This window comes from Aythya fuligula, chromosome 1, assembly GCF_009819795.1.
Source record: "Aythya fuligula isolate bAytFul2 chromosome 1, bAytFul2.pri, whole genome shotgun sequence".
In the NCBI taxonomy this organism is placed as follows: Eukaryota; Metazoa; Chordata; class Aves; order Anseriformes; family Anatidae; genus Aythya; species Aythya fuligula.
In genome coordinates this window covers 163,832,602-163,904,690 of record NC_045559.1, presented here as the reverse complement: position 1 = coordinate 163,904,690, position 72,089 = coordinate 163,832,602, and positions in this window count along the sequence as shown.

Genomic DNA, 72,089 nt, shown 5'->3' with positions numbered 1-72,089 from the left:
TTTAAGTACATCATCTTGGAATCAAATACCTTCCTCGCTGCTATTTACCCTTATCATTCTTTACTCCTTTCCAAATTCAGACTGTGAGAATCACCTTACCTGACTTTGGAGGTCTGCAACCTAGGAGCCCATCTCTGAGATGGTTCTCCTGGATTTCTTTATAGTCTGTGATGACTCAGCACATCTCACAGTCCATCTCGCTCTAATGTGGACCTCTGTCACAGACCAGAAAGACTGTGTCCTAGAAGTTCTTGCTTCTCTCTACTATGAAAGGAGTTTACATAAATTGTTCTGGTGACGGTTTTTACACCATAGACGCCTAAAATGACCTATTGTGGAAGCAATGTGTTGATGTTACAGTACCTAATGTTTCCACACAAAATTATCACTGAAAATATTACCCCTTTCTGCTCATGATGATGTAGGTTTCTGGAGAGAGCTATACAATCAAATAATGTTTAAAATTTTACAGCTTCCATACTGGACTCTCCTGGTTTCTTTGTTAACTATTCTCACAGCAATCCTCTTCTTGTTCTGGTACCTTCAAGACCTCTCTTGTTTCACTGGAGTTCCTAAATGACAGATAATTTCCTGAGTTCTATTCTGTAATTTGCAAGCATTTAGCAATCTAAGAAGGATTTCTCAGCTTTTCTATCTTAGGAAAAATGTCTGATTTATTAAGTGATTCTCTGCTTATTTCTGACTTTTAAAAATGAGTATCTTCAGTACAATGCCACGTGAACAGCTGCAATATTGATCCCTGCAATTATCTGTTTACAAGAAGATAGTTATTCTGAATGTAATTGAGAAAGTCAAGAGAAGAATAGGCTGTCTTGGGAAGTGTTCGCATTAAAAAGACAGTTCATGTATTATCCCATTATACTCTTACCTGTCATTCCCACTCATTCTATGTATTCTATGAATACATCTATTCATATCAGATTCCCTTTGTATTTTATTTTGGTTTCCCCTCACCATATTTGGAGTGGAATCACCCTATTTTCTTTGCAAGTGTCAGTTTGATTTGAGTCCCATTATATAGCTGCATTGCAAGGCCTATTAGCAGCTAAATTTAAAGTTGATTGCACTTCAAATCAACAGCCTCAACATACAATCTCAGTTCATTTTCCTAGTTTCAGCCTAGTTTTCAGCATGGTAGCGCTGAAAAGATATGGGTAAATGCCCTAATGGAATGATCTGGGGTTTTCTGTAACAAAGTGTTCCTCTTCTGGCATTCACAAGTAGGTGCAGTAGGGAAAAAGGACATACTCAATCCTGTGTGCAGTGCTTTAATCATCTGTAATGAGAGCAACTCTTGGAATGCTTCAAGAGAATTCTGAGACCATCTCACAACTTCTCACAGAGATGCTGAAAAGTGACAGAGCATCTCCATTTTCAGCACAGTCCACTCTAATGTTGGTTTTGAAGTGGTATGGCTCAACAACACATAAACATGTAGCAGAGAGGTAAGTATTCTCCAGTGATCTTCATGATATTATAAAGATCCTGATAGCTGATGCTAATCTGTTGGTGTCAGCACTGCAAAGTTGATTACATTTACAGATATCTCAGGAAAATAAATATTCATTTATTTAACAAGACAATACAAAAATGCCTTTTGTAGCTACACATACCATTAAAAACAGATTTCTTAAAGCATTTTAAGATGGAGTGCTCTTCTTAGCATAAATGTTCACAAAGTAAATTTGAAAGCTGACATAATAGTTTAGAACATTAGTGAGTCAGCAGAGACATGCTGTACACCCACTAACATCGAGTTTCCATCTCACTGACACCAGCTAATAAAAATCTAATATCTTGTACTTCTGAATCTTATTAGCCCCCAGCCGTTGGGAGAATGCGTGTAGGAGGGAGAAAAATGCTGTCCCTTCCACTGTCCCTGAGTTAATTCTTCATAGATCTTAACAAGATTTTAGGGCAGTCAATTTGAATAGACATTTGGTATAATTCAGTGTAAGAAAATGAAGACATTGGGAAATAAAAGAACCAAACAGGCTTCAAGGTAAGGACAGACAAGTGACATCCTGACAAATGCTCTACCAGGTAGATGAGCCAAAATGCCTCTATTAGCCCTGATAGCAGCCAGCTGGAGTCTTTGTTATGCTCACATATCATACAATGACAGGCACTAGCTTTGGGCTATATAGTCTCAGACTGTCACAGCTGGAATTTTTTGTAAATCCAGCATAAGATTTCAAGATTTTGGAAAGGATTACTTTCCCTTCCTCCCTCTACAATAAAATATACATTCTTTACATTAGTAATTAAATTAATGAATTGACTCTTGTCCTGGTTTCAATTCATTAATTATATTCAAGTAGCAAATAGCTATAAAACCAAAGGAAGATACTACATACATTTCTAAATATAATATTATTGAGAGAGTTAGCTGAACACCAGGACTTTGGTTTGCTTTTATTTTTATTCAGCCACCTTTTTAAACACTACAGCACATTTAAAACAAAACAACAACCAAAACAAAATGAAATAAAATGAAACCAAACCAAACCAAACCAAAACCAACCAAACCAAAAAAAAAAACAAACAAGAAAAACAATCAAAAACAAACAACCAAACAAAACAAAACAACAACAACAAAAACCTTTGGTTGGAATACCAGCATGTAAGTAGAATTTCAGGAGGTTGCTTAATAGTCATTTAGATCTTGGGACTTTGAAAACGTTATTTAAAATAAATAAATAAATAAATAAATAAAAATAGAGAGAGAGAATCACAGAGCATTCCTGTTGCCTGAGGCCATCACTCTCTACCTCTGTGCCCCATTCAGGAGGAGAGATGCTGACACCAACATGTCAGGTCTTCCTGTCCTTCAGCTGTGGAACAACCAAAGCAGAAGGCTAAAGCAAAAGGCTAACTTTGACATGTCCTGCTGGAAATAAACCCAGGAACTAGGCCGTCTTTTTCCAACCCAAACCATTCTATGGTTCTGTGAAGCTGACCAAATCTTACTGTTCTAGATGCATACTCTGCATTAAAAATAAATAAATAAATAAAATATATCATGTTGCTGCTGTTGGGTAGTGAATAGACTGTAGAGTATGTTTCTACTGCTCCTCTCAATACAAAAGTTCTGGGAAGAGATGTAAGAAATTAAATTATTGCAATTTTGTCCTGATCTCTGGGGTTGCATGTTGAAATTACTAACTCCTGAATACTTGCCTCATTGTAGTTTGCAGGGAGAGAGTTTAAGGTTCACTACGTCTTCCCAGCACTAGGACATGCTTTTGCAAGTAGAATCATAGAATCATAGAATCATAGAATATCCTGAGTTGGAAGGGACCCTTAAGGATCATCAAGTCCAACTCTTGACACCGCACAGGTCTACCCAAAAGTTCAGACCATGTGACTAAGTGCACAGTCCAATCTCTTCTTAAATTCAGACAGGCTCGGTGCAGTGACCACTTCCCTGGGGAGCCTGTTCCAGTGTGCAACCACCCTCTCTGTGAAGAACCCCCTCCTGATGTCAAGCCTAAATTTCCCCTGCCTCAGCTTAACCCCATTCCCGCGGGTTCTGTCACTAGTGTTAATGGAGAAAAGGTCTCCTGCCTCTCGATACCCCCTTACAAGGAAGTTGTAGACTGTGATGAGGTCTCCCCTCAGCCTCCTCTTCTCCAGGCTGAACAGGCCCAGTGACCTCAGCCGTTCTTCGTACGTCTTCCCCTCAAGGCCTTTCACCATCTTCGTAGCCCTCCTCTGGACACTCTCCAACAGTTTCATGTCCTTTTTATACTGTGGTGCCCAGAACTGCACACAGTACTCGAGGTGAGGCCGCACCAGCGCAGAGTAGAGCGGGACAATCACCTCCCTTGACCTACTAGCGATGCCGTGCTTGATGCACCCCAGGACACGATTGGCCCTCCTGGCTGCCAGGGCACACTGCTGGCTCATATTCAACTTGCTGTCTACCACGACCCCCAGATCCCTCTCTTCTAGGCTGCTCTCCAGCGTCTCATCACCCAGTCTGTACATGCAGCCAGGGTTTCCCCGTCCCAGGTGCAGGACCCGGCACTTGCTCTTATTGAACTTCATGCGGTTGGTGATCGCCCAGCTCTCCAACCTGTCCAGATCCCTCTGCAAGGCCTTTACGCCCTCATTTGAGTCCACAACTCCTCCAAGTTTGGTGTCATCAGCAAACTTGCTCAAAATACCTTCTATTCCTACATCCAGATCGTTTATAAAAATATTGAAAAGTACCGGCCCTAAAATGGAGCCTTGAGGGACCCCACTGGTGACCGCCCGCCAGCCTGACGCAGCCCCATTTACCATAACCCTTTGGGCCCTGCCCGTTAGCCAATTGCTCACCCATCGTATGATGTTTTTATTTAGCTGTATGGTGGACATTTTGTCCAGTAGGATCCTATGGGAAACCGTGTCAAAAGCCTTGCTGAAGTCCAAAAAAATCACATCAGCTGGTTTCCCTTGGTCCACCATATGGGTGATCTTATCATAAAAGGAAATCAGGTTAGTTAGGCAGGACCTACCCTTCACAAACCCATGCTGGCTGGGACCAATGACTGTTTTGTCCCCCAGGTGCACCTCAATAAGTTCGAGAACCATCTTCTCCATGATTTTACCAGGCACTGACGTGAGACTGACAGGCCTGTAATTGCTAGGGTCTTCTTTCTGACCCTTCTTGAAAATCAGCACAACATTTGCCAGCTTCCAGTCTACCGGGACCTCTCCAAATTCCGAGGATCGTTGAAAAATAATTGAAAGAGGTTCCGCAATGACGTCCGCCAGCTCTTTCAGCACCCGGGGATGAATCCCATCCGGACCCATGGACTTGTAGGGATCCAGGTGGAGTAGCAAATCCCGCACACGTTCAGGGTCAGTTGGGAGTTTGTCATCCCCACCGTCCCGGTCCTCCAGCTCAGGGCACCCTGGGTCCCGAAGCCCATCATCGGCATTGAAGACAGAGGCAAAGAAGGCGTTAAGCGTCTCTGCTTTGCCTATGTCATTGTCTGTGAGGAGACCTTCCATATCAAGGAGCGGCCCTATGTATTCTTTAGTTCTCCTTTTTCCATTCACATATCTAAAAAAACCCTTTTTATTTTCTCTCACAGACACAGCCAGCTTCAACTCTAGCTGTGCTTTGGCCACACGAACTTTCTCCCTACAAACACGAACAGCATCCCTGTATTCTTTCCATGACACCTGGCCCTCCTTCCAGTAGCGAAACACTCTCTGTTTCCGCCTAATCTCCATTAGAACGTTCCTGGTCATCCACGCCGGCCTCCTGCCCCGGCTGCCTGACTTGCGATATTTAGGAATTGCCTGATCTTGTGCTTCTAGGAGGCATCGCTTAAAGAGTGACCAGCGCTGGTGGACATCGAGGCCTTCAAGAGCAGTTTCCCAGGGGACCTTGCTGACTAGTTCCTTGAGCAGCCTGAAGTCCGCTTTCCCCATATCTAGGGATGAGGTTTTGGTGGCACTTTTCCTTCTGTCACCATAAATTTTGAACTCAACCACTTCATGGTCACTATGACCGAGGCGGCCACCAATCACCACATCTCCCACCAGACCCTCTCTGTTTTCTAGCAACAGGTCTAGGAGGGCTCCTTTCCTAGTTGGCTCCGTTAGCACCTGCACCAAGAAGTTATCATCTAGGTGCTTCATGAACCTCCTGGACTTGCTCGTGTCAGCCATGTGGTACTCCCAGTTAAAGTCCGGCAAGTTGAAGTCCCCCATAAGGACAAGGGGAGTTAATCTTGAGGCCTCTCTTAGTTCTGTAAAGAATAATTTATCGGCGCTATCGTCCTGGCCAGGCGGTCTGTAATAGACTCCCACAACGACATCCCCTTTAGTGTTAGTAAAGTTTCTTGTTTCCTCTGTACCACAGATACCACAAACACCACAGCCCAGACTTTACATTCAACATGGTGTCAGAAAAGAGTTACCTGGAGTAAAACAGCTCCACTTTATATATATATATAAATATATATATATATTTATATATATATTTGTAGCTAGAGATTGAAGGAATGTCAACATGGGCTCTGTGAGCAGTGGTAAGACCATGCCAGGCTTACATCAATCATAAGCTAGTTGTACCCATTCAGTTAGTAGACGGAATGCAGAGGTAGCCAGAAAATTTGTTTCAGAGCTGAGACAGAATGTGCCTGGAAAAGGAAGTATGGATTGCTGGGAGTGGGACACAGGGCTCAGGTGGACAGATAGTGTACCAGCAGCCTAATTTTCCTTAGAAAAGAAATTGTACCCAACCTTGTGCTCCAAAAAGAAAAATCTGAAAGCCAGAACCATGCATAGCTGTCATGAGAACCCAAGTTTGTACCTCTCTGTCAACAAGAGGCAAAAGAACAGCAGGCATAAGTCAAGAAGGATGTTGCCTGGTGCCACCAAAGCAGAATAATGTGGTTGCTATTCACTGTGGGCTATCTTTGCCTGAGAGACTACTTTTCCACCACTTGGGAGGGCAGGCTGAGCCTCTTCTACTGCACCAAGGGAAGAAGAGAGAATGTTTCCTACTGTTTCATAGAGAAGCTGCAGCCTCTGCTAAGCAAATGATGAAAAAAAAAAAAAAAAAAAAAAAAAAAAGGAGAAAGAAGGAGCTGTGACAAGCTTTCTAGTATAGATGGGCATGGATATTGCTCTTATCTCCCCTTCCCTTCAGAAAATATGGGGATGAGAAGCACATCTACTGTCACATTAATCAGGAGCAGAGGTCATGGCAATGTGGAATTGACATAATAGGCATGTATAAGTGTCTTGATTTGTCTTTGTGCAGCCTTGAGATCATTAAATAAAGTGAAAAATGGGTGCACTGAACAAACCTGAGGCTGTTAGTAGAAATGCATGAGCCCTGTGGCACAGTACCACACTCATCACAAAATGATTTAATATTTCTCCACAGAATTCTGTCTCTGTTTACCTTGCAGCAAATGCTGGAGCAAGGGAAAAAGAATTTTAATGAAAATGATTCACAGAGAAGCACTAGCCTAAGATTCCCAATCCCTTTCCCAGTGCTAGTGTGCTAGCCACCCTCAGAAATTCCAGCATCCCTTTCTAGTTGCTTGTTATCATTTCTTTTAAATTTTTATGAGGGAATTACTGCTTGTGAAAAGAGAGGAAATGATAACATTTCAGATTAAAGCTTTTCATTTTGAACCAAGATAAGATAACACTGAACCTACTTATTTTACTCTGCCAATTGCATGTATCTGGACTCCAAAATAACTGCTGCAGTGTTATACAATTTCCTTCACTTTTCCTTTTCTTTACAGCACTTGTAGCTGTTCTAGCATAACTAATAATTAAGCTATATTGCTTACATTATTGTGGAGAACTTTATGCCTTCGCCCCATTATGGTAAAGTAATGCAAAGTTAAAAAAAATGCTTTCAATCAAATATTTTAAATGCTGTTAATGAAGACATAAAAAGAACCACAGTCTTTTACTGGACTGGACAGACTTCCAGATATAACAGTATATTATGTACCATTCAACCAAAGAAAAAATCTCCTACTGTTAAAATATTGACATATGGTACACAAATATTTTCCTTTACATTTGTAAACTGTTTGCTCACCAGGAACATTCAGCTACGCATCTATGAATAAGGAACTTACTCAAGAGCTGTCTTATTCAGTACTGATTTCAAAAAGAAAACAACCATAAAAATAAATTAAATATAACTTGTTTGATTAATTTGTCATTACATGGAAAATGTTAGAATAAATTCAATGAGAGTAATTTTATCAATATTATTTCCTTCTATTGCAATGCATGGGTTTACATTTTAGTTGTTTGGGACTTGTTTATAATTTGCACTGTAAGCATCACATCCTCATCAAGAATAATTGTGACAGTTCATTTCAAAGATGCACTACAGTAGTGTGAATAAAAATAACGAGTTTATTTGCTGCAGTTTTGTGTACCAGCACACTCCCTCATCTATGCATGCTATGTTCGTTTTTTCTTTTATACTACACTTCTCATGCTACTACACATTTATACTATATTGCCTGCACTGCAATTGGGTTGACTGAATAATGGACAAAAAGTTCAGGTGGCTTATCTAAGAACACCATGAACAAGTTTTTTCTTGTTTGTTTTTGTTTTCTGAGCTTGAAATTTTTTGTTATTGCTCCAGTTGTTCCTTCCAGCATTTTAGCCGTACTGAATGAAAGCAGTAGCTTAAATAATGCAGCATCAGATGCTAGGGTAAAGATCGTTCACAGACCAACATCAACAGATCATCCAACACCCTTGTCTTCACTAGTTATCACAGTCTTAACACTACTTAGGAACATGAAAAGGTAGTGATAGCAACCCTTGATAGCAACTCAAGGGTTATAACATGCTTGATCCAGAGTGATTTTGTACTGTGACCTTTAACATCTTGTAGTAATTTTGTCACACCAATATTCCCAGTTTCTTTGTAGAAGTATAGCATGATTATCACATAGAGTCTTTAACTAATTTTAAAGTAAAAAAAAAAAAAGTCAAAATAATAAAAAAGAAGTGGTGCAAAGCATAGTTCCCTGCCACCAGTCAACTGATGCCCAGCCAATGCCCTCACAACAACAGCCCCCCCAGCCAGCTCCCTACAGTTTTATTGCTGAGCATGCCACCATGTGGTATGGGACATCTCTTTGGCCAGTTTGGGCTAGCTGTCCTGGCTGTGACCCCTCCCAGCTCCTGGTGCACCTCCAGCCTCCTCACTGGCAGGGCAATGTGAGAAGCTGGAAAATCCTTGGCTCTGTGCAAGCACTGCTCTGAGACAGCTAAAACATCGGTGTGTTATCAGCGTTGTTCTCATCCTCAATCCAAAACACAGCATCATACCAATTACTACAAAGAAAATTAGCTCTACTCCAGCCCAAACCAGGACACAAATTCTATTTTCTCTCATGCTGCCTGATTCCTCCAGCAGTATGTGAAAGGATTTCATTATTACTTCCTTATCTTATTAATGTTTTATCTATCATCTCTCTAGAGCTTTCTTTAGTCTTTCACTTCCCTATATACTTGAAATATCCTAATCTATAATTTGAAGTACCACACACTAACATCTTTAAAATCTTCATCATTCTTTCTTCCGTACTACTAAAGGAGAGGTTAGTAAAAGCGGGATGTAAGAATAATCCCCAGAGATCCTACTGGACAACTCCTTCTATGTAATGAATTTCTGTTTGTCATTGTCCTTCGTCCACCATAACCCACACTATTTTTCAATTTAAAATCTTTATAGCCAAGCTAGCTTCAATTAGTTTTCATGGGAAGACTCTGGAAGATATGTCATGAAGTATTTTTCTGAACCCACAAGCCATGTATTACTTAGTCCTTATGCTGCATGCTGCAACACCATTTTTTTTAAGGTTTTTAGATTTTTATCTGCTGCAGCAGTTATTTAGCAAAGTAGTGAGGCATGTCAATCATTTGCAATGAGTAGGAGCACACAATTTTTTTACTTGATTCTTAAAAGTCTATTGCATTTTGACTGAGAATGTCATCTTAGGCTACCATTGCTTTTGTGAAAAGAGCTGAACTTAAACCAGACTGCATATGCTTTTACAGAGATTGCTCCTTCATTTTCAATGTGCCACAAGCAGAGTGCAAGAGAGAAACAGGAAGAAAGTGGCATGGTGCAGTTTTATCCTACTATATTGTCAGCAGCTTGGTTGCCTTCTCAGTTCTCATATGAAGGACTCATATGAAGGACTCATATATATGGGTCCTTCTGACCCATTTCCTGACACATTTTCTGACAGAGGCAATTTTCCTATTACTCCTTCACCCACCCTAGCTATTCTGCTACATACGTTTGGGAGTTAACAGTAATATGAGACACTTTTCTTGTGCTTTCTGCAGGAGACTGTGTGATTTCTTCCCACTGTGTGTAGAGTTTCTTCCCAGTCTAATACAAGGCAGTAGCAGCTTCTCACATTTTGAAAGAAAAACTCTAGTAGCTTTTGGATTCCCCTTTCAGGGTGCAAGATATCCAAGGCATGACTAGAAAAGTGTATTCTCATTTGAATAACATATTGAGGACTGTGACTAGACAGCTAGGGCCTAAACTTGGGCATGGACCCATTTCCTAGCCAAGATTGCTTTTACCACTCAAGCACATAGCATAGAAAAACAAATGCATGAAAGACACGAGTGAGGACTTTCAGGCTTTCAATTCATGTTTAGCATTGAAAATCCCCACTCTAGTGCTCAGTTCATCAAAGAGACAAGAGCTGGTGATGGAAGCAGACCCATGATCTTAAGCTTATCCATTGACTTCCATTTTGGCTTGTGCGCTTACTGTTCACTTTTTTCAGACCTGAGACTAGAAATTATTACACATGTTACTGCAGACTATAACCCAAGCACTTTTTACTCTGGTTATCATAAACAATTTGTTTACTGCTTTTAAACAAACTTTGAGCTAGTCTCCTTGAAGTAATATAGAATTTTTCTTTCTTCTCATGGCTTCTTCCCTAACCATGCTTCCTTTCTTTGGCAGTCCTTTGTTTATACTCCAGTGGTATGTCACAAAGGCCACATCACTGTTGTACCATAAAAGAAAATATCAAACTGACTAACAGAGACACATGCCCGAAACAGATTAGGTACCACCAGGGCAGTGTTATAGTCTGTAGCATCTGTGCTCATAACTTTTTTTGTTCAGCAAAGTTTATTAGCAATAGATTACTACAGGTCATGCCAGACTCAGGCTAAACCCACAGAGAGACATTTTGGTGTCAGAAATATGTTGCACCAGTTTCAAGAAAAAAACATTTACTGAGTGTTCATGTATACAGGGAAAATGCTCTTGCCTGTCAGAAGGGTATTAAGCCTCAACAGGCTGTGAATAGTTCTCACATTTCTGTACCATTCAGCCAAGTGGTTCTCACAGAATCACAAAATGGTTGACATTGTATTGACCTCTGGAGGTCACCTGGTCCAAACCGCTGGTCAAACAATGGACGCACCCACCACCATGTCTACATGGCTTTTGAAGATCTCCAAGGAGAGAAACTCCACCACCTCTCTGGGCAGCCTGTGACATTGCCCTGTGTGACCCCCCCCCCCCCCCCCCCCCACAGAAACACACTCCCGCCCACAAAAAAAAAAAAAAAAAAAAAAAAAAAAAACAGCTTATTTTGTACTGCTAGCAGTAAAGATAGTGTTCCTAGTATTCCTATGTTGCAAGGTGTGAGTTAATAGTCTTTCTTGGACTGGCATGGATCTAGAACAGGTTTCTTTGTTCTGGTGCATTAGGTAATCTGCTGCTCACGGATCTGCCTGAAGGGAAGCACTGAGCTGACCGTGTATAATGACCACAGGTGTAAATAATCTCATTCATCTGATTGCTTTTTAAAAGGCCACCTCAGAATCCAAATCTTGAAGGTAACAAATATTTACTGAAAATAAAACATCTGTATGTTAGAGTTGTGTATTTTTCACAATTTATATACTTCTGTCATCAAGATGTTTCTAACATATTGGACACCATATGCTTCCTTAACACCACAATCATCTTTAGCAAGGATCATCTTCCCACATATACAAATATTATTAGATCTAATGTCACATTTTTCCAGGTAAAAGAAATACTCTGGAACAGCTAAATTCTGAATACAATCATTGATAGAATCAAATCCTGCATTTAAATATTTTATACCTTTTTATTCTGAAAATGGAAGTGTGCAAAGGAGTAACATGTTCAGTATTTATCAAAAATAAATAAATAAATAAATAAATAAATAAATAATCAATGAAATTAAGGAGAGAAACAATGTTGATAAAGCATTTTTTCCCGATAAAATCTGTTTTTGAAGTATAGGAACTTGCCACCATAAGATTCTGAAATCAAAAGGATGTAAAAGGATTTGCTATTACTCTTCTATCAATGATATTCAGAGTAATCTTATTTAATGATGACAAAAATTGTGGAAAGGATATTACATCTTTTGCTGCAGAATCTACACCAATTTCTAACTACTAGAGACCAGTCTGATTTATAGAGATGAAACAGATTATGTCACATGTGCCTACAGATGTGATCTTGCACTTTTATGTGAAGTATTGGTACCACTTACACACATAAGATGAAATGCTTAAAGCTAAGGTGAAAATTCCTAAGCAATGGCTAGGTAAAGCTGCAGGTCAAGAAAAAAATTAAATAAATAAAGGTAAACACACAGCAGGGAAATTCCCACAGATTTTAGTGATTTAACTCTCACTCTACTGTTCTTTATCACACAGTCTTTTTTTTCTATCCCTTTAACATGATCTTTATTAAAGGTGCAATTCACTTTTAATTATAGGTTAGCTGACACAGAATCCTTAGAGCTATACTGAATGTTATATTCCATTTCTTCCTCTGCTTCACAATAGCTGATGTTAAAATAATTAGAAAAGATTTAAAGAATAAAATGTTTATGGGAAAGAAAATGTTGGTATTTTTCATATAATTTCCAAAGGGAGAGTTTTTTTAAAAACTGAATATGATTTTTCCACATAAATTCATCTCTGTTATGTTCAATCTGACTATCGTAATTAAATCCTATTTTAGCATGCTGCTATTATTACAGTTTCCAATGACAAGAGATTGAAAACAAAATGGTAGAGAGAGTCAGTAGGACTTAAACTACTTCTGGCCTGCTGTGTGATCCCCTGGGTCATTCTTCCATTCTGTTTCCCCATCTAATGGAAAGAGGTAATACTACTACTAACCAGGTACAGGCTATGTAAACGTAACTTCTGAAGTGTGCATTGAAAAGCAGTAGGTGGTAACATCTACACAGCATAACACTTTGCATTACAGAAACACCTGAACTAGCATTAACTAGATGAGACATAGACCCAGCCCAAATTAACTATAGGTAGTGCATCAGCTTAGTGCAGAAGTTTTCTGAGTAATTATAGAATCAGAATCACAGAATATCCTGACTTGTAATTGACCCACAAGGACCATCAAGTCCAAATCCTGGCTCCATACAGGGCCACCCAAAAATCAGACCATATGTCTGAGGACATTGTCCAGACACTTCTTGAACTTAGACAGGGTTGGTGCCATGGTGAGTGTGTCCCGGTGCCCGACCACCCTCTGGGTGAAGAATCTTTCCCTAATACCCAATCTTACCCCCACCTGTCCCAGCTCCATGCTGTTCCCTCGGATCCTGTTGTTGTCCCCAGAGAGCAGAGCTCAGCGCCTGCCCCTCCGCTCCCCTCGTGAGGGAGCTGCAGGCCGCCATGTGGCCTCCCCTCAGCCTGCTCTGCTCTGGACTGAGCAAACCAAGGGCCCTCAGCCGCTCCGCATACGTCTTGCCCTCTAGATCATTCACCAATTTTGCAGACCTCCTTTGGATTCTAACAGTTTTACATCCTTATATTGTGATGCCCCAAATTGCACGCAGTTCTCGAGGTGAGGCACAGGGTACCAGTGGGTAACCAGCACAGGGTAGAGAGGGACACCCACTTCCCTTGACTGGCTAGCAATGCTGTGCTTGATGCACCCCAGATACATTTGGGCCTTAGAATACAACTACGTCTTTCTTCTCTCAGGCACCTTTGAAATAACTAGTGTTTATTAAACTCACCATAGATTGCTGCATTCCAGAACTTTTCTTGAATATTTATGTTCAACTTTTATGGTATTACTGAGAGACATATTCAATGTTTTGTATCAGGTGGAGAAAGAGGAAGAGATCATCATCTCTTAACATATGGATGTCCACACCCCTCTTCAGAACTCATCCCTTTGCCAGCACAAGGTATCTCCATGTACCCTTGTGTCCAAGCTAGCTGTGATTATCACCACCAGAAAGTAGTAGACAATACATACTAGTATAGAAACTAGTAGCCCATTGAAATAAAAGAGAAATGTTGAATATATGAAATTATTTTTTGGTTTTGCAGTAATGTGTATGCAGACAAAAATCAATTAAGGCTTCAGAAAAACATTAAATGTTTGTTAGTGTCTTTAACAGACATGATTATGTTCAAACATCAGACACAAAAGTAAAATAGACTGCCTTAATATGAACGGTTATATGTTTTGTTTTGTTTTGTTTTGTTTTGTTTTGTTTTTTAAAAAGGACTAATATGAGCAATTAGCCTTGTAGTGCATTTATATGTTCTCATATGTTTTCAGTCCAAGCAGTAAGGGCAGTTTTACACCAGCTATATTTGGAAGATGTTAACAAGTCCAACTGTATTTTACACATTTGTGGAGTTAATGTAGGAAATATGGCATATCTGGTGGTATTAGTGCACAGCTGTGAGTGATGTAAGTGAATCATACACCCAGTATACTTAGCATGATGTAACATATAATTAATGGGTACAGCTTATGAATACAGATATAAATTAAAGAGCTCATTGATGAAATACAAGCTTAAAAATTTAAATTGATTCCCTGAAAATGATTCTCTGATATTTGCTTTGGATTGAAGGATTGTGAGCAGCAAAGTGAACTTCTGGGCTTCTGTGATAGAAAGCTTATTTGCTTTTTTTCACTTGAGTCAAACTAAAACAGAAGAACTACTTAATTATTATTACTAAGTGAACACACACTGTGCATTAACATTTTTCATGCCACTATACAGAGGTGTTTACTGTTTTAAAACAATCTTCAGGTTTGTTCTAGGAGTTGGATTCTGCTGCTTAAATATAGGTGTCTAGCATACCTTGAGATGCTTCACAGGTTCTGAGACATCCCTGCATATCTAGGAAATGCAATACAGTCTACAGGAGCCCAGCATCTACCTGGAGCCACAGCATCCACCTGGAATCACAGCTGGAGGTGAGAAGCTCCAGGAAGGTAAAATGGAAATAGGCTTACAGAGCTGAATTCCACCTCAGCATCTGGCTGAGCAAAACCATGATCAGGTTCCTGCATGGAGAGAACCACTGGAAGCTGATCAACATAAAGGTCTGTGGACAGACAGGACTTGCTAGAACAAGCACTTCCCTTGGTCTTCACCCAGACAACTACCGAAAACATCAATCAGCAAAAGCCAGAGGGCAGCCCTAGCACTTTCATCAGTCCTACTAGAAGAAAAACTCCATATTTACTAATAAAAACAAATGTGTCCTGTCTCAGGCACATGGCACAGGTCAATGCACAGCCATAATACTATTAACCAGTCTCACCCTCCAGGAGAAGGTAGTGGCCAAAAAATGTTTTATTGGGAATGCCTCCTGGCCTGGCCTAGCTCTTGAACCACTGCTGGAAGACTATGGGGGGAGCACTGCCTAGGCAAAAGTGGGCCCAAAGCAATGTACACAGCCATGTTCTTGCCTGGGGGAGCTTCCAGCTGGGTGCCATTTCCTTGAGCAGAAAAGGGTGCTACAGCAACCCTGGAAGTGCTCCTCTGCATGTGCCTTCCCTATCCCTGGCTCTCTCCCCAGCCACATACTGTCTGGGAACCAGACAAGGCCCTTATGTGCCCTCTCAGCAATATGCACATGACAGCTCCCAGAAAGCCCACCAAACAAGAGGGCATGTCCCCCAGCCCTGGGATCCGCAGCCAGGTCTCCAGGCCCACCATGATCTCTGCAACTGGTGCCCAGCCAGTTGCTACCACAGGTCGCAGCAGGGCCTGGCTGCTGGGCCACTGGCTTCTCCCCAGGCTTCCCACTGCCTTGTCAGGCTCTGCTTGGAGGCCCCACCAGAACCAAGGTTGCTCCAGGGGCTCAGTGTTTTGGGTGCCATTGTCCTCTTGGCCTGCTACAAGAGGTCAGTTACTGGGACCCCTTGAACAAGCATCCCTGTTGCTGCCAGACATGATGGTGGGCAAGCAGGCACTGCTGGTCAGGGGCATGGTCTCCCTCTTACTCTGTGTGACCCATCTGTACCTCACTGGAAAAGGAGAAACTGGAAGAGGGAAAGGGTACCTAGACCATTTCAAGGTAAAACAGGAAAGATTAAGAAAACACAAAAGCCAGTGAAAGCCAAAAGACTAAAATGTGGACACTTCCTCAAGGAGAGGAGTCCCTGATTTCAGTGGAGTTTTCATGGGACTAAGACTTCACCACGAGGATTAAGGTATTTTACATAAGACAAAAATGAATGAATACCCACAGTTAGTAATTCAAAAGTGAACCACAGTCCAATTCATAGTTCAGTCACTCCCTACCTATTTATTTATTTTTGACAAATCTGACTCTTCCTAACAGAGGTTACTTAATAAATCTTTAGATATTGGTAAATGCAGCTTCCTGGGTTCATCTGTGTCTAAACTGCATTTACATCAAAATCTGAACCATATAGTCACCTACTTTAGCAACTAGCTACTGCAGAAAGTATTATTCTTCTTCATCTGCCACTTGGTGCTTCAGCTATGTTTGAGACCTCTTTTCCGGACAAAAGGGAAATCCTTTGCAACGATCTCTTGCAGATCTCTTGAAAAACGACATGAAAGCTGTTAGTTAATATTAGCTGTCAGTTACTTTGTGATTCATCAAGGTCACCAGGAGCCATGGTTTGCTGCTGAGTGAGAAATCACACTGCTGGTCACATCCTATTTTTGCATTGCTGTGATCCTACCAACACAGAATTTCTTTTGATTTACTCCTGAGTCAATGAAACCAGATGAGCAGCACCACCATCCCACCTCCATTTGCTGATGCTAATCAAATAAGTGGAAAGAGTTCGGAAGTTCTGAAAGATATTTTTTAGTCAAAAGCTCAGGAGGGATGATGTCATCCCATGAAGTCCAAAGTACAGTGTGAAGTCTTCTGGTCTTATGGTCGTCTTTTCCAATGTTCTGTTTCTATCAGCATATGCTAGGGAGGTTATTTTCATTTCAAGTCACAATAATTTTGTTGTTAGCAAACAAGATGTCTGTATGGATCACCCTGGCAATACACACATCACCTATGATTTGTCACACCATGCTTAAACTAAAGCGTTTACTTAATGTCTGGGAGCTCAGGTTTCAGTAGTTTCACCTTTGATATTCCCATGGTGGTGATGTAAACTTTTGTGTTCAAATCATTCTGTAAGCAAATTGTGCCACTTCTCGCCGCCTTAGTCCCTTTCTTCTTAGACAAAGAGTGTTTTAGATTTGATTGCCAGTTTTGTCCTCCTTAGTGCACACTTTCATTTGAAATTTAAGTCTGGCTGGTTGCTGCTTACCCTTCTCATAATTTCACCACAGTTCTTGAGCATGATTTTAGTAATACCAAAGTAAGAGTGACAAGATGAACATATGCCATGGCAAACATGATTATTTCTTTATTTTCCTGCATATCTGATAGCAGGTGACATCACTACACATTCATGTCCCCTTGGAATAAAATGTGCACAGTATCTGGCTGGGTAAGTGTTTCAAATAATGATTACAGATGATCCTATGGGCTTCATATAAGCAACTTGCTTGGTCACTCTACATGGATAGCAAACACAAAAATATCTGGAAGCTGTATTTTGGTATCTTTTAGTTGGTAGTTTTGTAGATACTAACCTATTCTTTGAAAGAGCGATAGAAGGGAAAGAGCACCTTGCTCTCTCATTTGACAATAACCTTACTAATTTACGTGAATAAGAATCAGTGAGTGGTTTGCATACCTATTTCCTTATTTATTTTGTTACCTAATATGAAATGTGTGTGGAAGGATGGGGGGGTGGGGGCTGAAAGGTCTCAAACAACTTGCATACTACCTTTCTGGATTTGCAGTACCAAATAAAACAGTAAAAAAGTTACAATGCTTTTATTTTATTTTATTTTATTTTATTTTATTTTATTTTATTTTATTTTATTTTATTTTATTTTATTTTATTTTATTATTTTTTATTTTATTTATTTTATTTATTTTATTTTTGTTATTAATAGCTAATTTATAGAAACACGTAGCAGAAATACATGATATACAGCCTGAAAGAAGTAATTCTATAATCTCAAGTAAACAGTGAGCATGGTTAGATTAGCCTTGTTCATTCCTCTTTGTTTTTCAGACATGTGGAGAAGCCCGAGCTGCCTTCTTTAAGAACAATTTATTTAGTCAAAGAAGAGACCTGGCAATGTTAGTGAGTTTAGTTGACCTCAGATAGGGAGAACAATAATTCAAAACATTTAACTTCCTCTGTGGACCTTTTCCACATTGATGTTCAATCCTTGCACATTGTACAGCCTGGCAATGTTTTAACATAACAGTCATTACTGCTCATCTTTTTCCTCGAATTTTGAGTCCAGTGAACAGGTGTGATTAAAGTCAAAGTACATCCCTCTGTTAGAAAGGATATAGTGCTTATCTCAGGATTAGGAAAAAATGAAGAGGTCTTTTTTTAACATAGCAGAACATCTTAGTCCAAGTCTAATACAGGAAGAAAATATGACAGCTAAGGAATCTGTGTATACAATTAAAAGAAAAATTCACATCATTGGATTCTGGATAAATACAGATTTATATTTTAAATGAAGTGTTCTAAATTTTGAGATAAATACTGATCTCTAAAAGATTCCACCATGTTACCAACATGGTTTCAGGTTTATGCTATGCAGCTATCTTTCAAACTTCACCCAGTAATCACAGGTGTGCTGTAAAATTCTGCTATGTTAATAGCTGTATTCTTCAACTTTTCTGAAGTTACAGGCTCTCAAGGAGTTTATGGCTTTCTGGAGAAACCTGCTTCTCACAGAATAAAAATTGTTTCACTATGATGAACAGATTCTCTGTGTTTGGTATGTTTATGGTAAAGGTTCACTGTCTAGGCCTATGTGTACAAAATATAATAATGGCCTCTTTCTCTATAAAATTGATTCAAAATGGCCACTATGTTTAGGAACCTTGGCTGGTGTTTGGAAATGTAAGCACTTCTTGAGCTGCTGGAAGTTGGTGTTTCTGCAACTTGTTTCTTCAGGTTTCCAGGGATTTGCCATCTTTCCAGTCTGTTTTAGCTACCCCCACTGCTGACTTCTCCTTTTCTATATCTTTTCATGGAGCATATGGTAGGTGGCATTACTCAGCTAACAGATGTGCCTTTATGATGCCTACAATTTGTACTGTGCATGCAGGGACTTGTAGTATATAAACGGGGGTTGGCAGCACTTGATAAGGTCATTATGCTGGCTATTTTTGTTATATGTGTCAGCAAACTCCAGGACTAAGAGAACCCAGAGCAATATATCTGACAAAGACCATGTTTTTATATTTGCTTATTGTAGATAGGTTGTTAAGATAATTTGATTTATTAGCTTTTTATGGGCCCTCTGCTATGCTAGTATGACGGGTACCTTGGCAGGGCCTTTCATTAATATCCCATAATAGAGTATTTATGATACCACCATTGACTCATGGAGATATATTTTACATCTCTGCATAGCAAGTTAAAAAGCTGGATAGACATGAGATTAGTGTCAGGGAGTAATAAAAAGGGCTGGTTACAATTACAACAGTGTGATTGTTGATTATGCTAGTTAAAAGGAAGGGTCCACTTTAAAACTCAGGAAAAAGGCAAAGCCTTCCTTGGACACCTAAAGACAGTAAATACGGTGTCAATGAACATCTTTCAAGGTGGACAAGCAGACACTACAAGTCATAATAGATTATGCAATCCCCTTAAGGCATTGTTCTAAACCATGGAATCCTGGGTTTGAGGTACCTCTCCCTGATGCAGCTTGGTTAGTCCCAGCAGACAGTCCTCTTGCCTGCAAATGACAGTAAGAGCAAATGCGGCCAGTCAGTTGTGAGGTCTGAAAAATTCCCTTTCTATGTTTTTAAATATGAAGGCGCATCACATGCACCAGCTGAAAGCTGTGTTCTTTCAGGGTGTGCTGAGATGAGCTATTTCCATCCATTATTGGGAGAATGTAGAAATTCTTTAACAAAGATGAAAATGCTACTCATCAACACTGGGTCAAATTTTCCTCTGCTTCACATCTGAAATTATTGAAGTGGGTGCAGAATAAACTATGGTACAATTGCTTTTGTCTTTGTATATTCTAGTAATTGCTGTCTGAGTTGTGATTCAGTTTATCAAGCTGTATCCATGGTTCTTTGTATTTTTTTTTTTCCATGCCCACCAAAGTGTACTAAGAAGCTGTAAAAACAGTCAGTTAACCCACCATACTATTTGTACTCTTGATGCTGGACGCATTAGTAGGTATTTGTAAGCTTTGGACCTTTCAGTACAAAGGGTTGAAAAATGCAAACAAATCAGAATTACTGCATTTGTCAGCTATTCTCTACAGAAGCTAACAGGCAATTAGTCCTTTACCCATTCTTATATACTCCCTTTAAATACTTAAATACTCCCTTTTCTGTTTTTGTACTTTTGTTCAGTGACTTACAGCTTCAGTGAATAAGGCAAGAAGTCCAAATCTAATTAACACACATTTACCTAAGACAACAAACTGGACCAAACCTACACTGACCAAGCAGCAGAGTGTGCTATCTTTCAGCGGCTTTTACACCAATGGACTAAATCACACTCTGTATGTATCTCTTTCTCTAGATAGAAGAAACGTAGAAAACTGAACATCTAACTTTTAGGTTGCTGATATTGTGAATCTCACCGGCTATATATATAATGCGTAACAATTTTCAGCATTTATTCTGCATAGTGCAATTTGACTCCTTTAGGAAAAATATTGTTAGGTCTAGCTATAGTCATCACTAGCAAATTAATTTTCTCTGTGCCAGAACTGACCAGATAGATTTAGATTTCGGGGAGAATGGGAAAAACTGACATAGATGTTAGGAGAATTCTTCAGATTACAAATTCAGTTTGGTAATGATGGCAGGGTGGTTTCCAGATGTGACTTAATGAAAGTAAATGAGAGAGAAAGTTTCAGCAATGGGAATAGTGGGGCAGGAGAAGAAAGGCAAAATCCAGTGAAAGCTTCCTGACTTTGTTGCTTCCCTATAGCCCATTACCTGTCACTCCCTCCTTTCCCCACATTCATCTAGGTACCAGAACTTCCATCCCTTTTTTTTTTTTTCTCAACAGATCTTTCTGTCCAAACATTCCCTTTAGATAAATATTTGCCTCTCCTTTAATGCACCAGCTTAACCTGCTTTTCTCCCAGGCTGCTGAGAAAATAAAGGAGAAGAGTCTACTGCAGATATTAAGCCTAGAGCCAGGGCCCGGTAAGGAAAGGGATGGAACAACAAAAGAGTCCTCTGTAGTGCTAGACTTTCTGTTCTCATTGGATTGGGCTAATCTCCACCTCTGCAGTGCTAGGTGGATATGCACAGTACACATCTAGGGAGATGCACATCACAGCCTCTTCATATATATATATATATATATATATATATATATATTATTTTTTAATTTAATGGTAACAACAGGAAAAGAAACAATAGAAAGAGAAGAGTACTTGATATGTGCCTTTCCATCCACTCTGTGCTGCTACACTAGCATTCTCCAGAGCTCTGACCCATCCAAAACAGATCAGGTTTACAAATACACAACATTAAGTCAACTTGACATTTGGCATCTTTAAAATCACCTGTGGATACATCAACTTCAGGTGGAAAAATGCTTTTGCTATTACTTGAGGTCATCAGAAGGATTGCTGTATTTTTCTGGTCAATTTTAATGGAAATCATATTGTGGTTTCTAGTTAAGTACACACTGATTTACTAGCTGAAGACTGTGAAGAATCTCGATTCATTGATCTATGCAATCAAACCAAAAGGCTTCCCCTTACATACCTGATCCTACATCACTTAAATTATAGATGAGTTTTAAACCTTTCTGGTTTAATGGGCTAAGACCATGAACATAGTGGATTTCAAACTACCGTTTGCTTTCCTTCCTTTTTCCTACAAGAACTGATCATCCTAATATTCAATTTTGACTTAAATTTTAAAAATATTTGGGAAATTCCCTGGGCAACCTGTGCCAGCGCTGAGTCATCCTTACAGTAGTAATGGGGTTTTCCTGTTCAAAGGGAACCACATGTGTTTCAGTTTGTGCCCATTGTCTCTTTTCTTTTATCTGTTTAGTCATGTGTTAGAGACATGAATAAACCTTAGGTTTTGAATGGAAAACCATTTCATATGACAAGAAGCAATCGTTAATAAACTAAGATACATGTACCTATTGGAGTAAGGCATCAAAACTGAAAAAATAAATAATCTGACACCTGTAAGAATGAAAGCCAGTAAAAACAAAAAACAAACAAAAAATGCATCATTTAGGTTGAATAGAATTGAGAAATCATCATAAAACATCAAACTTCTAAGGAAAGAATGTAATAGTGGACAGAAAGTTAATAAAATAATTATAAACAAATTGCATAATATATTAGTATATGTTAAACTATTTAAACTTGGCACTCCAGTGGAGAACAGATTTTTTTTTTCTCAGTGTTGCATTTGATATTGTCAAATACCAATGCCTAATCAAATCTACAAAGACAACTTAAAAAAACGTACACTCTAATCATACATGTAACTCAGGCTGTTGGGTTTAGATAGGTTTCTAGAGAAACAAGAGCCTTATGATCTTTATGTTTGTCAGTAGACTCCACTAACTTTTAAGCAACTATCCAACCTCAACCAAATTTTACAAATATCAGACACACAAAACAATGTTTTGTTATAGCTAGCTCCAGTGAGTCCTCACCACCAAGTTATAGTGTCTCTGTCTTCCCTTCCAGCTCTCCTTCTGACTCCAGGAAACTTCTAGTCCAGTGTATAATGATCCATCTTAAGGAATAGGAGAGATGGCTAAGACAAATATCCTTCAGTCTTGTAATTATGTTGTTTTCTGGAGATAAGTTTAGATGCCTTTGAACTGAAGAATTCAGGCTGGCAGCTCTGCATAAAGATACTATATGAAAGAGAAGTGGCTGCACATCCTTCTTCTTTTAAAGATAAAAGCACCTCCAACTGCTCTGCGTGTCAGGAAACCTCTCAGATTACTGGGTTATTTTAGCTCATATCCAAACACTTCAGTCTAGAAACTTTACTACCTGTCTTTTTAGTTTCTTTGCAGGTTAAATTGGAGAGAGAGCATAGTCTTCCAGGCCTGTTGACATGAGAAACTTTTAGGCAAGGCAAAGAAGCATTCAGGGATCAATGACAGCTGAACTAGTTGCTTTTGAAATTGTATGTTTGGATTTATGTGCCTTTGTTCATCTGCAACGTGTTCTTTTACAGATGTGCAACCTGGTATACTAAAAAAGTTGCCCTTTTCAATAATTTCTAAAAAATTTTTCCTAATCCATCAAATGTAGCCACCTAACAACAGATTCGCAAATCTTTATTCACTGCAGTAACTATTGTGCAGTATAAACACAGATTCTGTGTTAAAGGGTTCTGAAATCCATATGACTGAAAATGGGTTAGCTCTGGACAAGGACATGCAACTTTTATATTCTTCACACAAAAGGAATTCACTTCTTTAGAGAAAAGGGTTTTATGAGTGAATAATTGGATTTACATAACTAGTTAGTGATATGACGTGATTAAACTGGATCACACTTCAAACATTTCAAAAGGGGTATTTTTTGGAAGAATCTGGTCTTCCAGCTTATTTTTTGCTTGCTGTTGAAATTCTGCCATTTTTCCATTTGCTGTGCCAAATTATCAGTGAGCCTCCCATGTGCCTAGTTATACAATACTCACGGTGGTGAGAGTAACAGGACTTTGAATCAGCTAAGCACTCGGGTTTCAATGTAAAAGTAAAAGTATCCCTGTAAGGTGTACTTTTGTCAGGCATCTCATCATCACATGTCTCAGGAGAGGGATGTTGCTCTCAAGAGAATAGCTGAAACAGAGAGTTTCATTTAACTTACAGGGGAAACACAATGATCAGGTTCAGACATCATTATTACCACGCCACAGTAGAATATGAACAAAGTTATTAATGGAGAGATTTAGCATTGCACTGTATCAAAGTCAAGAGATTTTTAACATGGTTCCATTTCTAAATCTAGGATTTGGTTGTTAAGCGAGTTAATACAAAAATGAATCATTAATTATATCATTTTATAGCGCTTTAAATGTCACGCAGAAATTAACTGAAATTAAGTAATTTAGGAAGTATTCCAAACATACCAACTATAACACATGCCAAGTTTTATTTAAAGGTGCGGGGAAAAGGCTGCAGCTTGAAAATAATGCTAAACACTAACACAGCATAAAATATTAAGGTTGTATATTTTAAAGCTTATACAATAATACAATACATTATAAAGATGAATTTTAAGCTAGTGCGAGTCACCACATTTCTCCTTCACTCCTTGTAGTATACTAAATATTGAGTTTGCAGTAGATGTAATGATAATAGAATATTTTAGAGCTTTCTATGTTTATACACAGGAAAAGAAATAAAAAATCACTATTTATATGCTTAGTGCATGCATAGCGTTAAGTCACAGTGGGTAGAGGAAGATACTTTCCTAATGCTCTACTTATCAGAGATGGATTTATAGTAATCATCAGTAGTGATCTCTGTATAGAACTCAGAGCACTTTACAAATGTATGTATCTAGCATCTTCCCCATTTAACAGATGAGGCTATTACAGTCCCCAATATGAAAATGTTCTAGAATTTATAAAAAGCTATGGTTTAATTTCAAATGTTGCTTAACTAAATAGTGTAGGGTTATGCTATTGATTGGAATTACATGGTTCAGACTAATATGATTCAAGACATAAGCATTTAAAGCAAAGACAAGGGTATAGATATTAATATGCAACTACTACATAGTGATCCTTTTCTGTGTAAAAATTTGTATTCAGTGATGAGACACCAGCCTTGGGAATAAAATACAAGTTTTTTAATGTCAGTCCTATGCACAAATATTGTACTGCATTGGTTCTAAATTGCAAACAGACTGTTCCTGGTGGAAGTCCTACTTTAAACATACTGCTTCAGTGGAAGAAAACTGCTCTGCTTATCAGATTAATAATATATGTATTTTTAAAATATTTTCCCACCAAAATATTAAAATTATGTTAGACTGGGAAAGTTCCAAAATATCTCTAATCACTATTTTTGTGCACATAACATTTCACTTCAGCTTATAGAATTATCTAATTAATATAGACCTTATATGTATAACAATTCTGTAATAATTATTTTTTTTTTTTCTTCTGGTTGGAATAGATTTCATTGTCAATTTCTGAGAAAAATGAAAAAAAAAAAAAACAACCACAGTACAAGAGTGAAAAGTAATAAATGGAACTTACTTCCAGGCATGCTGTCCATTAATAATTGAAAACCCTTACACTGATCTTGAGCCAGATTACTAGAAGAGGTTTTGAAAAATAACCTGTTGTGATACTTCCCTGCTAACCTTCTCTGTGCCCTTAGTGAATGGCTGATGGTGTCTGGCACCTGTGCCATTCCGATGTTGTAATAAAGGGTATGTTTCTCACAGCCCTGAGTCCAGGGAAATGTAAAAGTCATACACTATCTTGTTTCTGTGAAAAAATATGTGTATCTTGGGAAAGACAGATGGCTTGATGTGAAGTACCACACAAAAAATATAGATCCCAGAACTTGATTGGAATCATATAGCTTTGTATTAATGCAATTTTAAGAAGTAGTGAAAGGGTGGCTACAGAGTAGTTGCAGCCAAATCTGCCTGTATTTTGATGCTGAAAACCTTGTAAAGCAATTTTTAGCTAAGAATAATCTGAATGTAGCTACGTAGCTTTGTGATACTGTGAATACTTCCAGAGTGATTTCCTGTGTTTCGTGAGATAACCCTTTTACAGTATCCACAGACTCTCTTCTACACTATGTCTTTCCCTCTCTTGTCTAATGAAACTGCTTAGTATCCTTTCCATTCACCCTCTGCGTTGGGTCAGGGAAGCTTTTTCACCAGTTCTTACTGAATATGAAGGTATACAGCCTTTTCCCTTCTATTCCTTTCTTCCCTTCTGCAAGGGTAGAAAATTAATACAATTGCAATTCCCACTCCTCATTCTCTTTTGTTCCCCAGGCTGACAGATAGTCCCTCCTTTCAGAGGGGTACCTGTCACTTTTCTACTGGCACTCAGGCTTTAATTAATCAACTTAGCTATACATGTTTAATATTTTAGCAACCTAGTTATTTTTGGTTCCCTCTCTAGTCCACTGCAGTGAGAGAGAGATCTTTAGAAGATGGTCAAGATCATAGTTGTGCTTTCTATCCTAGCAATATAAATCTTTACTAAGACCCTATTCATAAATTAAATGGTCTCTTCCCTGACTTTTATACTGGATGACAGCAGTCCTCATTTTTGTTAAACAGATTTAACAGTACACTTTGTATAATATATGTGACTCAAATTTCTTCCTCAAAACATTGCATATGTGGTTTGGTGGGTGAAATTGGAACACCACACATTCCTGCAATCTGTCCATCTATGACAGCTTCATTTCTTTATTCAGTGGCTGCTCTGGTGCTGATAGAAGTGTCAGAAGAAATTGCCTATCATACTTGTGGGTTTGTCACTCATATGAATCAGTTTTATCACATCTCTAGAGCATCCCCAGAGACTGCTAACTGCTTCATTTTTAATTGCAAAGTCACTCTTTGTGTTTCTCAATGTGGACAGTTGTTTATCCATTCATAGAATCACCTTGTTCAAAATTTAGGATACAAATACCACAATGCACCCATCTTTTCTCTCAGCTTAGCTATGAGGTTTTCACAAGGGTCTCGGTTGCATTCATCCCACATACTGTTCACCTGTTTCTAAAGTGTTATGTCTAACCCCAAGATGGTCCATGTTTCACAAGCATATTCTCTTACCCAAAGTGGCTGAAATAAAATATAAAGGCTGAAAATTTTAAAGCAGATTTGTGGCTTAGTTCAAAACCAAGGTTAAAAAGAGACATTTTGTCAATTTAATCTTAATTGTATGTCAAATGGAAACAAATTCTAGTTATTTACTTGGGAATACAAGGCAATCAGAGAATCTGAACTCAAGCCCTGAAGTAAAAGTAAAACCTTCTCAAGGTATCTTAATATTTTTGGTTTATTTTTAAAATGAGTTCTTAACAAGTAGGATGGAATATTCATTCATGTTACTTTAGCCTCTTTCGACATTTGCAGCTAACCATTATATGGGTCTTTCAAAACATTTCAAAACAAGGGGGGAATTTGGTGTTGTGGTCAGGTATTTCTTTCTTACAGACCTGTTTAATGCACACAAAATTCAATTTTCTTAGACACCATTACAGTTAAACAATAAAAGGCTCTTTCTTTGCCCAAAGTTTTAACTTTCATTCTACGTAGAATTCTCCTCACACCTCTCAAATTAATGATTCTTACCTCTTCTTGTTGCCTTTTGGCTGCTTCTTCTCTGTTTTTGAAAGTTTTCAAAACATACCTGAAACACACCTCCATCAAACAATACCCAGCCTGTAAGTGAGTGCCTACAGCCTCTGTGTAGTAATAACAAAAAGAGACTGATGCTTTTGAAGGCTTAGAGACTACTGCCTAATTTCACGCACTTAAATTCAGGCATAATGGGAAATCAGATAATTTCGATTTGATCCTCTGGCTGTATGTGCCCTCCCCATGGCCTGAAATGGATCAAGAAACAAACTGTCCTGATAAACACGTTTAAGGATCATCCTGACAGGGATCATTTAGTTTGCTACAGAAGGGCATGCTGACAGTTTTTTAAGCCATGTCAACATAGAAAACGTATGTACAAATAACCACAATGCTGAGAATATTTTAGTATCTTCCAGCACACTCCCTCTAAAGTCCTCTGAAATTATTCCTTGACTGTTCTAGCTATAAGTGCCATCATCATGATTCTGATCACATCATTCAAATTAGCTCGTGTTTGTATGAAACTTTTTTGCATTTTATAACCTGAATTTTTGTTAGTCCATAATGTTTGAGCAGAAACATACAATAGAAAATTCATAAGTTTATACAGGAAAAAGATAATATATATGCAAATCTTCCCAGGTATCTCTCATCCATGGCTCCTAATACGATAAACATTTCTGTTTAGATTCTCTAATGGCTGTTACTGTTAAGGACAGATATTTATACTCTAAAATTAAGCCTATGACTGAGAAGTATCCACTATGAAGTAATTTATAGGAGTAACTGTAACATAACTGCTAGTATGATAAAATCAATCATAGAACAGTTTGAGGTTGGAAGGGATCTTAAAAATCACCTAGTTCCAACACCCCTGCCATGGACAGGGACACCTCCCACCAGACCAGGTTGCTCTAAGCCCCACCCAGCCTGGCCTTGAGCACTTCCAGTGATGGGGCATCCACAGCTTCTCTGGGCAGCCTGTGCCAGTGCCTCACCACCCTCTGAATGAAGAATTTCTTCCTTACATCTAATCTAAATCTACTCTCTTAATCTAAATCTATTTTCTGTTAGCTTAAAGCCATCATGCCTTGAGCTATTACTACACTCCCTGACAAAGAGTTCCTCCACAGCTTTCTTGTAGGCTTGTTTAGGTGGTACAGAATGCCCATAATAAGGACTCCCTGGAGCCTTCTCTCCTTCAGGCTGAACAACTCCAACTCTCTCAGCCTGTCTTCATAGGAAAGGTGCTCCAGCTCTCTTATCAACTTTGTGGCCCTACTCTGGATTCATTCCAAAAGGTCTGTGTCCTTCTCATGCTGGGTGCCCCAGAGCTGAGTGTAGGGAGAATCCCCTTGACCTGCTGCCCACACTGTTTTTGATGCAGCCCAGGATATAGTTGGCCTTCTAGGCTGCAAGTGCACGTTGCTGGCTCATGCTGAGCTTCTCAACTACCAGCACCCCCACATTCTTCTCCTCAGGTCTGCTCTCAATCCATTCTCTGCCCAGCCTGTATTTGTGCTTGGGATTGCCCTGATCCCTGTGCAGGACCAGTATTCATGAACTGTTATTCCTGGTCAGCACCATTGCAACCACCTGGCTGATATTTATTGCTATCCACCTCATTCCTGCCCTTTTATTTTACTCCACCTTTTAAACGCTAGCCAATAGCTCCACTAATACAGCAACAAATTTACTGGCAAGCTCTGCAACAGCTGAGCCCATCCCAGTCACTCTGTGCCAGTCAGCCAGCTGGTAAACTGAGAATGGTCTGAGCACTGGCGGCAGTGCTATTTTACAGATCAAAAAGAGACCCTGTGGTATTTGCCTTAGAGAGTTTGTTGTTGTTTTCTGCTGTGTTATTATTTTCTGATCATCATTGTTGGCATAGGAAAGTTAATATAGAGGACTGGAAAGAGAAGCGTAAAGGAATCGTTAGGAAACTGCACTTTGAGAGCAGGGGAGTATTTCCTGACAGAGAGTGAAAAGTTCTGCAGAATACAAAAGAATAAATGCAGACAGTTGAAATATCACACTCACTTCCACAGTGATGTAACATAGGTCATGTTATTCACTCTAAATAAAAAGCATAGCAGAAGGAATTGCTAATGAGTCTTGTTATTGAGTACTCTTGGTTTTAGTATACATACTTTCTTTCCTTTTGCTGTCTTCCACTGCTTGCCTTAAAGCCTCTGTTTTCTTATTATTCTATTCCCCTATGTTTATTGTAGTATAGATTTAGGAGGGAGATGAAGACATGGAGCAACTTCTTTCAGCTGAAGTAAGGTTTGCTAATTCTGAAAATGTTTGTTTCTCCTTGGATCTGTTGGCATGGAGCTCTAGAGACATAAAAACTATGTTCTTAGAGTTTTGGTTACCTCATTGCTTCACATTATATTGTTCTAGTACACTGAGTAATGCACACATCAATAAATTATGAAGTCATTTGAAACTGGTCTTCCTTAGCAAGGTGAATACCTAGTCATTCAGTTAAGGACATCAGTCTCTCTTCTGCTTTAATAAAAGTTTAATTTTATTCTATATAGAGTGGAATAGCTCTGGCAGTGTTGCATTCCTTTACTATTATTCAGGAGAAATTTGAAGTCAAGCTTTAAAGTACAGTGAGTTTTTAATGATAAAACAAGTTAACGCAATACTAAAGGAAAGCATTCTAAGGGATGAGGAATTAGAAGATTATACATGGCACAAACTATTAACATTAATTATTAAACGAATAGCTCCATACCACAATGCTCCAGAAAGTTTTTGATTTCATCAGCAAGCTCTTCATGGGATTTTTATCTTTACAAGCAGAACACACTGAAGAATGCAGTGGAGAATGAGGATGATGTAAGGTATGCCCCTTTGACAAGGAACAGAACACAGGTGGATTCAAGGTCTGAAATGGAAAAAAAAAAAAAAATAATGATTTCTGTGTTTCAAATTCACCAAAGTCACCATTTTGAATACAGTTCCCAAGGATGCTGGCAGTTCTATAAAAGATGTCTTCCTGGAAACCTGTTTTTGAAGTCTTGAAGTCCTGATGAACTTCCCAGAAGACAGTTACTTACCATGCAGTTGATGCTTCTGCAGACAATTTGTAAAACGTGTTCAAATTCAACAATGAAAGTCTTCAGTGCATCCTGTACAAAATATGACAAAAGTCAAGGAACAATGCAATTCCAGTAAAACCCTGGTGGCAGTCTCTCCCCCTGGCAAGCCATCAAGTCACCATGGGAATTCTGGCCATACTCATCAGGCACAAGCATGGCTCTTTGTTTCAGTACTACTGGTGTGTAACTTGCTCACTCATGGTATAATTGCCTTTAGAGGCTACTTACAAATTATGTACAGTAATGAATTTTCTTCAATAAATTAGTGGAGTCATTTGAATCTACCATGCTCCCAATACGATAATTGCTGAATTGACTTTCACCTAGGTAGCATGCTTGGTGTTTAAACAGCAGATAAATTTTCTAAGCTCCAGATGAAAAGATCGCTTTTGACCATCAGCCTGCTTCTGACATCACTATAAAACCATGAGATTATCTCTAAAAGAAACAAAGTCTGCTTTCACTTCCACTGTTACCAATATATGAAAATGAGGAAGCTATATCATTTTTTAACAGCAGGGATTGTATAAAATATTGCATCTGCAGCCCAAGTGCCACCACTTTGTCCCGGGATCTCTGCCAAACCAGGAGGCTGTTCAGTTGTAATTAACATTTCTCATCCCAATATCATTGTTGATGAGTCCCCATGCAGTTTCAAGTACAGCTGCCTGCTACAGTAGTTCATTATAAACACAGGACCTCCTCTGACTCTCTTTCCTTCTGCTCTACTTACCATGGGCACTTTTCACTTTCTTCAAAAGAATCATGTGGTTCCCTTCTTTCCAGGCTTTGTGAGGTAGCTCCATCATCTCTTATTTGAAGATCTGCATGTTGTTTTTGGCTTGATCAGTTTGAGCTTTGTTGCCTGTAGGAGTTCTTTCATCTTTTGTTTGGATCTGCTGAACTTCGTTTCTTAATGGACTGATTCCACCTTGAGCTAGACATCTTTCACCCCTTATTAAATTACTTGTCCATTTGTTTTGATGCTCAGACTACCCAGATCAGATCGTGACGAATTTCAGGCTAGCTCTTCTGAAATTCCTTGGCATCCTTGGCATCACTTCTCTCCAGTCTCTTGAAAGCTTTGCTAAAACTAAATTACAGCTAAGCAATTACAAGTGAAGTAGTGATGTGAGCAAGTGTTCTTGAGGATATGTTATATAAATGGTCAACGTGAAACATAGTGATAAAGTGGTAACCAGCCAGGAGGAGAAAATTGATTAGGAAATTTGAGGCTTCTGTTTTTTTCTACAGTTGTTAATAAAGAAATCAAATAAATACACTGAATAAAGACCTATTTTTAAATGGATAGCTTCTACTGTGTTCTATATGTAATATATTATTCCACTTCTTACTTCTGTTGGAGTTACTATTACAAGTAAATCATGGATCAGAATCTTTGCTTCAGCAGCATTCCTGTTCAAACAGCTAGTCATCTAAACATAGATGAAAGTAAACAACAAAATATAAAGAAAATTAAATGAACCAAAGAAACTGTGCAGTTTTACCAATCACCTTCCTAGAAATCAAAGGGACCAAGGAAACAAATCCAGGCAGCCTTACCAATCACTTTCCTAGAAATCAAAGGAAGCAAAGAAATAAATCGGAGTAGCTTTACAAATCACCTTCCTAATACGGTAACAGTCCAAGTACTGAAGTTTTTCTTAGGATATGTTCAAAAAGAGACTATGACAAAGACTAGAAAACCTGATTGATGAACAAGCGTAGATGATCTCACAGCAATGAAGGAGAGAAAAGCAGCAGGATGGATGGAGCTAAATCATGTGTAGTCTATAAAATATAGGCAAATTATTTGATTTTCGCTTCAGTAGAAACCAGGAGGCCACTGAAGTTAAGTGTTGTGGTTTAACCCAACAAGCAGCTAAGCACCACACAGCAGTTCGCTAGCTTGTCCCCCACCTCACTTTTGGATGGGGGAGAGAATCAAAAACCAGACCAAACCAAACCAAACCAAACAAACAAACAAAAAATGCTTGTAAAAGGGAAAATCATAATAATAATTATGACAAAGGGATATGCAAAACAAGTGATTCACAGTGCAACTGCTCACCACCCTCTGACTGATGCCCAGGCTCCCCAGCCATCATTTTATCACAGAACATGCCGCCCCATGTCCCCATGTATGGGATATCCCTTTGGCCACTTTGGGTCAGCTGTTCTGGTTCTGTCTCCTCTGATCTTCCTGTGCACCCCCAGCCTCCTTGCTGGCAGGGCAGTGTGAGAAGCTGAAAAGTCATTTGCTTAGTGTAAGCACTGCTCTGCAACAACTAAAACATAGGTGTGTTATCAGCATTATTCTCCTCCTGAATCCAAAACAGCAGAATACCAGATACTACGAAGCAAATTAATTCTGTCCCAGCCAAAACCACAACACCAAGAGAATGAAGGGGTGATTTTATTTGTGACCTAGAAAAATTATCTTTGCATCACTTTTCTAAATGGAATGGGAAAAGATTTCCTATGGCCAAAGAAGAGTCCTTATGTTTCTGGCCAACAGCAATATTCTCCTTCATTATCAGAAAATGTTACACCCAACATTAAAATTTAATAAAAAATACGTAATTGGCAACAGATAAATACTAATCCAAGTTGCAAAGTGACAGTTTGACAAACATTGTTCCAGTGAATAATCCTGAGAAACAGTTAAGCAGTAATTTCTTAAACATATGGGGAGTGCAGGGGAGGAACTCTGACATTAAAGAAAAGGACAAAAATTAATGAAGAAACTTCCTGAATATAAATGACAGAAGTCCAGATTCTATTCTCAAGTGACTTAAACAGACTTGCTCTAATTTAACATGGATATAATTAAGAATAAAAGGCAGTCCAGTAAGGCCACAAGGGTTTTAAGCAGGCCCAGAGCTTTAAATGTGGATATATGAATTATAGCCTTAAGCCACAATGGATTGTACAGCAGGATCAATAACATTTGGGAAAAAAAATAAACTTAAAGGGCAAAAATATATATGAAATATTTATTTGTGCTCTAGCAATGGTTATCTCTGTAAAAGATATCCAAACATGAAGGAAGAAAAAGAGGTATGACAAAGAGAACTACATTACTGATTTTATTATAATAACTATTAATACCTCATGCTTTGGAATTGTTATTGAAGGGAGGCTCATCAACCACTTGGGCACCTTTAATGTCCAAATTATGACACCAGTTCAGAGAAGCATTGCCTAATAAGTATGTTACACAAAGCAATTAAATACAATGATTTGAAACCAAATGAAGATCCCAAAATTCTGGATATTTTTTGCAAAGTGTCATTTCCAAGATTTAACCATTCAAAGATAAAAATGGAAAAAAAAAATAGAGGGGAAAAAAAAAAAAAAAAGGAAAAAAAAAAAGCAAGGGTTGGTGTTAGAGAGATTAAGTGATTTGAGGATTCCCTGATCAAAGATCAGTGTAATTTCATCAGCAAAAAAGTTTTGTATGAAATAATTATATTCCTCTACAATAATTAATTTATTGTAAACTAAACAAGAATGTGCCTCCATGTATATCCAAAGAACAACCATGGTTGCCACAATGGACCGTGGCAAAATGTATCATCTGAAAAATCTCTGACCAATGTCTGGTAGACAAGAGTTTTTAGTGGACCCAACAAATCCTCCCCCTGGAAATGATATGCCTTGGATGACATTAGTAGAAATGAAGGGTTTACTAAAACTCGTTGGACCTAATTCTGTGATAAGGGCCATGTGCAGAGCCCTAACATCATCAGTCAATGATTTAGAGAACCACACCTACAACTCCACAGAGTCTAACGGAAGATTTTTCTACTCACACAAAATGATTTCAAGAATGAGTGATGCCACTTAACATCCAAGAGAAAAAGTAGATTTCTTCCTGCTATCATTTTGTTTGGAATGACTCAGCCTTGCTGAAAGCAATGAATATGAATCAGATGTGTGTGTGAGGTAAGGACCTATGGTGTCTGGAGTTGTTAAGATCTTCCATTTTCTTGTTCAAATCAAAGTACCTGTCACTCTCCCTCGAAGCTCCTGCTGCTTCATGTAGCACCCAGAAAACTCAGGAAAAAAAAAAAAAAAAAGTGTTATTTAAAAAAAAAAAAGTCATTTTATGTCAGAGACAACTGTTTTTGACAGGATAAAATCTTGTTTAGAGCTCTGTTTTTTTTCAGAATCTGCAATTTTTTGTTGATAAAAAGAGAAGTGTTAAATCTTACTTTTGAGAGCAGGTTTGCATGAAACACATACCTGAAAATTTCATAGAATCACAGAATATCCCAAGTTGGAATGGACCCACAAGGATCATCAAGTCCAACTCCTGGCTCCACACAGGACCACCCAAAAATCAGACCACGTGTCTGAGGGTTCTGCTCAGACACTTCTTGAACTCCAGCAGGCTTGGTGCCATGCCCACTGCCCTGGGGAGCCTGTCCCAGTGCCCGACCACCCTCTGGGTGCAGAACCCTTCCCTAACACCCAGCCTGACCCTCACCTGTCCCAGCTCCATGCCGTTCCCTCAGGTCCTGTCACTGTCCCTAGGAAGCAACACTCAGCACCTGTCCCTCCGCTCCCCTTGTGAGGAAGCTGCAGGCTACCATGAGGCCTCAGCCTGCTCTGCTCTGGGCTGAACAAACCAAAGGGCCTCTGCTACTCTTCACATATCTTGCCTTCTAGGCCCTTCACCATCTCTGTAGCCCTCCTTTGGACATGGTCTAATAGTTTTATGTCTTTTTATGTCCTTATATTGTGTCACCCAAAACTGCACACAGTGCTCAAAGTGAAGCTGCACCAGCACAGGACAGAGCAGGACAATCCCCTCCCTCAACCAGCTAGCAGTGCTGTGCTTGATGCACCCCAGGACGTGGTTGGACCTTTTGCTGCTCATATTGGCCTTTTTGTTGCTGACTCATATTCAACTTGCCAACAATCAGAACCCCCAGATCACTTTTGTGGTGCTGTTCTCCAGTCTCTCATCCCCCAGTTTATCCTTCCCAGGTACAGAATCTGGCAATTTGTTAAGGCTTGAACTACTTCCAAGTATCTGACTGACATAAGACTATAATAGTCTAAAGAAATTTCCTCCAAGGGCAGAAAATATTTTTAAAATTACCACATTCTTTCAGATTCTCATGTGGAAAAAAAATACCAAACTCTATTTATAGATCTTTAAAATAGAATAATTTAATAATGTTGATCATTATAACTTTCTTTAAGACAAGGAAAAGTGGTCTGAAAATAGGCTTGTTCGGTTATGTGCTTCAACCTTTGCTATGGACATAATTGAAAATGGCACAACACACACAAGTGCCTCTCTAGCTTGAGCTTATTACTATCTGGTTTCTCATAAGATAAAAACATACAGAACCCCTGAGTCTGAGGAGAACAGATTCACAGGCCTATGACAGAGACTCCTCTGCACAAGAGTGGAGAGCTATATATTGGTTTTAGCAAAACTGAAGATAAATATTTTGTGCCACTGTACCCTGAAGTATGATGAAACTCTTCTTTTCTTTGTCAGGAGGCCATAGAAGAAGCACAGGAGTAACAGAGCTCTAGAAATGTTTTTATCCATCAGTGAGAATCCTGGTGGATCACAAGCCAGACTTAATAGGTCAAAGTCATCTGCTGCATCATGGAATAGATTAACAGCCCCAAAAACACACAGTACTGCACAAGCTGCAGTAAAACTATATATCAAACTGAGTAAGAACATCCCATTTCTATGTATGTGGAACTAAAGCAGCAAGTGCACAGAGCACTAGAAAAGTTGCATTGACTATTATCCATTTGATTATTTTTTTTCCCTATTAAAGTTACATGCCATAGTGGGAACATTTTTATGTTTCTTAAAAGATACTGATCTAGCAGTTAAAGCAGTACATTGCCCTTAATATGGACAGGGGTAGATCACTATATCTTTTCTCTTTGGTACACAAGACAATCTCTGCTGATATTGAGCAGTTTTATAGAGCTATTACTACACCCAAATGGACGTGTTTATATAACAAAAGTAAAAATTTTTTCAGGGAAGAAGACTGATATCCATCCTAAACTGTCTCTGCTTGTACCTGTTAAATAAAATAGGACCTTTGATTAAGCAGTGTTCTGCTGATCATCCAGAGCTGAACTGTTAGCATGCTTCTTTACATGGTTTTGGTACAAACATCTCTACTCTAAGAAATATCTGTAAGAGATACCACATGACAGGGCCATACTCTCTGTGTCAGGATAGGATTGAACCAGATTTAGTTCACTCCATCTCACACAGTTTTTCCAAATTATTCCAGGAGACTCTTCATCTTGAAAACTCCCTTGGTACCTTCACATCACAGGTCAGGATATCCAACACACATCCTCAATTTCATGATGTTTAAATATTGTTCTAATGAGCCAAAACATAGCCCTCATATTACTGTACCCTCTTCTGTTATTTGAAGTGAAAAATATACATAAAAACAAATAATTAAGTGTTAGGTCCAGATGTACACCACATGGGTCCAAGGGGAGACCTATGGCCAAGCACTGTATAGATTGGACAGCAGCCAGGCAGTGCTCCTTTTGTGCTCCTCAACAAAAATGGTCCCTGGCTCTGTTTCAGTTAGCAGCATAGACACAGCCTTACACTCAGAGACAAGTATTTCAAGTGCCAGAGGGTGATTTAAATGCTCAGCTATCCAGGATATCCACAACCTCCTCACACCCAGTAAAATCATCCCAAAATGATTCTATAGAGTGAATTGCTAAAGCAAAGTAGCTTTCCTGTCTCTTCCCAAGATGAAACAAATGTTTAAGAGCTATTCTTGACATTCATTTAAGACACACAAAACAAATAAGTATCTTTTCTTTCCTAGACTTTATTTTGCATCTGTCAAATGTAATGTATTTTTATGTGCAATTAAATGTTTTGATGAAAAATGTCTGTAGTGACACATCATTCACATTTTTTTTCTCTGCACTGTAAATTCCAACATTATTTGAAATAGAATTTGTGCTAATTACAATGAAATCCATACTGAAATTAACTAATAAAAATTACTAAGCTTCATCTCTGTCCAATGGAAAACCAACCATGTACAAAATGCATTGTTACATGGCTATTTTCATTTCAAATTTGCATTAAAATAATGGAGGAAAAGGACATTACTGTAATGGATGTTGTATCTTGCATGAAAGAACAACGCATAGAACAAAAGTCATCAGGAGCTTAGTTTAGTCTGATGCATGAGCAAGTAGTCTGAGGCCTTTCTGTGCTTCTTATGAATTCCCTGTTAAGATAAAGAAAAATTGTGCCCACCTTATGGAAGAAAGCAAATAAAAACATCTAATTGCTATGGGAAGATAACGAACAGTGGAGACACAATTTTATGTCCATGCAATCTGCCTTTGGCTTCTGTTGGTAATGGAACCTTTACACAATGTTTTGGTGCGTTGTTGAATCAGATTAACAAAAGTTTGAGTAACATCTTGTCAATGCAAGAGTCAAGCACTCATAAAGACCCTGCACTTCTACAGCATCCGATACAGGCACCCACTGCAGTGTACAGTCTACCTGCTGTGCCTCATTTAACCTTTTTTTGTGAGGAATAAATTAAAGGACAAAGACAGTTCAGTGTTCAGTCCATGTCAGAAACACAAGTAGGATACAGAACTCATGACTACTGGTTTATGTACAAAGAAAAAAAAGAAAAAAAAAAAAAAAGGAAAAAAAAAAAAAAGAGTAAAAAAAAAGTGAACTAACACGCATTTTGAATAAATTTTATTTCCTTTCAAATAATTAGTGAAGTTTCAAATTATTAGTAGTAGATAAGAATGACTTTACACAAGGAATATTGGGAGTGAGACAGGCAAAATGTGGTCTCTTGGATTTGAGATAAAACAGCCCAGAACTCAGCTTTGTTAAACTTTGATAAAGGGGAGTCTTGTTAGTCTTCCTCAGATTCCCTGACTATAGGTTAGTTCTAATTATTTCAGAAATCATATTATTGAGAATACTCAATTATTTGTGAAAAACAGATTCGAAACATGAACACATTTTCCTCCCTGATATACAAATGTGGTTCATTAATACCTGGTTAGGAAAAGAGCAGTTCTGCTGGGTTAGGAATAAAATAAATTATTCGTACTTAATCATAGAAAGAACCATAGAGTTTCCTTTGGTTTCTTGCCATGGCGCTGATAACTGTTGTGGAAATGCTACAAAGCCAGAACTTCCCTCCAGGAGAAAGGAAGAAAAAAGAATCTACATAAGATTTTCAAACAGAATAAAAGCTTGTTTTTACTGTTTCACTATCTTGTTCAATCATTGTGAGCAATTTACCAAGACTGAATTCAAATTTTACAAGTTCAGAGACAGATAACATACAAGATGGGATTAATGAGATTCACCTAATTGGGGAAGATAACATACTGAATAGCTAGGTATTTTATGGTAATGTTGATAAACAAGATCAATAGTACAACTAGAGAAATAGAAAACTGGTATCATCATCGTTTGTCTGCCATGTAAAGTAAGTACCTGTCAACGTGTTATACTCTGAAGAATATACACGTATGTTCTTCAGAATGCCAATATTAATCCATTCCCTACACCAAAATCCAGAAAATTCACTTCACTGTAAAATACAAATACTCTCTGTTTACTCATAGAAGTGCTTTACTATATCTTAGTATCCAGAAGTGGCAGAAACTAATGCAGTTAAAATAAAGATGTAAGAGAATAGCAATGAGGGTAAACACAAAGCATTTACGATAATTAAAGAGTGTGAACAGTAGAAAATCTGATGGATTGAAAAAAGCATGCACTGTAGCAAGCAAAAAGATAAATAAATAAATTAGTGGACCAAGGAAGAATAATAACAGTTCTTCGAGGAGTGTAAACAATAAGCAGAAGAAGAAGAAACAGTTTATCCTCTTAAGCATGGTAGGAAATTAAAGCCAATGGGTTAAAAAGAATAGTAATAGACATTAAATAAGCACTCTAGATTTGTTTTAATGGGGTGGAGGTGTAGATTTACTTAAATCAGGGATCAAAATCAGGGGTATAGAAGACATAGAATTAGAAAACATAAGATAATGTTGGAACTGTTAACCAGTAGATCATAAATACTTAGACATGGAAGAGAACACATCTGAATAATGCACTTTACACTGAAGTATGTGGATGAAAACAGAAAAATATTTTGATATGAGTTTCAGTAGCTTGGTAGCAGAAAGATACTAGGATTCATAAACTAAAAGTGCATTCTATTGTGAAGAATATATTGAAGACCTCTCCTCATTATGTACCAGTCAAATAAACAAACAGCATGGTTATGGAGAACAATACTTATGATATTTCAACAGTATCATATAAAATCAAGAGCATGCTCTCCACTGATACGTTTAATTCAGTAAAGGTCACCTTAGCTCTGGAAGGATAATAGAGAAATAGGTGGGGCTCAAAGGTGAGGATGAGAATGATCAGAAGCTGTGAAAGAGTCTCACGTAACCCAAAGGAAAAATAGGCTATTTTAGAACACCTGATTTGACCAGGAAACTTTCTCCATTAAGAGATAACAAGGCCAAAACATATGCTGTCATAAAAGGGTTCAAATATTTATAATACTAATAAGAACTCCATGACTTATAAAAATGAATAGAAAGGCAAGATTTTAAAAGCAATCAAAATTTCCATTTTTTCAGGACAAAAATCAATCTCTACTTATAGAGAGGTAAGAAAGAGCCTTTCTAGACTACAATTATCTATTTTGTTGTACCTTACCTTGAGTCACATGGCATGTACCGTATAGAATATTTATTGATTATAGAGAACTCATTGGTCTGGTTTAGTCTGATCTGATAAGGTCTTGTTATTTCTTCATTCTGATATATGCCCTGTCTATAATATAACTCAATATTTAATGAAAATCATGGACAGTGTCAAATTACAATATTCTTAATATAACTAACTTTTTTAATACACTCTATGGATCTCAGTTCTGAAATGCACAGAATACTGGGTACACTTTAGCTTATAAGTGAGCTCTTTGTTAAAAACTGTCAATGGAGCAGCTTATATTTGTGTTATGCCTTATACAGACTAACAGTATCACGTAACTAATTTAGAATCTTCTTATTTAGAAGATGTTCCCTGCAAAGGCTAACCATGGGGAAGCTTAGGACACCCTTGTATCTCATGGAAATATACCTCCATTGAGTCCTTCAGTGAAAAATGCAATACTTCTGCCTCATTGTGTTGTTAAAATTATGTCAAAGGCCAAATCTTGACACATTGGAGCATTGTACTGACTCTGCTGCATCAACTGTTTCAGTTCCATGCCCAGGTCTTTCATAGATAATCTTATCTTCATTTTGTGTCTATTGGAAAAATTGTGACAGAAAAGCATGGATTTTCTGTCCTAATCCTTCAGTCCTAGCTGGATCCTTCACCGGCAGTTAACATTGGTGACTTGACTAAGATTAAGAAATATGATCTTGTGGCAGTGTTCAAAGGAGGATGTAACAATGTAGTTTCTGTTAATATGAATGCTTGAATACTTTCATCTCCTGTGGTGTCACCCCAAATCATCACCTTTCTGCTGCTGTGTTGCTTTAGCTGCATCTTTGTGCCACTTGTCAAAATGTAACTACATTGTATGTTTTTCTTTGTAATGCTGACTGTTCAATTTCACACTTATTATCTCTCATTCATGCATGGCAGCAGTACCTTGCATTTGTATAGTTGCTGTCACAACCTGTTCACATTTTTTTCCAGTATCAGAGCTTGTTGCATAGCTGCAGGGGTTGTGCTTGCTGGTAAATACTAAACGTAGGGGAGATAAATGAAGACATTCACCTTCTTAGATGCTCCTTTGCTGGCAGCCTTAGAATGTGAAGCATGTGTAGCCTGTCTCCCAAACCTCAACCAATGCAAACAGATGCAAAGTATACTGCACTAATTTGTGTTGCATTCGACACATGCACTACAAGGATCTTTGTTGATCAATTTTGTCACAATTAAAGAAAGTTTCTGCAACAACAGACTGTGCTCATTTGAGAATGTTTTCCTGCTTTTCTCATCTGCTTCAGCTCAAGCAGTTCTTTAAATACCAAGTTTGACTCCAAATTCAAGATCATGCGCTATGTGTAAGAGAAGAATGGAAGTTACTGTTATTGTTTGTAATCTACATCTCATGATCTGCTTTCTGCAGTCTTCACCTCACTTTTCATACTCATACTTCTCTGGTGAAGATCTGACAGAAGTATAGATGTCTCTTTCATAATATATTCTTTTGTACTATATATTCTTCATTGTACTCACTTAGACAAACCACAAGTTGCAGTATTGCTTCAGTTGTGCTCTAAAACAATGTCACAAAGTCAGAGAATCAGAACCACAGAATGGTTGAGGTTGGAAGGGACCTCTGCAGGTCATCTGCTCCAAGCCCTCTCCTCAAGCAGGGCCACCCAGAGCAGGTTGCCCAGAACCATATCCAGGTGGCTTTTGAAAATCTCCAAAGACTCCACAACTGCTCAGGGCAGCCTGGGATAGTGCTTCGTTACCCACACAGTAAACAAGAGCTTCCTGATGTTCAGTTAATTCTCCTGTTCTCTCAATATGGAGAGAAGAATGTATTAAAGTGGATGCTTCTGAATGTGGTTTGTTAAGCATAATTTTTATTCTTCCATTTCCTTTCACTGTCCTTATCCCCTTTAATGATATACAAGGGTACCTTCAAAACAAAACAAAAACAAAACAAAACAAAACAAAACAGCAAACAAAAAGCCCACAAAAGCAAAACAAAAACAAACAAAAAAAAAGCACTAACTTTGAATAGTGATCACAACATTGCCAGTCAATATTGAAACATGTAATGATTGTTACTGAAATTACTCATTTAATGGCTTGACTTGATGATTTATTTAAATTCAAGTAAAGCAGAGATTAAAGCTTTATATTAGAAAATGGACTCATTATTACAAAAGAGTCATATCATTTAGGTTTGTCAATTTGGATTTATAATTGGCAGACAAAGTTCAATGCAAATAGACATAACATAATAGATAGAATAAAGAAACTTAGAAGGAATGTTTCAAAGTAAAATATTAATATGGAAATTATTTGTGGTAAGATTGAAAAGACAGAGAAGTCTCAGAGAAGTCTTTTTTATAAAAGAAGAAAATCAGCAGTGTGGGCTGATTAAAAAATAATAAAACATAAATAAGATACTTTTCCTGTTAATAATTGAAGAATTGATTTGCACAAATTAAAGAAAAAAAAAAAAAGCCATAGACTGCCAAAAACAATGTAAACTGATTTTAAAAACAGATGTCAGAATATTTGCTTACTTTTAGCTGCCTCTATTCCTTAGTTTTGTTTAAATAAGGAAGTTAGAGGGACGATCTGTGAAAGACAGGTAGCAGACTGGCACTGATGGATATTTACACACTTGACACTACTGATGTCACCAGTGGAAGCCATTTCTTCCCTTCAGATTCCCACGGGTTAATTAGTTTTACTGTGAAATCTGTTTTCATTGCATGGGTTTTATCTCCAGCATTTTTCTCCAGTTATTTCTTTCTCTGAGAGATTAATGTGCCACAGAGTAACTGGATTTTGGCCTGGTGGGAGGAGATCTCATTTTTATGGTACTTATACACCATAAACAACTCACCTGTCAGGGCTGATAGTTTGTTTGGTTGGTTTTAATTATCTTTTTTATTTATTTATTTTATTTTATATTTGGTGATAAGCTACATACTCCTACCACTTACCCCCTGGCAAGGCATTTTAGTGGATTTCTAGTTCCATATGTGACTTTCACACACCCTTTTCAAACATTTGTGTTCTAAATACTTGACAGCGTATGACCATTGGCATACTTACCCAAATAAGGTTTTATTTATTTATCATCACCAACTGTGATATTATGAGTCAGCAGTTAGCATTTACCTAGAATTTATAGAATATCCAGAGTTGGAAAGGACCCAAAAGGATAATTGAGTCCAACTCCTGGCTCCACATAAGGCCACCCAAAAATCAGACCACGTGTCTGAGGGTGTTGTCCAGACTCTTCTTGAACTCCAGCAGGCTTGGTGCCATGCCCACTGCCCTGGGGAGCCTGTCCCAGTGCCCGACCACCCTCTGGGTGCAGAACCTTTCCCTAACCCCCAGCCTGACCCTCACCTGTCCCAGCTCCATGCCATTCCCTCGGGTCCTCTAGGGATCCTGTCCCTAGAGAGCAAAGCTCAGCACCTGTCCCTCCGCTCCCCTTGTGAGGAAGCTGCAAGCTGCCATGAGGCCTCCCCTCAGCCTGCTCTGTTCTGGGCTGAGCAAACCAAGGGACCTCTGCCACTCCTCACATCTCTTGACCTCTATACTCTTCACCATCTTTGTAGCCCTCCTTTGGACACACTCTAATAGTTTTATGTCCTTTTTATGCTGTGATACCCAAACTTGCATGCAGTACTCTAGGTGAGGCCACACCAGTGCAGAGCAGAGTGGGACAATCCCTTCCCTCAACCAGCTATCAATGCTGTGCTTGATGCACCCCTGGACACAGTTGGCCCTTTTGGCTGCCAGGGTGCATTGTTGACTCGTATTGAACTAGCCAACAACCAGAACCCCCAGATCACTTTCTGTGGTGCTGCTCTCCCGTCTCTTGTCCCCAAGTCTGTACGTATTGATAGCCAGGGTTGCCCAGTTCCAGGTGCAGAATCTGGCACTTGCTCTTGTTGAACTTCATGAAGCTCGTGTTTGCTTAGCCCTCTAGCCTTGTCAAGATCTCTCTGCCAGGCCTTTCCACCCTTGTGGAAGACAACAGCTCCTCTCTATTTCATATTGTCTGCAAATTTACTTATTATACCTTTCAGTCTTGCACCCAAATCATTTATGAAAACATTAAGGAGAACTGGCCCCAAAATGTAGCCTTCAGGAACATCACTAGTGACTGGCTGCCAGCCTGATGTAACCCCATTCACTGTAACTGTGAGCCCAACCCATCAGCCAATTGTTCAACCCATCGTATTAAGTACAGTACAAAATATTGGATTGTAGATATGAGGATGATAAAACCATATCTTGTAGAATTAAGTCTGTAGATGGCCTAAGCATGAAAGAAAAACTGAAGTACTCAGAAAATAAGTTATGTTTATAATACAAAAGGACTCTTATGGGGAATCTTCCCACATAACTATGCCAGAGTATATGAAAATGAGAAATGTAAAGAAAATATAAATAATATGTTATCTCTCTAAAGTGATAGTTTCGTCCTATCCAAGCCATAAATAAATAACTCCACAGGGAAGGTTACTAAAAGGACAGCAATAGTAGTTTAACTGAAGTTTGGCAGAATATGAAATACATATTAAATCAGTTACAATGAGAATAAAAAATTAAATAACTTTGAATCAATACCAGTTCGTGTAATAGCCACTTAGTTAAGGAGGTATGGATCCTTCAAGTCACCTAGTCACGATAACAAGAAAAGAACAAGGAGTGTGGGAGACTATAAATCTGGGAGGAAGCATTGGTGATTAATGTTAAGTGAGTTTTGTAGCTTCCAAAAATTATTTTGCTCATGAGCCTGGTAATTGGATTGTCTACTTAGACTGCTGACAGTTCTCTGTCTTGGTTAGACAAGTGCCTGTTTCTATACAAGCCTACTGTAATTTTTTTCTCTTCCCAATCTGTACTCTGCATACTGGGGAAACATTTGACTGTAGACAGTTGGGACCATTTTCATCCTGGTAAGGTAATGAATTTTCTCTGCAGTACCCAAGTTAAAGGCTTAGACATCATATGAAATCATTAAAGAGAGATGGCACTTCTAGGAGGCATAAGATATGATTTTCCCTCTGGAGATACATTTCTGATTATAGATTATACAGAGATGCTAAAATAGCTTGCCTTTAAATGTAGAATCTAAAGAAGTTTCTAAAGTTCTGCAACAAAAACTCAAACTAAGACTAGAGTGTTCATATTGACTGGTTTTCTTTGTTATGTTTCTGTGCGAGAAGTGTGGATGTAGACCAAGGGCATTTTGTAGGTGTCACAGACTTGATCGTGGATGAGCAGAAGCTGGCAACTAAGCTCACAACTGTTGCAAACATTCAGCTATTTATCTTGATATTGCTGACTTTCCTGTTTCTAACTTGGCTTGCTAAGTTCATTACTGTTAGAATACATGCCTTATTAGCAAAGTTTACACTGATTGGCAACTCATATTCACCAGAAATTCTAGCTTCATTGATTCTGGATACAATTTTAATCAATACATATTTAAGTTTTATGCATTGTGCTGCATCCATGTTCTGTTGAAAATTAATTTATGGAAAAGATTTTACAGAAGACAAGCATGAAATTAAAAAGTGCAAAATGAGCTAAGGTTTCTTCTTCATCACGTTAAATAATACTGTAGACCTCCAATTATCCAATAGGAGAGAATTAATAAAGGCTGTGTATAATGTCATAATAGATTTTAAGCAGATAAGGCAATATTTTACCTCAAAGAATAAATCATTTCTGTTCCTTCTGGCAACCAAAACAAATCTTGTATTAATCAAGTGAAGTTTCTCACAAACCAATATTATACAAATGGTATATGTTACTTGTTTCATTAAAATCTGATTATAGTATAATGTAGAAATCTAATTTCTGTAAGTACCTCATTATTCCATATTTCATCTGCCAAGTTCAAGCGTGATTTTATTGTGAGAGTGAATTAAGCCACAGCATAACCAGATTGATATCCTGAACAAAGTCGGGCTATGATGAAAGTTTCATTCTTAAGAAATGTACAGATGGCAAGTTAAATGATCCATGATAAATGTACATTTTTCTGTGTGTCACATGTTTCTATTATAAATAAAAACAATTTAGATAAAATTATGAACCTGATGTACCTCCTCAACAACAATTTTACACTGAAGTAATACTGATGGCTTTATTAGATTTTTATATTTTATTTTATTTTATTTTATTTTATTTTATTTTATTTTATTTTATTTTATTTTATTTTATTTTATTTTATTACTGGGTGACATCTAAGCAGATAAAGGCTTCTCTGTGAGTGAAATAGTACACTTAAAACTAGCTGTGGAACTAAAAAATATGTTTTGTTTTGTTTTTAATTATCAGTAATATTTTTTCCTTTGATCATAAGGCTCAAGTACTTGCATGTAAATATCCATTCTTATTGTAACCTATAGACAGGCCTTACCTCATCGGGTCTAAGACCTGTCATGAATTCCCAAGAAAAGGGATTAAAATTGTTACACAGTTAGACCACAGTGTAATTTAATATTTTCCATGATAGCACTTATTTTTGACAACCAAACCCTAAAATCATCCTTTCAGATGCTCAGTAATCACAGAATCATATAATCACAGAATATCCTGAGCTGGAAGGGATCCACAAGGATCATTGAATTCAACTCCTGACTCTACACAGGACCACCAAAAATCAAACTGTATGTCTGAGAGCATTGTCCAAATGCTTCTTGAACCTCAGTCCTGTGACCATTTCTCTGGGGAGCCTGATCAAGTGCATAACCACCCTTTATTTTTCCCTAGCTCCCATGATGTAGTGGTGATACTGTGTTTCATGATATAATTTGTTTAATGCTGTGCCTCCCCTAAGTTCTCTACCTCATTTGGATCATAAGGACCTTATTTAAGAAGGTAAATGTTTTCACTTATGGATGATTAGCTCAGACTGTTAGTTGTAAACATTTGTCTTTATCTCTTTTTTTTTTTTTTTTTTTTTTTTTTTTTTAATTCACCTTCTGTCTGGAAACTGACCGTTTCAAAGAACTAGTCAGCCATAAAGAAGCAGAGTTACACACGTGCAATGTTGAAGCATATCTTTCTCTCATATGGTCATTTTATGCAGCCAGGAGATATATTAGAGGGAAAAAAACCCTCTGGCTATTAAATATTTTTACTCATGCATTTCACACTGTCATATCTCTAGAGAAATTATATTGCGACATTAATTACTTGGACAAACAACCAAAAAGCATCTGCTACAAGGAATGTCTTTTGATGTCAAATAATAAGCACTTTATTTTAAGACATTGTATGCATTTTGCTCATCCAAGTAAACAAACATGAAAATTCCATTTTTAATATTCTCCTTTCAAAGTTAACTTTTTTATGTTTTGCATTGTTTCCACTGAAATCATGAATTTTTTACCAAAGTGGAAGGCCTTTTAAAAGCATAACATATTGAAACTGTTTGATCTTGTCAGATACTTAAAATATTAATTAAAAAAAAAACTCTATAAAAATATAGGCACTGCAAAGGGAGGGGGGAGAACAAGGACGATCAAGATCTTCAGCTAACCTGCATGGATACTGCTTCATGGATGTTGCTTAAACAAAAACTGACTAAAACTGAATTTTCTTTCTGTGCTGGTATATCTTCTCAAAATGGCTGATACACTCCAAAGGAATTGTCCTAGCTGCCTTTGACAAATCTGATGAATCTTAAAGCTCATATGTAACTGGTTAGATTGAAATCCCCAGCACTTACTAGAAGGAAATTTCTAAACCATAAAATGCTTCAGTCAATAATATAAAAATTCAATGCACCAAAATGTCTTTCAATACTATGACATTTTTATGACTACCTTTGGTCTTTCTTTATCTGGACTAATATTTGTTCAAGTTCTAAACTATAAGAGAGCTTTCTGATGCTGAATTCAGTCAGCATATATATTCAGTGTATATAATAGTGCATTTATATTTGTGTGTATACAAATTCAGAATTCCATATTATTTCAAATTATTATTCCATATTATCCAAGTGTATAGGTAACATACATACATACTCAAAAAATATATATTGAGTATATTGCTTGTTTTGCAGTGCAGATATTAATACTCTTCTGTCAACAGTGTCAATATCTTTTTCATTTGTATCAATATTTTTTCTATTAGTGTTTCTGGTATTGTGGCATTCTCTATTACATGAGCCATTTTTATTTTATTTTTTTTAGTTTCTGACTCAATGGCCATAATATTTTGTGATGTCCTCTTGTGTAAATGTTTTGGGAAGAACTGTGAAAGGAAGAAAGTTTAAAGGTGGCTAGAATGATAAATCTGGAAAAAATAATTCCACCATTGTTACCATCGCCACTTTCTCTTACCTAATAACATCTCATGTTCTTTTGATCCCACAAATCATAGGAATTGTTATCATCACAATCTTCAGTGAAAAGCAAAAAATGTGGACTGTGCAACAGCAATGGTTTAATGCTACCAAATGGCTAAAAAGGATAAATCTTGAAGGGCATTTGAGCAGGAGGAACAAAATCATTCTTTGCACAATATTCACCTGAGCAGGATAGTGGCTAATCATCCAGTGACACAGATGGGCTGCAAGGTCAGCAAGCAAAAGCTACACATTAAGGTGCAGTAGGGATTTACAATTGCACATCAGTTGTACTGACATCCATTGAACATATTGCTAATTTTTGATTGTTTTCTTTTTCAAAGGAATTACTGACAGTTTTAAACAAAAGCATTGGTTAAAGCAGAAAGTGTAAAGACAGTACCATACCTCAGCTTCACATCCTGACCTTCAGTGTCTTGTGTGTGTCTGCAGCTTTACATTTCATTAACTGAACAGCACAGAGATCCCAACACCATTTCCTGCTAACTCAGAAGACGATCATTCTTCCAATGACTTGTACCTCTTGCAACAAACATTTTCCATGGTGCTTTCTCCAGGTATGGCTGAAATACAAGCTAATTAAACTTTCATCACAGGGTTGATCTTCTACATTCACATCCCTGAAGCCAAGCCAGCCTGCACCCACCCTTTCCAACACCCTCCAACTCACATGATCTGCCCCCTCTTAAGGTAACCAGCAAGACCCTTTATTTGTCTGCCCAGCCAAGAGCAACCTTGGCTGTGGAAAACACTAATTCTTGCATTGAGCTGCTTCTCATGACGTTGCAAAGCCAAAGTTAGTATATGAGCAGCTTTAAATATTTGTGACGTCTAAATATCCCATAAATGTGGATAGGAAAATAAATAGTATATAAATATGGGAATTACCTGAGTTTTATTGGCTACCTCATACCTTGGCTATACTCAGGCCAGTGATAGAAACCCTAAAGGCTGGGGTGTGTTGTGCAGGAGGGACGTGCTGGGGCTGCTGTTCTTGCTGCCAGGACTGGTCCTGCTGTGCACCCACAGAAGGGCTGCTGGATTATCTTTTTGGTGCTCTGTGTGCTTTTACCTGGTGTAAACATCAAAGCCAAGTTGAAGGTCACTACTGTTACCTCCATAGCATGTTATTGTCCCATTACTGTTGGGAGACTAAATATTGTTAATTTCATGGTTAATAACTTATCGTTACTATACAGCATATTAGTATGTTATACATTAATATGAAACTTATATAAATATAAGTTTTTGTCCAAAATAACCCCATATCATTTATAAACTGGGGGGAATGAGTAACCTCCAATTTTTCCATTAAAAAAACAAAAAAAAAAAAAAAAGTGGATTTAGGGGTTAAGATAAAATTTCAAAACTGTATAAGGGTTTGGCTATACAATTTTTTGTGGTAAGCTGCAAACCCTCCTTATTTCATTTTAATTTAGCCTGTTTTTTGATGGGATAAAATAACTTCAAGACAAAAAAATAAAAAAAAAAGACTGCATTAATACCCGCATCCCTCCATGCTAAAAGAAATTTAACTTGAAGCTAGTCAGCCAGATATTTGACTGTTTCAAAATCTCCCTGTAAAGTCATACTGAAGGCTTACATTTATGAACTCAGAAGGTATTTTTTTATAAAAAAGAATACTTTTAGGTTGGCATGGATCTGCTGCACCCATGCTCCGTCATACCATTTGCAATATCTGAATGGCATGTCGTAACCAACGGAACTTTACTGTATAGAAATCCTTCAGCAGAGGATATTGAGCTCTCACCGTTTGTTTAAATATTTATCCTGTGACCTACACTTTGTTCTAGGTCACTAGCTGTAGTGTATCTCCTGCTGTAGTTTGTTGTTTTTTGTTTTTGTTTTTTTTTCTTTCCATTTTTCCCATGAGAATATCCTTTCCTGAATTGATTGATTGCATATATTACTTTATTGGAAGTAATTCATTCTTATAGATGTCGGGAAACTGATTTATTCAATTATTTCTTTATCAGTGTCATTCTTTTCTTGTACAGCCATCACTAACCAAAATAAAACCACCTAATATTACTTATTATTAACACCAAGTGTGGTGTACTTGATTGTCTCTCCAATTTTATGAAAATTATATTGGGTTCTGTTTGAATTACTTTTTTTTTTTTTTTTTCAGGTTTCTGTGAAACATTGTTTTGGATAATTTGATTGGGATTGATTTTTTTTTCTTTCTTTTTTATTTTTTATTTTTTGTTAGCCATCTTTTCTTAGTTTGTTGCACTTAGATTTTTCATCATGTGTGCAATGAGTTGTATAATACCTACTAATTTAAATTAGGTTGTTTAAATTATATTTCTCAGTTTCCTTCTCTGTTTAAACAAGGGGTTTTCTTTCTTCAATTACATGGGATGATCATGTTTTTTCTTAGTGCAAAATTTCAGCTGCAGTCTTTCAGGAAAATAATTATTGAGCTATGTCTTCAAAAACACATATAGACACCTCTTGGACACAATCTAGGTGTACATAAAAACAGTAAATTTGCTGTAGATACAATGCTTTTCATTAACAGATATTTGCTCACAAATTATTTTATTTTCTAGACTCTGAAGACGACAAATATAGCTCTTATTTTCCCAAGAAAACATGCAGGTTTTTCTACATTCCCTTCTGACAAAAACTGTACATTTTCTTCATTGAGAAAGGAAAGCTAAAGTTTTTTTCTTTAGTGTTTCCTTTGTGACAACCTGGTTTATATTAGTTGTTCACTCGGTTTTGTTGGAAATTGCTTTTACTGGCTTGCCTACCTACCTGCTTTACAAACATTATTTAATAACTGGAGAGCAAGTCAGTCAAAGATTCCAAATAGCATTTCCTCTTTAACTTTTTGTGGAGTCAGAAAACCATCTACAATGAGTTCATGTTTGCAAGTACAAAGCTCATTCTGTGCCAAATAATGACAATCTTAAGAGCACTCACAGCAGTCTGGGTTGCAGTGACTATGCCCTGGTTGACTGTTCAATCTCAAAGAATATGGGCCAGGCCAAAATCAAAGTCAAGACTTCTGAAGGGTGAAATTCCAGCTGGTTAAAGACCTAGTGGATGAGATCCCCTGGAACACTGTCCTTAGGGACAACGGAACTGAACAGAGCTGGCAACTCTTTAATGACACTTTTCTTACAGCACAAGAACTCTCCAACCTCTTGTGTAAGTAATCAAGCAGGAAAGGCAGGAAACTGGCATGGCTGAGCAAGGACCTGCTGGTCAAACTGAGGAACAAGAAGGAAATGCACAGACAGTGGAAGCTGGGACATGTGGCCTGAGAAGATTACAAAGATGATGTCTGGATGTGCAGGGATGGGATCAGGAAAGCCAAGGTACAGATGGAACTGAGCTTGGCAAGGGATGTAAATAACAAGAAGGGATTATCATACATGTATAGGTGCATTGGTCAGAAAGGAAAGACGGAGAGTGCAACTCTCCTGATGAATGAGAAAAGACAACTGGTGATGACAGACATGGAGAAGGCTCAGGTACTCAGCAACTTCCTTGTCTCAGTCTTTGCTGCTAGTCAGGTTCTAGGAGATGTCTTGGGGAGCAAAACACCTCCCACTGTAAGAGAAGGGCAGGTTCAAGACCATCTGATGAAACTGAACATGTACAAGTCAGTGGGGGCCCATCACATGCATCCCATGGTCCTGAGGGAACTGGCAGATGAAGTTGACAAGCTTCTCTCCATCATATTTGGAAAGTCTTGGCAGTCAGGCAAAGTTCTTCACTGGAAAAAGGGAAACATAACTCCCGTTTTTAAAAGGGGTAGAAAGGAGGACCGAGGGAAATGCAGACCAGTGAGCCTAACCTCTGTGCCTGGGAAGATCTCATGGAACAGATCCTCCTGGAAACAAAGTTAAGGCAAATGCAGGACAAGGAGATGATCTGAGACAGACAGCATGACTTCGCCAAGGGCAAATTGTGCCTGACCAATCTGGTGGCTTTCTATGACGGAGTGACTGCATCAGTAGATGAGAGAAGACCAACAGATGTCACCTACCTGGACTTCTGTAAGGCTTTGACGCAGTCCCACATGACAGTCTGTTCTCCAAATCTGAGAGAGATGGATTTGAAGTGAGGACCACTCAGTGGATAAGGAGTTGGCCTGTAGGTCACACCCAGAGAGTGGCTCAGTGTCCAGGTGGAGGCCAGTCATGACTGGTGTCCCTCAGGGATCCATCTTGGGACAGGTACTGTTTAAGATCTTTATCACTAACATAGACAATGGGATCAAGTACACCTTCAGGAAGTTTGCAGATGACACCAAGCTGAGCGGTGCAGTAGATAGAGCAGAAAAAAGGGAGACTATCTAAAAGGACCTGGACAAGCTTGTGAAGTGGGCCCATGTGAACCTAATGATCGTCAACAAGTCCAAGTTCAAGGTGCTGCACCAGGATCAGGTCAATCTCAGACACGAGGACAGACTGGCAGAAGAACTTATTAAGAGCAGCCCTGCTGAGAAGGACTTGGGGATTCTGATGGATGAAAAGCTTGACATGAGCTGGCAGTGTGCGCTTGCAGCCCAGAAGTCCAACTGCATCCTGGGCTGCATCAACAGAGGAGTGGTCAGAAGGTGGAGAGAGGGGATTGTCCCCATCTGCTCTGCCCTTGTGAGGCTCCACTTGGAGTACTGCATCCAGGTCTGGGGCCCACAGCACAAGAAAGATGCGGGACTGATTCTATAAGAATAGCCATGCCAGACATAATCATACATCCTTCTAACCTAGTACACTGTCCCCAATAGTGGTCAATGGCAGAAGCCAAATCAGGCCACCACATCATGATACTTACCTGATACATTCCCTCAGATTCTAGAAGTATATGGACATAAGTCCATAAGCCACAAATATCGTCTCCATGACCAATGCAAACTAAGGATTTTTTTCCTTGACCTCACCTCCTTGCTTTTTCAGCTTGTGCAAAATACCGTAGCATCCTGAGAATATGAGCTCACCAGTTTAATTCAGTATTTAAAGGAAGTGCATGACGGGTTTTGTCACAAAGACACATCAGTAGCAACTGAGAAGTTGTTCCCTCTTGGCTTGTTTAGTTTACTTTTGCTTTTTGTTGTTGTTATCATTACTTGGTAAATCATGTGAAGTTAAATAAACAAAACAATTCATTTTTAAGTACTCCCATTTTCAATTTTTCAACAAATTTTCAACCTTTTTCAACAGTGGTTTACCTTTCAGCTGTACCGCTACAGTTGACTTATCTTCTAATTTTGGCCTAGGTAACAATGGAGCATAGATGTCACATTCTTTCAAGTCTGGAACTGTATTTTCTGTTTTTCTCCATTTCTTCAGAAAATGTGATTCTGTCATCCTTGCCAAGCTCTTTTGGAGCTTTGGAGGAATAACAGACTGTAGTCTTTTCAAATTCTGGCTCCTATTTGACCTGTTTCATTTGATCAGGATGGGGTTATTTAATGTCTAATTCATCATAGAACTCTTAAAAGGTGCAGGACTATGAGATGAGCTGATAACTCCTGCTTCCAAAAGTCTGTAGCTTTTCCATGTATGAAGTGCTTTTCATAAGGAGATGGTATCTTATCTTAGAGCTGTTATTGTAAATGCTTGTCTGTTTGCTTTCTGACTGTCTTACTCTTACAGTGCATTGTATGAGAAGTAACGCATTATTTGGTCAACTCTTCCATAGTAATTGCTTGAAATTGAAACTAACATTTAAGCTGTTATCAAAACTGGACAGGTCTTCTATTATAAATAGTATTCATTGTATAGCTGCTTCTTTCTTTGTTTACCTAATAGTTCTCAAATAACACTGTATTTTGAGGTTGGCTTCATTATAAATAAATGTTCACCCAACAGTTGCTGAAAAGACATTTTAGGCAGTAATTTGTTTCTTCTCCTTCGATATTCCTCGTATATGAGTATTTTCCAGTCATGTAATATGCTCAACTATTCAAGATGATGACTGAATTTTTAAACTGGTCTATAAGGTAATCCATTTCTTATTTGGCTTTCTGAGCAAATATCACAACCTAATACAGTGAATGAAACTTGGGGAATCTGCAAACAGACACACTGGTGGATACATGGATGTCTGATTTGTGATCCCTGCAAGTACTAATAGGCTCATGCCTTTTATTCACATTTTTGTTTGGCATTATTCATGTTTGTTCATTAAAAACAAAAAGTTATCTTAAAGATGTCATGCAGATTACACCCTCTTTCCTTTCAGTAGCATGTTTTTTATCTTTTCTGTATCTTGTTTTGTAAGTTGTTTGTAGTCTTGAGAAAGTCTCTTACAGCATCTGCAGAGCTTTGTATTGAGACTTGGAGATCTAATTTTGTCAGTTGTTGCTTATATGACATTTTGAAAAATCATGTGCTCACTGAGTTTTTCTTCTCCTTTCCATCCATTCTTGTCTTTGCCATCTAATACAATAGTTCCCTGCAACCAGAGTTGGGTTTCTGTCTGTACCAAAACTACTGATAGATAGAGAGGGCTGTTTTCCCTGATTTTCCCATCTCCTGTCAATGCCTAGTGGAGGCTAAAAACTTGTAGATTACAGAATTACTTGCAGATTAACTTGTAGATTATTTGCAGAATACAGGAACTAGACTCTGAACAACAACAATAACAAAATGTTTACAGTGAGGATAATACACCAGATAAGCCCAGAAATGAAACACATGCATAAGCTAAATTTGGTCTGCAAATAAACATGTTCAACACATAAGATAGTGTTTTGAAAATGTTCAAGTTTTCAGCAGAAGTGGCTGATGATCAAGATTTCATCTTCACTGTGCTAGGCATTGTACTTTTATCACTGATTTAAGAGGGAGAAAGGTGAAGTCATCAGCCTAGCTAATCTTAAGCAATATGAGAGAAGAGCTTCTCAAGATTATTTTTGCAAGATATGAAGACACAGAATACTGATAAATAGGAGAGAATTTGTTTATTTACACATTCTTCCAGAGTGCGCTGGATTGCAACTTACAATTTTCCATCACTGACACATATTTGAATTATCAAAAGTTAGCAAGAAACAATGAAGAGAAAAAAAATAAAAAATCATCCTCTTTTCCAAGGAAACATAAATAGCAGCATTATTGGTTTTGCATTTAGTTTTATTTGTCTTGAATTCCTAGTGATAAATAATTTAATCCTATAAAGCTATCATTAGAGTTACTGACACCATAAATCACTGTTTTTACAATGGACATCTAAGCAAGTTTTTTTTACTGCCTCAATATTTTGAATTAACTGAATAGAAGTTAAAAGCATTTCCCCTGGAGATTTACAATAGAATTGGGTTTGGCCTTTGTAAACAAAAACAGATATTGTCATTAAAAAAATGTACTTCCAGCTGCTTTACAGAAATTACCACACACATGAATCTCAGAGGATTTCTCTTAAAATGTGAACTTGTGGCCTTCCTAGAAAAGAAAGAATGAAACAGAGAGAATCAGGGCAGTGGTGCTTGTCTTTTCCCAGGCATCACAAAGAAAACCTTTGGCAGGGGAGCAATGGAAAGAGAGATGAGTGACTAACAAAGCGAAGATGTATGTTGCTTTATTACCTGTACTACAGCGTCTCAACATTTCCTTGGTGAAGGGAACCATAATGACTTATGCATATTTTTAATGGCAGCTTACAATTGTAAAAATAGAAATCACAAAATTCACTATCTGCGATGCCAGAATCTTCAGGCCCAGAAATCTCTGATAAAGATCAAGTAAACAATTGTGCTCATTACACATTCACAGCAGTGTACAAACATAAGCCAATTATTCCTTGTTACTCCTGAGAGGTTGCTGGGAGCTGGTATGTCATTTTATTCTCAGTTTAAGGAGGGAAAACCCGAGGCAGACAAGAAAGCATCCTTTTGAAAAAATATACTTACTCCTCCAGACCACTGTGCCTTTTTGTGTGGGATAGCACCCTTTCAGCACAATGAATGCAGGAAGAATCTGGATTCCTGGGGGTCAGGGCTGGGATTGTTTTCTACAACCAGAACAAGGACAGCTGAAGAGACTCCTTGTTCTACACTGAAGTCTGAGACAGTTCTGTGGTGTGATCCACTGACTTCAAATGAATCACACCAAACATTGCAAAGTAGTACAATATCTTAGGACATCTTCAAAGTTAAATATAATAGTATGCCATTTTCCTTCTCTATATATCATTTATCTCCCTTAAAAACATGAGTAATACCTCCTACATTTAGCAAGCATACTGCAGCCAGAAAAGACATTTCTCAGAAAAAACGAGCATAAGATAAAATCCCTGGGAATACTAGGTATCCCCATTAGAGAAGAATTTCTCCTGTGTGGAGCAGATTCCTGGAAGATTTCTTTTGCTTCCTTTATCTGTTGTGAAATCATAATACAGAACTCCTCTGTGCAAAATGACACTGTATATGCAGAATTCCTAGGTTTTAATTGCATTATCTTGTCAAGATTGTAATTAATATTCAATATATAATCAAGATATTTCATGAGGCTCCTGCTAAAAACACATCCAGAATTCAAGCTGAGTCAAAACTTTACTTAAATTCCATTCACACATGCAGAAAGTTAAAATTCTTCAGACCAGGAAATCAGTTATAATATTGTCTTTACTGGTATTTTGGAAACACCTTAAGTCAGATGATATCTACCAGTTATTATTTGCATGTAAGAAACTTCTCCAAGATGTCAATATTATTGGATTTACTAATCATTTTCAAAAACTTTCAGGTTTTGTACTCAGAAATAAGCTATTCTATGAAAAGTTAAGCTTGAAAGCCTCCTCATGGGGACAGACTTTGGCAGCAGACTGGTACATCATGAAGTGCCCTCTGACTCCAGGAAAATCTAGCTGGGAAACCTGGCAAGAGAGTGTACTTATTTTGTATTTCCTAAGGCTTTTTTTTTTCCTTCTGTCAGAAGTGCTGAATTATTCACACTATGCTAATAAAGTCCATCTGAGTCATCTGAGCAGTCTCCTGAGTTTTTTAATAAATTATTTAATAAAGGAGTGAATTTGGTCAAGTTGTCTCTAAATTAAACTGGATAGCAATATACTGGTAATCAGATAAGCAACAAAGATGAATTACAAGACAGGGAATGCAAACATGCTGGGAAATGAGACTGACAGTATTCCAGCCTGAAAGAGCTTGGAGACATTCAGCTGACAAAACCTGGAGAAAGCCTGAGGTGCTTAAAGTGTGCTCACCACATGGTAGAAAAAGTGGTTCTGTGCAGGGTGTCGGAATATGGCAGATACAGGATGTTCTGACAGCAACCTCATTGACATTCTCAGACATACATCTCCCAAAGCATCTACAGACATCCATGCCAGAGCAGGCATTGCAGGGTGCACTGATCTGCAAAAATAGATGCAGCCCATTTTAAACTGACTTTCTACAAATACATCCATTATTTTCCCTCTGCAAAGTAGGTACTTGTTTCCCATTATTGCAATACTGAGAAAATTGCATCAATCTTCCCTTTGTTCAGCCCTTCTCCATCTGTATAATTCTATCCAATTCACATTTTTATTCAAGATTAAGAAATACAGATAGTTCTTTGTTCGGCCCATTCAAATTTTCCATCATTCAATCCACACAATTCTCTATAATTTCCCCAAATGAAGTTCTATTTTTTCCCTGATATTCAAGTGTGGAGGTATGCTCAAGGAATTTCTTAGTCATACCTAAGAACATATCTACCTGAAAGACTGAATCTCTTGGCAGATCATACTACTATAGAAGCAAAGCCATGGAGTTCCTTGGCTTAAGAATGGGGTTATGACTGCATAAAGGCGTGGTGTATTAATTCAGGAATCCTTTGCATGTTCCATCTACTACTTAATCTATAATGAATTGGAAAACTGCCCAAATCATTGTCTCAAATTTGTGGTGAGTAGTGAAAAATGGCACAGAAAACAGAGAAGGGAGATCTATTTTTTCTTTGTGCCTTTGATGGTAGGTGAAAGACTGAAGGATGAAATCTCAGAAGCAATTGCTACTCTATCTGAGAAGGAATTTCATAGCCTTGTTTTTCTGTTCCTTCCTTTAGCAAGTTGACCCATGCAGCTGACAATTTCATCATGCCTGCAGAACTTAGCCATGAGGGAATGTTATGATCTCTTGAGAAGCAATGAACTTTTAGAAATTTTGGTCATGTGCCAGAAGATTACTATGTTGGAGTGAATACAATGTTCCCTAGGGAAGCAGCATAAGAAGTCTTGGACAGACAGCATTTAATTTGCCTTTGAGCAAGAAAGGCATCAGTCATTCTGCTGATGTTTTCTTCTGTACCAGAGGGAAGTGCAAGAATATATTCTCAGTGTTAAGAAGAATTCTCATAAAAAGGGAGTCCATGTCTGATAACCGTTGAGAAGACAGCCCTGACCTATTGGAAAATCATGTATTAATCCCACAGGATCTTCAAAAAAATTCTTTCTGAGTTATATTCATGGTTCTTGGGCAGAAGAATAGATATCAGGTATTCAAGCAGATGGAAGAAATATAGGATTGCTATGGAGACAGTACACCAAAAGTTTCTGAGTAAGACTGGGACATGCTCTAGCAAATAGTTTCTTAACACATCTATAACCATGGTGAAAAAAAAAAAAAAAGAAAAAAAAATTATTATTGATTTGCCTCTAATACTCAAGCAGATGAAGGGGCCTGACATATTTATGATGAGAAGTATTTTTTGGTAATATCTGTGAAGCGTTATCCCAAGCTGTTGATTCTGAAGTGTGGTATAGTGTGAAGACAGTGTCTAGTTAACTTTTTGTTTGTACATTTGCTTAGATATGTGCAAAATAATCAATGACTTTTAACACTCCTGTGTTTTTGAAAAGTGCTTTGAAACACCAATGTAAAAGGCATTAATAAATTAATTCTGTTAGTATTTCAACATTAATACTGCAGATCCTGTGAACTAAAATTAAGATTTAGGCAACAACTTGTGATAATTTAGGTTCTTGTTACTGCACAGTTTCCGTGTTAAAGTAATTGCCTAATGATGTTCATCATGGTGAACTTAATATTAAATTTAATGAACAGAGCATCATCACCTGCTTGTTTTAATACTTGGCAAATAATCAGAATTTTGACTGACAGCCTTCCTTTCTCTTATTTTACTCTTCAGTGTTGACTATTGCCAGCATTCACTGCCGCTGAATATCAATATTTATTGCCAGCATTCACTGCCACCTGAATATCAATATATATGGTGTTGGGGTGAGACTTGTACAGTTTATCACTTTACAGCAACTTCCAATGAGGCATAAAGAATCTCTTTGAAACCTCAAGAGGAAAATTCTCTAAGTGGGCTGAAAGTAGTTATACCAAGTAGAAGTCAACAAGTACAGTAAAACCACAGTCCTCAAGCACAGCAGTGCTCCCTATCACTTAAGTGAGGAAAACAACTCAAGAGGCAGGAGAAATATCATGTGGTGAATCACCACAGTCACATTCTGCAAAGCCTCAGTTCACAGGCTCAAAACATATGATTTACAAACATTTGGAAACATCAAATATTATCTCTCCAACAGCTTGCTTACCTTATGTGATCAAAGCCCTAACAACTGTCTGCAACCCTTTGGCTGCAGGTCTTTGAGACTACATTTTGCTCAACATATCCCTCAGCATTAACATTTAATGGGAGGCAATATACCCAAGGATTGGTTCTCTAATTTGACTACTTTTACAGTTTAGACACAAAAGTCTCTGCCATGAGTCCAGAACAAGGCATAAATTTATATCTGTGACGTGCTTTAACTAGACTGCCACTCCAGATTCTCCAGTTTCACAATCTAGTATTAAAATATACCTTTATTATATGAAGATACAACCTCCAAGCCTCTAGCAAGTGCTGAAATATATATACTATACATGGAGAATTTCAAAAGCTTCAGAATACTCTAAATCATGTTGTATAGAAAACACAACTCAGGATTTTAAACAACTCATATTATATGCATAATATTTAACTGAAATATATTCATATAAAATGTTTTTTCTCTCTTTTATTTTTTTCCCCCTAACCATCTTCCTGCTAATCTAGCAGACACATCCATTGAACCATTCCTCTTAATTTATTATTTGTAATACTTCAGATTTAAAATATATTACATGCTTAGGTCTCATAACGTGTTTTTTTCTTTTTCTTTTTTTTTTTTTTCACACAATCCATGTTACTACTAGGATCACAGTGTGAAAAGTACTTTCAAAGTAGTGTTTGTATGTGGAATTCATAGACTAAAATATGTTTATGAAGTATACTTATTTGCACAAAATAATTTGTAAAGGGTTTTGAACATGATTATTTAAAATCTATAAAGGCAAAAACATACCACTTCTTTTTGATTTGAATTTTTCTTTGTGAAGCTGTATAATAGAATTACAGGATGGCTTGGGTTGGAAGTTACCTTAAAGCTCATCTAGTTCCAAACCCCTGCCATAGGCAGAGACACCACCAACCAGACCAGGTTGCCCAGGGCCTTGTCTAACCTGGCCTTGAACACTTCCAGGGATGGGGCACTGTTTCTCTGGGCATCCCATTCCAGTGCTTCACCAGTGAAGAATTTCCTCTTAACCTCTAATCTAAATCTCCCCTCTTTTAGTTTCAAACAACTCCCCCTTTTCCTATTATTATCTACCTGAGCAAAAAAGTTGTTTTTTTTTCTTTTTTATAAGCCCCCTTTAAGTACTGAACTGCTGCAATGCAACGCTATATACACTGTCATTCACTTGTACATCTGAAGTGTATGAAAAATGCATTTTCAACATCTGCTGCCTTCTCTCTAGCACAGCCAATGTCCCATCTGTTACCCAGACCAAAGTGCTTACACTTTATCATGATGGACAGTTGCCTCCTTGCAATGTTAGCACACCACCCTCCTAGCACTCAGGAATGAGATGATAAAAACTAGATACCAGTGCTGTACAGACAGAGGCTGTATTAACTTTTATCCACTCCCTATGAAGAAAAGAGAGAACTGTAAAATGCTCTCAGCAGCAGTTTAAACAGAATAACATCCTGAGAAACAGTTTTTTCTCAGGAAGCATCTTCCAGAAAATTTCCCAAATTGATCTGTGTCCATGCCAACCACAGAACCTGGTGAAGTAATGAAAATCAAATCAGCTTACTAAAATGAAATATATTTATATATTTTTAAGCTATTTTTCTCACTGACCTCAAAGGCTTCCTTCTTCATTTGGCTTCTTTCTCTATTATTATTTAAATTGAAAAAATGGGGGTTAAACTGATCTCAGATGTATTGGAAAAAGTAGTCATTTTGCTTGAGGTGTTTACACAAAAGTAAAAGATATTAAGACAACTCAAACCAGATGAAACACAAGACAGACAACAGGTCTTAGGCAAAATACATGCACAGCAGCAAAGGACCTTGCCAAGGTTATATAGCACATCAGCTTCAGAGTGGGGGCTAGAACCCTGCTCTCCTGATACACAGTCTAATCATGTATTTCTCTACAGCAAAATTTGCAAATAAGATACTGCATGCATAAAAATTCTGTTTATGTATGGTATTTCCTTTGTGAGCAGGGGCAAATAAAAGATCAATTATTTAAGAACTTGCTTAATAAGGAGAGCATGTTTCAGTAATTACTGAGGCCAACTAGTGGGTTGAAGGTCTTATAAACTATATGATATTTACTCATTGTACTGTGGAAGATGTTCTTGATTAGCCCTCTTGTGGTTTGTGTGCTATGCCTCTCCTATAATGAGAACGGCAAATGCACATGGTACTGATTGACACATGGTTCTTACATATAGTTCTTTAAGGTGGAGTTTCATTTCATTTCCATCAGGAAAATATATATATATATTTCTCTTATCTCTGTGACTTTTAGAGATATTGTTTTAGACAAAAAAAAAAAAATATTGAAGTAGTGAATTGAAGCAAATGATGTTTACATTTGTGTGACAGTAAAAGCATATATATAAGGGGTCTAATGATGTCTAGTGTTCTTGTAGTTTTCATTTTTGTTCAATTTAGATTTCAGTATTTATAACCATTCAGCTATGTTCATCCAGTTCATTCAGCTATGATATGTTTCAAAAGGGTATTTATACACAGTGAGTACAGTTTTCACTTAGAAATGAATTACATCTCAAAAATAACTGAAGAAATATTATGGTGTTATTAACAGAAAGTTAAAGATAAAAAGAGTAAAAAGATATTTAAGTAAAGTAAAAAGATATTTATCTTTAGGTCATGAGGTCATGATTTCCATGTTTTCCAACAAATGTCTTTGACAAAAAGTGTTTATGTCATATACCTAACACCAAAACCTGGAAACAAATATTACCCAAAAGCACATTTAAGAATAAGCACTTTAAGAAAATTCAAGAAAAAGCACTTTAAGAATAAGATTTAAAGAACATTATTTGTCTGGTAACATCTATCCATTAGACTCATGTTCATTTAAGGTCATCTCAGCCATCTGTACAACACAGCTAAATGCTAGTATCATACTCAGATGAGATGCATAGATGAGATGTTAAAAATTCTGGTTTAAATACATCCTCAATGGAAAAGAGTAAAGCCAATGGCCTACAAGTGAATCTCTGAATGACAGGGAGAGTAACAGGCTCAAAACCCCAAAATGGCACTGGAAAACATAGACCCATGCAAGAAAGAAAATTGACAGCCATGTTACACTACTGGACAGGAAACCCTAGCCACAGCTTAACATAATTTAAATAACATATTGGTTGTGGGGTGTAAGGTGGGTGTGAGTCCTAAAGAAAAATTTTGTCCTAAAGAAAATCTCCTTAGGGATGAAAAGTAGAACTCTGCAATCACTTTAAGAATAAACACCAGACTGAAGAAAACTGAAACTATAGTAAAGGTTTAAGTTAACTATATCCTATAGTTAAGGATTAAGGCACCTAAAGAGGACAACAAAATGACACACTTCCAAAGATTCTACTATGTCTGGTTAAATTTACTCATAAAATTGGAGGATGGAAATATTATCCATCTAAATTTAGTGGACTAATCCAAGACAGTCTCCTCAGCTCTGTTGTCCATACAGAATAGGCACTTGTGGGAAGGCAATTCATCCCTTGATAACCAAGTGGCTTGGAGCAACCTTTTGAAGCTCTTTCTACTGACTATAGAAGACACATAGCAGTCTATTTTATATATTTATATATTTAAAGTCAGAGAAGTCTCCTTCAAAGAAAAGACTGATGTAAACAGCAGAAGCTCTAAAGTCATCTGAACTTTCTATGCATGCCTCAAGCAGGAAAAAGCAGTAGAAAATCCATTGGTTTGCACTACAATACAGCAAATACAATGCATTCTTGAATGTATATAGTAGTGATTTCCAAGAGACCTCAGTAAAATAAAGTGGTCTTTTATTCCAGATAGAACTGACTTGCAGGTGGGAGGTTTATAACCATGTGAAGGTTGAAGTCTATTACTCAATGTTAAATTTGGGTCAACTGTTGTTCTCTGTCAAGGGGTCTGGAAAAAAAAGTCTTGGTGGGTTTATTTCCAGCGTATTAAATTACACCACTTTTTGCTGAGTTTCAATTTCCCATACCACAAGACACCATATCACATAAGAAATGTCAACAAGAGAAATGACAGAAGGGCAGCATAAGAGACCTGCAATAAAAGGAAGCAGTTCACATAACCTGAGTCTATCCCTTCTTTCTTTAAAATAGAAGCCAGCAAAGCACAGGACATTTCCTGGGGATTAATGGTAAGAAGTAAATGTTGATGGGGTGAGCCATAACCAAGTATCGTTAGGTAACACTGGTCACTCACTTTTCAGGAAGGGACCTTCATAAGCATTAGTGATTGAAAAGGAACATGTTTTACCCTTTTGTGAGGTATCGGCAGTAGCATCTCATTTATTCATTCAGTTTTCCAAATTACATTGGAAGTTACAGAGGTTTATTTTCTGTGGTTTTCTTTTTTTTTTTTTTTTTTTTTTTTTTTTTTTTTTTTTCAGTATCAGATTCATATTTCTTGCTTCCTCTCTCATTTTGCTGTGCAAAACTTATGCACAACCTGGAATTGTCACACAACTCCACAGTTCTAGGAATAAAGCATCTTAGTGTTTTTCTTCTTACTGTATTTTTTACTTCTGTCAGTCTCTGCCAAAAGAAACCTTTAGAAAATATTAACATGCTATGGAGACCAAATTGTTTTTGTTTTTTTGCATGCTATGGGAGTGTCACACAATGCTAACAATCTGGATAGTTTTTTATTTCCCTATTCTCACAAAAAGTTTGTACCAGCAACAGCAAATATGCTACTAGCATTCGCTGTAAGTGTGGTGAGGTGATAAAGATTTTTAGGATAGCTTGATCTTTGCAATTTCTTTTTTTATATTTCTTCCAGATATTAGGTCTGCCACTGCATATAGAAGGAAAAAGTAAGGGGAAACAGAAAGGCAAAGGAAAAGAATAAAAAGGGTGCTGTTATCTCAAATAACTACCATGCTTACCTGTCTACAGTAAAATGTTACTGGAGATATATTCTGCTTATTTTGCCATGAGTCAGCTACATATTGATGTCTTGACCTGTACTTGCTATATTTTTTCTCAAAAAAAAAACAAAGTAGCTTGTCTTGCTGCAATGTGATTTAGTTGTATGAATGTAAAAAACTTTTTTTTTCTTTTTCTCTTAGTTCAGCTGATCCAGACATCCTATTGTACATTCAAGAAAGGTTTGTCTTGCCTAACCAGATACTTACTATGAATTATCTAGGTCTGTCCTAACTAACCTAAGTTCTCCTCACTGCCAGTAAAGAGGAAAAAAAGCTTTTTTAGGCTGTGATTTATTTTATCTTGGGCAACAACTGTTTGCTGTTTTCAGTCTTGCCTTTGAAATGTCTATTTCTTTCCACTGATTATAAGCAACTTACAATGACAATTTCAGTTGACTAGATGACTATTCTGTAGAGGCCTACCTTCAGTCAGATGCATACATCTCCCTAGGTAAAGGATTAAATTTTGCCCAGGACTTGCGTAGATCAAGTATTTCTGAAGAAATGAATGAGCTCAGAATCCCAAAATTTTTAAATGATCCATGTCATAGGCTGGGACTTACACTCTTTGGCTGAGCCTACTATAATACAAGCCATCAAGAAAGAAATAACTTTAGAACATATGGATTTTATCAACTAGATCTTCTGGTTTCCATAAGTATTAGATGCCCTTGACTCTACACTTATATCAAGCTAAATTATGTTGTATGTCATACTCAGTTTCTCTAGGGAGACTCCATTCTCTTCCTTCTCCTAGGTTAGCCCCACCTCCTTGCCATGCTGGCTACCTTCCAACAAAAGCAGAGAAAATTGACTCAGTCATGTATTCACCCATCTCTGGAATTTCAGAATATATTCCTTAAGCATCCTAATTAGGTTCATGTTCTAAGGTTTGTCTCTCTTCAGAGACACTGTAAAAGATAAAGGAAGGGTAAACCTTTAACTTGGGTGCCTAAAATATGTTGAAAGTGAGCAATGTGAGAAAATGCAGGAGTTTACCAAACTGTTTCTATTTTCTTAAACAGATTTTCCAAGGACTTCCTCAGCATGTATTAATAGTGTACTGGTGAAAACACTGGTGGGTTATTTAGTCTACAGAACAGGAGGCTCACAGGAGACCTTATCACTCTCTGCAGCTACCTGAAAGGAGATTATAGTGGAATGGGGTCTGGTCTCTTTTCCCAAGCAACAAGTGATAGAAAAAGAGGAAATGACCTCAAGTTGTGCCAGGGGAGGTTTAGCTTGGATATTAGGGAAAATTTCTTCACTGAAAGGTTTGTGGGGCATTGAATAGGCTGCCAAGGGAAGTGGTTGAATCACCACCCCTGAAGATCTTCAAAAGGTGTGTAGATGTGATACTTAGGGACATGGTCATGATAGGCTAACAGTTGGACTGGATGATCTTAGAGGTCTTTTCCAACTTAAATGATTCCATGATTCTTTGATTCTGTATTTAAAAGGCAAGGATCTGTAGGAATAAGAATAATTTGGGTGTATTTAGGAATTTCAGAGGAGAAAGATGCAGCTATGGAAGACTGACACTGGCTCAGTCATGTATCATGGGGGACTGTGAGGTATGGTGAGCACAGCAGCAGCAGAAACTCATCGCTCAGTGACATATAATTTAAACTTCATTTACTGAGCAGGTTAGGTATGGTTTCTGGCTGAGTGGGTGGGTACGATACCAACTGATGCTTTAAGATTTCTGTCCCATGGCACACGTGTGCAGCTCACACAGCCAAGGCCCCATCCCCTGTGGAGCAGGACAGTCTTTCTGACTCATTGGTGTGCCTGGGCCCTGAATAGCAGTCCAGCCATCTACACAGTGCCAGACACCCCCAGATATGCCCCTCTCCCTCCAAAAGGACTGGAGTTTTCATTTAATACTTTCTCTATCAGATGGTTGCCAAAAGCAACCTTGCTAATCACATAGGCCCAGATTCCTTTATTTCCTCTGTATCTCAGGCCACTTAACTCTTGGTACTAGGGTTTCTAACACCTTCTGCTATCCCACCTCAAATTACATAACAAGGTTCATTTATCATCTATTGCTTCTATTGCTTTTTCTTCCTTCCTTCCTTCCTTCCTTCCTTCCTTCCTTCCTTCCTTCCTTCCTTCCTTCCTTCCTTCTTTCCTTCCTTCCTTCCTTCCTTCCTTCCTTCCTTCCTTCCTTCCTTCCTTCCTTCCTTCCTTCCTTCCTTCCTTCCTTCCTTCCTTCCTTCCTTCCTTCCTTCCTCCCTTTCTCTCTTTCTCTCTTTCTCTCTTTCTTTCTCTTCTCATATCAAATTAATCAGTTGGGCAGATGTAGTCAATGTCTTGATTATCTGAGATGTGATTTAGAGAGGCTCTGCCCCATGACATCCTGTGATCCCGGACGCCATCCAGTTATAAACAACCTCTTGATGGTAAGGAATCAAAGATTCCCCCACACCTTTTTCCTGGATGACAAGAAAGAGAAATTATGCACATCAATATTGTAACTCTGCAGTCTCCAGTACTCAAGGGGATATTTCAGCCATGAGTTGTTGCATGATTTACTGACAAAATAATACAGATGTTTATATAGGTGTTGATGGAGAGGCAACAGTTTATACTGAGAACTGTTCTCCATTCCAAATTTTCAGACAAAACATATTTTCCTTTACAACACTGCCTTCAAGTTCAATTGATTCATAGACTTCTTTATTTTTCCTTACAAATATTTTTGACACAAACATTTTTTACACTTTTAAGTAGTGTACATTTGCTGGAGGTTGTTACAAATTCTGTAAATTATTACTATTGTTAGTCACAAATCCAAGTCCCCAAAGTGTAGTGCATCTGACCATTGAAGAAGTTTAGATCTGATCTACTTTGAAACAATGTTGCTTTGGCCTCTCTATTGGTATGGTCAGCTGTTGCAAATATCTGTGTTAACATGCTATAAGAAATTTTCCATGTAAGTAAAACATGGTGATGTACTGTGCAAAAAAAAAAAAAAAATACAGTTCACTGCATTGCATCATGAAGCAGATTGCGAACATGCCAACACAAGCAATTTGACCTGTTTCTTGAGCCGTATTACCCTCATCATTAAGCTTACTTGCCAGAACTAGATCCACACCAGGATGAAATGATGGAAGAGCTAAATAATTCATTTGTACTGGGCTGTAAAGTTTCATAGAAAATAACAGCCAAACACACGCAAGTTTTGCTATACTGATCAGAGTTACTTTGAAGGACTTCTGGACATTGTACAGGTTAAAGAATCTGGGACTGATTAGACTACTCGACCCTGAACTGATATACGAAAATGTCAAATGATGGACACCGGCTTTGGGTAGACTCTCCGTGGCCATGAGCAGAACAAGACTAGAAGAGGCCATATGCAGCCTGCAAAGCCTGGGACTGATCTTTTCCTTTCTACCCTTCCAAAGAGAACCTTGGATGAAACGTCATCAAAGAAATATATCTCCATGTTCCTTCCTTAAGCCTTGATCCAATCCTGTGCAAACAGTTATTTAGCTAAATCTCACTGCATGAGGTTTTGCACAGCTCAGGAATAACTTTTAAATGTTGTGAACATCTTTGTATTTGTTGTTTTTAAATCAAAACAGTAGGCAAAGCTTTCATAAAACCTCTTATTCAGCACAGAAATTTAGAGTTTTGTAGAATATTGGATTTTAGGCCACCACCTGGGTGTCTCACTTGATGTAATCTGCTTGCTAGTGTTTTTATGTTTTCCCTGACACCACCCTTATTTATGCACAAGCTTGATGCACAAGCTTGATGCACAAGCTCTCCAGTCTGTAGAAGCTTTCCTTGTTTACTGCTTCCTGCTTCATTTTACTTTTTCTTTGCTCACTGGTGCTAGCAGTTACCTAATAGCAATTTTAGAACAATCAATCAGCAGTGTGTGCAAGCAAATAACTTACCAAACACTTGAACCCTATAATTGTGTTCTGACCTTGGTTTTACTGGAGGTTAGAGTGACAGATTCTTTGCAGCAATGCCATACTTTGATGGACTGAAAGTGCAGTTTGCCTGTATAAGGTGAACTCTACTGCAGAGAATCAAGCACAGCCAAAGAAAACCTAGAAATACATGGAGGAGTAAGTACAGGTGTAGGGAATGCTGACCAACAAGGCAATATTACCTAAACCGAATAAAACTTAAGGAGAAAACTGTCTAAGATTACTTGACAGGAGACTTGACTGTCCTTGTGCTGACACTGAAAGACTGAGAAATGTTTTAAAACATCTCATTTTCCTAACTTCAGATTTTTGGAATATGAATTTAAGGAGATTATTAAAGGATTTGCAGTGAGATGGTTTTGCAATCCAAAGTCCCTCTTTCATTCTGAACCTATGAATAAATATTGTCTTCCCTGTAATTACATAAGCCTATAGAGTTGTTCATAGACTAATATGTGAATCAGGTATAATTTCTACTAGGCAAATTAGATTCAAAATATACAGATTTACTACTACAATGTTATTAATACCTGCATTTACTATATATGTAACCCTGTTAAGAAATATGCATATTTTGGTGCTTTCCAGAAGTATTTTGAGACGGAAGACCAATTGGCTGGATCATATACATGTTATTTAGCTGTTTAAAATGAAATATTTCCCCCTTGCTAGGAAACATGGTGGGATGACAAGTTTGAGTTATTGCCAAAAGCTGTTCTAACAGCCTGAGAAGGTTTTGAATGTTGTTTCTGAGAGGAATATTGCAGGCACCATGTGTGTGTGCATGTGTGAGACTGATAGACTCAGAAGAGAAAATTGGTAGTGGGCAACTAACAGCTAGATGCAACCACCAAGCAGATGAAAAGGCAAGTTCCAGGACCGTAGGCCCCTGTCCATACCTGTCATGGCGAGGGACTGCCCATCTACACCCTGCCCAGATGCAGAAAGAAAAATTTTTGCAGTGTGCATGTCAAAACAGGGATCACATGTGAGTACAGGCAAATATTGGGGGAAGGGGGGAGGTGAGTATAAGGGAACCAAGAGGGTAATACTGGTCTCTGTGTCATTGACAAAAATACTGGTGTGACTACAACTGTTCTGTTGCCAAGCCACACAACAAAAAAAGAAAGAGAGGGTGTTTTCTGGAAATTCTTCTCAGCCTCAGAGAAAACATGGCAGAAAGCATGAAGGTGCTTCTTTAAAAGTATTAGAAGAGAGAAATGAAGTTTGGTAAGTGGCACAACCAATACAGCTGCAACTTTCTCAGGAGAAGGGTGGTGAGACAGAACAAAACTGTGAGGATTTTAAAACCATAGTGCTAAACAAAAGTGAATAACCACTTCCCTAAATCTACTGCCTAGAATACTCCAGTTTATTGGGCAATGGCCTTCATCATGGCAGTGGTGCGCTCCTCACTCAAATCAATGCAACCAACAGAGACCTTAATTGCTATTCCTCTGACTAAGAGGTGTCTAGTTTAGGGTTCATAGTTCTCTAGGTTCAGGCTTGTTTCATTAACTGTCTCCCATGGGGCCAGTTTCATATCAGTACTGTAAGAATTTTTCAAACAGCCTAGGAGATCTCTTGCAGTCCCAGTCACCAATAGTTTGAGAGGAAAACAGACTTCAGCACTGTTGAGTTTGCCCTGGAGGCAGTCAGAAGGAGAGGAACACCACAGGACAACAGTAAGAACAACATTCAGTAGGCTGTAAAGTGAAAAAGGAGAGACATGGCCTTTGATGGGATGTGGGACAAATATATTAGTTAAATTTCAATCCATTATAAAATTATGTTCAACCTATGAAGCTTGAATTATTGAAGGCAAAAAGTATGGAGAGAGGAACAAGAAGGACATATTGTGATAAAACTTAAATTACTAGCATACCAGTCTTATCAGAAAACATGGCTGTTAGCAAAGATGAAGGTCTGTCTCCAGAACCAACTTGAACACCTAGCTTTGAAGATGTAACTGGTATGAGAACCATGGAAAGTCAGAAAACACATATGAGAACATGGAGAAATGACAAAACGGAGCCACTAGAAACTCAGTGGGATGTGCCACCAAAAACTTGCTTAATTTTGGTGATTTTGTGTAGCTACAGACTTCTTAACAATCTAAGAAGTAACAAAGCATAACGTGAGATCTCCACAGCACAGGAGCCCCCATGCATCTAAGACTGTTTTTCAGGGGGTGAAGTGATGATGATTTTCATCTGAAGTGCTTCTTACTTGAGTTGAGTGACATGGGTTACAAACTCTTGTACAAACAAGTTTCTCTGACAAAGCCCCTTTTCAGACATTCTCAGTTCTAAGTGCCAGTGGAGATTTTACTTAATAGGCTGCAGTACCAAGTGAGATGAAGCATCTCATTTCCCAGTGCTAGGAAAAAACAGAAGCAGTGTACACTAAGTTATATCAGATAATTAGTGTGCACTAATAAAAGTTAATCAAAATCAATAAGCACAACATATGCAGCACAATGATCAAATGCAAACAGTTGAATTGAATTTTCACAGTAATGTAGTTTAAAAATTATTAAATTCAATTAGTAATTCAGCATGATCATATTCCCCTCTCAGTGTAACATGGCAGATATTTGAGCAAGATTTGATTCACATCTGGGAGCCTTGTTGATGTGAAATATCGTACAGGCATGATGCCAGATGTGAAATTATCCTTATTAGGTGTTTTTCTTTAAAACAGTGATTAGACCAGATGGAGCATAAATCTTTTCTTCCCTTTCTTTTTCTCTCTCTCTCTTTTTTTTTTTCAAACCTACATCCTTTCAAAATCCAGTTACCATAACAACTTGATTTCACTGTTTTTGTTAAATCATCTTCTTTTTATATCACACCTAGAACTTTTGTCTGGCTGACAAATGAACAAAACTGGTTTTTTAGTTAATTATTTGCTGTCAAAAATCTGCCAACAATTTTTTTTTTTTTTTTTTTTTGGTGGGGGAAGGGAGAAAAGGGGAAATGCTTTTTGTTTGGTATGTTTAGTATCAGCAATAAGTAGACAGAGTGGTAATATAAACCTTCTACAAAACAATAAAACAGAAGGACTCCCAGCAGAAAGCTTGAGAATCTCAAACCATACTTACACAGACCTCTAAA